This window comes from Muntiacus reevesi, chromosome 8 (assembly GCF_963930625.1).
Source record: "Muntiacus reevesi chromosome 8, mMunRee1.1, whole genome shotgun sequence".
Taxonomy (NCBI): Eukaryota; Metazoa; Chordata; class Mammalia; order Artiodactyla; family Cervidae; genus Muntiacus; species Muntiacus reevesi.
In genome coordinates, this window is record NC_089256.1 from 91135316 (window position 1) to 91197727 (window position 62412).

General features: G+C 37.0%; 1 protein-coding gene and 2 pseudogenes across 1 annotated transcript; all 3 read right to left on the minus strand.

The window, feature by feature from the left end:
- Nucleotides 1-4931: 4931 nt before the first annotated feature.
- On the minus strand, nt 4932-12561 carry LOC136172982 (arylacetamide deacetylase-like; annotated as a pseudogene).
- On the minus strand, nt 6522-7479 carry LOC136173536 (S-adenosylmethionine decarboxylase proenzyme pseudogene; annotated as a pseudogene).
- A 21568-nt stretch (nt 12562-34129) lies between the features above and the next one.
- On the minus strand, nt 34130-60455 carry LOC136173613 (arylacetamide deacetylase-like). The gene is made up of 5 exons (XM_065943306.1): nt 60161-60455; nt 48796-49018; nt 47127-47196; nt 45897-46068; nt 34130-40893 (listed from the first exon to the last, which is right to left on the minus strand). Exons 1-5 carry the CDS (start codon nt 60296-60298, stop codon nt 40297-40299), a joined length of 1200 nt encoding a protein of 399 aa, XP_065799378.1. The 5' UTR covers nt 60299-60455; the 3' UTR covers nt 34130-40296.
- Between the last annotated feature and the right edge of the window lie 1957 nt (nt 60456-62412).

Below are 62412 nucleotides of genomic sequence, written 5' to 3' on the forward strand. Positions count from 1 at the left end.
GTTGTAAAACTAAGTGAATCATCTATATGTGTACATATATCCTCTCCCTCTTGAATTTCCCTGCCACCCACCCCCATCTGACCCCTCTAGGTCACTACAAAGCCCCAAGCGAAGTTCCCTGCGCTGTACTGGAGGTTCCCACACGTGCATGACTGTCTTATCCCCCAATTTGTCTCACCCTTCCCCACCTCCCTCTGTGTCCACAGGTGCATTCTCTATGTCTGAATCTTTGTTCCTGCCCTGCAAACAAATGTTCTCAAAGACCTTTATCAAAATAACAGGCTTGGTAATAGATTGAATGGAAAGATACGGTGTTGGTCTTGTGGGGCGAGGGGGAAATTCACACATGAAAGGACTTTGTGCTGTGTTCTTTGTTGTATATTTCTACCCCACCTGACAACTTTACATTGATGCTTTCTCCTTTTCTTCAGCAGAAAGCAGAGGAGTCAATGACAGTTGATAAAATGAGGGGTTTTATTTACAAAGTCATTTACTGACTGTCATGTACTCTGATGATTATGGAGCACAACTAAGAGTCTCTAAGTGGAATAAAAATCTGTTCTTAAAAAAGAAAGAAAGAAAAAGTAATAAAAGTAATAAAAATTAAGAAAAAGTAATAAAGTATTATATGCTATTATGGAGTTCATCTCTGGAGTACAAAAATTAATCTTGCAGATTAAACAACCAGATAAACTGGATAAAGGGGAAAAAAGGCTTGCAATCATATCAATTTATGTAGCAACCATATTAGACAAAATTCAGCAATTATTTTCTTGTCCCAGTGAAACTTCAAATCTTGAAGGGGAAGGGAATATACACACTGGTAAAAAAGCAACTCCAAAGTACAGACCTAATATCAAACACTTAAATAGTAGACTCGATATCAAATAATTAAAATCTGAACACTGGAAAAAACAAAAAATGCCCTTTCTTGCCAGTCTTTTTTCCCCTAACTTTATACTGGAGGTCCTAGGCAGTGCAATAAGACAAGGAATATGCATCAAACAGTAAGCAGATTTTTAAGGATAATTATTCACAGATGGCAGGATTATCTACATAGAAAGTCATAAATATTTCATTGAGAAGTTTTAGAACTACTAGCAAACTAAAGCAAGGTTTTGAACTATAAGATAGATATATAAAAGCAATTGTGCTTCTATATTCCTGATATCAATAATAAGAAAACAAAAATTACAAATAAAGTATTGCAATTTGTAACAGCCTTAAATATGAAATAAGAAGAAAAAAAGAAAGAAAGTGAAGTCACTCAGTTGTGTCTGACTCTTTGTAACCCCACGGATGGTAGCCTGCCAGGCTCCTCTGTCCATGTGATTTGCCAGGCAAGAATACTGGACTGGGTTGCTATTTCCTTCTCCAGCGGATCTTTCCAACACAGGGAACGAACCTCGGTCTCCCGCACTGCAGGCAGACTCTTTACCATCTGACCACCAGGGAAGCAGGAAATACCAAATCAGTTCAGTTCAGTTCAGTTCAGTCGCTCAGTCGTGTCCGACTCTTTGCGACCCTATGGATTGCAGCATGTCAGGCCTCCCTTTCCATCACCAACTCCCAGAGTTTACTCAAACTCATGTCCATTGAGTCAGTGATGCCATCCAACCACCTCATCCTCTGTGGTCCTCTTCTCTCCCGCCTTCAATCTTTCACAGCATCAGGGTCTTTTCAAATGAGTCAGTTCTTTGCATCAGGTGGCCAAAGTATTGGAATTTCAGTTTCAGCATCAGTCCTTCCAATGAATATTCAGGACTGATTTCCTTTAGAATGGACTGGTTGATCTCCTTGCAGTCCAAGTGACCCTCAAGGGTTTTCTCCAACACCACAGTTCACAAGCATCAATTCTTTGGTGCTCAGCTTTCTTTATAGTCCAGCTCTCGCATCCATACATGACCACTGGAAAAGTCATAGTCTTAACTAGACAGACCTTTGTTGACAAAGTAATGTCTCTGCTTTTTAATATGCTGTCTAGGTTGGTCATAACTTTCCTTCCAAGGAGCAAGGGTCTTTCTAAATTTCATGGCTGCAGTCACCATCTGCAGTGATTTTGGAGGCCCCCCCCCCCAGTAAAGTCTCTCTCTCTTTCCACTGTCTCCCCATCTATTTCCCATGAGGTGATGGGACCAGATGCCATGATCTTAGTTTTCTGAATGTTGAGCTTTAAACCACCTTTTTCACTATCCCTTTTCACATTCATCAAGAGGCTCTTTAGTTTTTCTTTGCTTTATGCCATAAGGGTGGTGTCATCTGCATATCTGAGGTTATTGATATTTCTCCCAGCAATCTTGATTCCACCTCGTGCTTCACCCAGCCCAGCATTTCTCATGATGTACTCTGCATATAAGTTAAACAAGCACGGTGACAATGTACAGCCTTGACTCACTCCTTTCCCTATTTGGAACCAGTCTCTTATTCCATGTCCAGTTCTAACTGTCGCTTCCTCAGCTGCATACAGATTTCTCAAGAGGCAGGTCAGGTGGTCTGGTATTCCCACCTGTTTAAGAATTTTCCACAATTTGTTGTGATCCACACAGTCAAAGGATTTGGCATAGTCAATAAAACAGAAATAGATGATTTTCTGGAACTCGCTTGCTTTTTCAATGATCCAATGAATGCTGACAATTTGATCTTTGGTTCCTCTGCCTTTTCTAAAACCAGTTTTTGAACATCTAGAATTTCACGGTTTATGTACTATTGAAGCCTGGCTTGGAGAACTTTGAGCATTACTTTACTAGCATGTGAGATGAGTGTAATTGTGTGGTAGTTTGAGCATTCTTTGGCATTGCCTTTCTTTGGTATTGGAATGAAAACTGACCTTTCCCAGTTCTGTGGCCAGTAGGGAGTGTTCCAAATTTGCTGGCATATTGAGTGCAGCACTTTCACAGCATCATCTTTCAGGATTTGAAATAGATCAACCAGAATTCTATCACCTCCACTAGTTTTGTTCATAGAGATGCTTCCTAAGGCCCACATGTTTTTGCATTCCAGGATGTCTGGCCTAGGTGAGTGATAATATCATTGTGATTATCTGGGTCATGAAGATCTTTTTTGTATAGTTCTACTGTGTATTCTTGATACCTGTTCTTAATATCTTCTGCTTCTGTTAGAATGTTCAAACTACCACACAATTACACTCATCTCACATGCTAGCAAAGTAATGCTCAAAATCCTCCAAACCAGGCTTTGACAGTACATGAACCGGGAACTTCCAGATGTTCAAGCTGGATTTCGAAAAAGCAGAGGAACCAGAGATCAAATTGCAAACACTCATTGGATCATAGAGAAAGCAAGAGAGTTCCAGAAAAACATATACTTCTGCTTTATTGACTATACCAAAGTCTTTGACTGTATGGACCACAGAAAACTGCAGAAAATTCTTCAAGAGATGAGAATACCAGACCACCTGACCTGCCTCCTGAGAAATCTGTATGCAGGTCAAGAAGCAACATGGACATGAACATGGAAGAACAGACTGGTTTCAAATCAGGGAAGGAGTATGTCAAGGCTGTATATAGTCACCTTGCTTATCTAACTTATATGAGAGTACATCATGTGAAATGCCAGGCTGGATGAAGCACAAGGTGGAATCAAGATTGCCAGGAGAAATTTTCTAGTAGTCATGTATGGATGTGAAATTTGGACTATAAAGAAAACTGAGTGCCAAAGAATTGATGCTTTTGAACTGTGGTGTTGGAGAAGACCCTTGAGAGTTCCTTGGATTGCAAGGAGATCCAGTAAGTGAAACCTAAAGGAAATCAGTCCTGAATATTCATTGGAAGGACCAATGCTGAAGCTCCAATACTTTGGCCACCTGATGCGAAGAACTGACTCATTGGAAAAGACCCTGCTGCTTAGAAAGAGTGAGGGTGGGAGAAGAAGGGAGTGACAGAGGATGAGACAGTTGAATGGCATCACCAGCTCCATGGACATGAGTTTGAGTAAGCTCCGGGAGTTGGTGATGGACAGGGAAGCCTGGCACACTGCAGTCCATGGGGTCACAAAGAGTTGGACATGACTGAATGACTGAGGTGAGGTATAAATTTTAGAGAATGTACATAATAATAATACATAAGTTATGCTTCTGGGCTTCTGTTCTTGTCAAATTCATATCCATTCATTTATTTAGCAATGATTTTGCTTGTTTTATATAAACATCCTCAGCTAACTTTGCTGTTTTTGGCTCAAGAGTTTTGGTGCACGAGCTTAGTTTCTTGGCAGCATGTGGAATCATCCAGGACCAGGGGCCGAACTCGTGTTCCCTGCATTGGCAGACAGGTTCTAAACCACTTGACCACCAGTGAAGGGAAGACCAATGACAGTGTTTGGGCTTCCCTGGTTGCTCAGGGTAAGGAATCTGCCTGACAATGCAGGAGATGGAGGTTCGATTCCTGAGTCAGGATGACCCCCTGGAGAAGGAAATGGCAACCCACTCCAGCATTTTTTGCTAGGAAATCCCCTGGTCAGAGCAGTCTGGCAGGCTAGCATCCATGGGGTCACAAGAGTCAGACATGGCTTAGTGACTAAACTGCTACGGCAGCAACAGCTTCATTCCTGCCATCAATAAATAGATCTTCTCCAAGGACCTGAAATCATGCTGAGTGAATCCTTTGCAATAAACAAGCACATATTACTTCTAGCTGAAATAACATTTATCAGGCAAGAAAAATGAAAGGAATGTAAGAAATCTAGACTTTTTAAGATGATAAAAACAACAGAAAAATAATATATTCTGAGAAACAAAAGTGAGTGTATCCACTCTGAGACTAATGTATAAAAAACATTCTTTGACAATAACAACAATGATATGCATGTGGATTTAGGAAGACTGATCTATAAAACACACATTCTTAATGTGAATTCTTTGTAAGCTTTTCCTACAACACTGGGGTTTACATTTTTCTATATTGATCAGATTTTTACTACAGGTTTTCATGTAGCCAACTAATATACTGATTGACTGCACTATAACCAACTTTAGTAAAAAGAAAAGAAAGTGTTCCATGGAATGTACCCTCTATGTGGTTATGCACCACTCGAACTCCAGAATTCCAAAGTCGAGTAACATACATGAGTCTATAATCCCTTAAGACATCATATTGACAAATGATGACATAAGTCAGGGGTAAACCACACAACTTGTGGTTATCAGCTAGTGAGGGTGAAGTGTCACATCCTGAATCCCTGGATATTTTTTAGCCAGCTCTTAACTACCATGTGTTATAGTTTTATAAATGTGGCCTCTCTAAAATGTCTCAGGGAGCAAAGAACTCCAATTAACAAATTTGAACAGATGGCTTGATTCTAGAGGAATGAGTTGTTTGGAAAGCATTGCTTTCTTAAGTGATCTATCTGTAGTGAAATATTCACTCCAGAATCTGACCATGAGTGATTTAGACAGAACCGGTTACTGTGCATTTTCTCAATATGATGGTAAATCGAAATCAAAATTCTGAAGAACGGGATATATTAAAGATTGGACCTTGAGTTTGATCTTGACGTGTGGATCTTCTAAGAGCTGAAAGATATTAGGATATGTTGATTGTATAAGTCATTTTAATGGAAAAAAAAACCCACATTGCAAAAAAGGCATACTTAAATTTAAAAATCCTTAAAAATATAACATAATTTACACAGTTGGTAAAAGAATAAAAATATTACGATCAAGCAAATTTTAGTGGTAGATGTCCATAAACTAAATATAAATTTTAATTTTCAAAACAAAAATAATCAGGACTCTCTGCATAAACCTTGTTAAAGGATCTTTTATTATAATAATAATTGCATACTTATGTAACCTGCAGGTATTTGATCCTCTTTTTCATTATTAAGACTATTTTAAATATCTAAGTATGTCAAGAAACATTGTGATGGGAAGGAGATAGCTCTCATACTGAAGAGATGTTTGATCTTGAAAGAGTATAAACCATGTAAAACTATTAATTTTTAATTTTTTTCAGCACTGCTCTATCTTTTCTAGGTCTAGTCCTTGTCTTTCCAGGAACAGTAAAATTTTATCATTTTCTTCTAAGCTAATTTTCCTGCAATGTGCTTCTGAGCACAATGAGACAAAATGATTATTCTACCAGTCGTAAGATATGTATCTAGTAACTCAAGTTTTTTTCTTTTTTGTTGCACAGTAATGTTTGGATAAATTAAAATTTTCAGACTTTCAAAAGGTTGTTTTTTCAAACACCACCAACTTTGTCTTGGATATACCTGAAGTACTGGCCTATTTAATAGAAGGCAAACTGATTATCACACTGAAAAATGGTATTGCTCACTCATCAATCAGAGAACTGGCCAGGACTTCAAGTACAATTTGGTAGCGGTAGTGTGCATCCAATTTTCAAGAGAAAACTTTTAATAACTACCCAATAAGAATGATGCTTCTTCTAAGTGTTTTTGTTTACATACTTTTTTCAAAGTTAGGAAATTCTCTTCTATTCACCATTTCCTATTTGCTTCATCTTTATAGATGCTGAGTATTATCTGTAAACAGTTCACGCTTATTAAGATAACCATATGATTTTCTTCTTTAAACTGACTGCTGGGTCAAGCTCACTCATCAGAATTCCAGGGTTTGATATGGCTGATTGATTACCCAACTCTGTGGGAAATCCAAAGTATACAAAATACGAACAGTCAGAATTCATGCGTCCCATACAATATGCTGTTCCATTTGGGAAAACTGCATTAACAAAGTCTGTTTTTGCCTGTGGGGGTACCCTTGGTGAGACAACTCCATGAAATTCTTATGAGAATAAAAGAAGCTTTAAATTAAGCCAAATTCACTGTAATCCCTAGCAACTTTCAACAAGGGGATCAGTGCTTTCAGCAGGAGGATGGTAGCACATGTCTTCAAAATGAGAGGGTCCCTTAGAGACAAAGACAGCGCTCCCACTGAGCACATAGGCTTCCTGCCTGCCAGCTTCCGTTACAGGCTTGCACTGCTGCACGGTCCTCAAAAGCATGACCCAGTCTGGTCTCGGCGTGGTGGGAAGGTCCCCAGACCCTCGGCTTGTGATGGGCTGCTGCGTGGAGAGCCAAACTTCCAGCAGCTTCTCGGTTTTCCTCCAAAAAAAGTGCAGCTTCCGTAACCATGAGACTAGCGACCCACCACCCACCCCAGAAAATCGATCACGTTAAAGCTGCGTTCCCGCAGAGGACGCCGCCACTGCAGGCGCTTCCACCTGCTAGGAAAGCTCAGGTTCAGTTTTGCCGTAGCTTTACATTCGCTTTTAAGAAAAAGGATTAATAAACATTTCCTGGCTTTTTTTGTTTTTTGGTGTGTGTGGGAGCCTGAGCGCGAGGCTGGTGGGAACAGAGGCAGGCACAGCTGTCTCTTGAGGCTGGCTGTTCCCCCGAGAGAGGATACAGCGAGTGCTCGCTCACACCGTGGACCGCGCCGTGAGCGAGCTGCCCTTTCGGGCCGCCGTCTGCGGTTGATGCTCTTCCGCCTGAAACCATCCTCTTTAAAATCCAAAGCGACAGTAGGCTGGGCAGTGAATTCTCTTTATTTGTAAAAATATGTCCTCATTTTGTCCTCGATTTAGAAAGATATATTCATATTATCTTTTCACATATCGGCCTAATATATTCATGTTAGTCTTAAATGTCTTTTTTCATTTTTCATTTTCTTTTAATCTAGCTGTTCAGTATCACAATTTTTTCTGATCTGTGTTCCAATTTCTATATTGTATTGCAGTCAATATGATAACAAATATCTACGTTGTAAAACCAAGAGCAAACTATGAACTTTGGATGATGATGATGTGTAAATACACATTCGTTAACTGAAACAAATGACTCACTCTGGGTGGGGATATGGATAATGAAGACTGCTATGTATGTGTGACAGAGGGTAGTTTGAAAATTTTTGTCTTCTTCTCAATTTTGCCATGAATCTAAAACTGCTCTACAAATAATATTAAAGTCTATATTAAATGCTTAACTTTGAAGGCTAATATTTTTATATATTGAAGTTTTATTTCTTTATTTTCTGAATAATCCATAATTTACAGCTTCTTCCATGAGCATATTTCTAAGTTTTAAAATATATTTTTATTTCTATTAAACAGATTCTACTAAAACATTTTTTCTAAGGATAATGTTACCTGAATTGGGGTGATATTTTCCCCCTGTAACTAGTTCTTACTTTCCTCTTTGTCTATATACCTGCTTACCTTCAGCTTTCTATTGATTATTGAAATGAAAAGTTAATTTCTGGAATAAATTGAGACCTAGGATCAGGTTGCCTTCTCTCAGTAATGACCTATATTTGCTTCTAGTAAGATACATACACATATTATAGTATGTTATAATATACAACATTCTGAATATATATTATGAATATACTCAGATTAAATAAAATATTTTGATTTCCTAATTATAGTTATTGCTGTCATTTATTGATTTTATTTCTTAAAAAATACTTATATACTATACAGGAAATTGTACCAGTATTTACAAAAGTATTAAAGTGTAAAATTGTTCACCTCAGTGTTCCTCAAAATAAGTAAAAGAAAAAAAATACTTAAAGAGTGTATTTATAATTTAGAAGTAAGAATCAAAATTTTTTAGTAAAAGACAAAAGAAAACCCAATAAGTGAAAATGCTGGGCATCTTACCTGCTGGGTCATTCTTGCATCTAAATTCCCTCTAGTACTGTCTCCAGAGATACCAATTCTCCCAGGATCTACACATATTTCAAGAATTTGGGGCTGTAAAAAACATTTTAATGCAGTGTACCCATCTTCAAATTGAACCGGAAAATGGCAGTTTGGGGCTAGTCTGTAGCTGTAGACAAAAAAACAATCACTGATTTATTTACCATTTAAATTAGTTTTATTTTTTATTTACTTTTTATTTTCTGTTGAAGTGCCCCAGGTGGTGCTAGTAGTAAAGAACCTGTCTGCCAATGCAGGAGACATAAGACACGCAGGTTTGATCCCTGGGTCGGGAAGATCCCCCGGAGAAGGGCAAGGCAACCCACTCAAGTATTCTTGCCTGGAGAATCCCATGGACAGAGGAACCTGGCTACAGTCCTTGGAGTCACAAAGACTCAGACATGACTAAAGTGACTTAGCATGCACATATCTGATTTACGTATTAGTTTCAAGTGTATAGTAAAGTCGTTCAGTTGTACATATGTCCATTCTTTTTCAGATTATTTTGCCATATAGGTTATTACAAAAGAGTATATAGAATACTGAGTAGAGTTTCCTGTGCTATAACCATTGATTCTTAGTCATATACTAAAATAAGGCAGGTACTTCTGATTCACAATCAAAAGTAAAATTTTGTTTTTATCAACAGGATACTTGTTGAAAAATGTATTTTTCCTAATCATAAAATGTGACTGGCAATCTCTGAATATCATTTTTATAATCAAAATTTAGAGTTTGAATGATCAATTTGGTTCAGTTTTGGTGGAAAACTTTCCAGTTGCTATCTTTTTTTTTTTAGCTGCTATCTTTTGCTAGCAACAAATATTTACAGAATGACTAGTTTTGGTAATTCCCATATGTGTTTTTAAAAAATCAGTCATTATTACTACCTGTTTCTCCAGAGTTATTTTTCCAACTTTATAAAATTATTCCAATTTGACATAATCTTTATTGCATTAGTGCATTAATTTTTTATTTTCTAAGGTTTAAGTAGCTTCTCACAGAGAGTATATTCCATAGAAAATGTAGACCTTTTCCTACTCTTTCTAAAGAGTGCTCTAAAAAGGACTTTAAGATAGGTTCTGTCCTACCTTTCATAGTTAACATGGTAATAGTTGCTTTATTCAGTGGATTACTAGCTTCTAGGCACCATTCCAAGCACTGTTACAGGTATTATAACATTTAATTCCCATATAAATGATAAGTTTTGCAAATTGTTAATATTTAGAGTTCGTATCTTTTAAAATATCACATAGTCACCAATTTGCAGAATCTACATTCAATCCCAGTCCTCTGGCCCCAAAGTCCACCTCCTTAGTACCCTACTAACTATAGGGGAAAAATCCAGAGCCAGTAGTTAAGTCCCTCTGATTCTGCAGCCTTGAACAACTTTTGAAGTCTTTGGTGTTTGTTTCTTTTTGAATTATGTGTGTGTCTTTTCTCTCCAATGCTGGACTGGACAGTCTCTGACATTAGATTTCTCTATTTATAGTCAGTCTCATTAGGAGCATGGATTAATTTTTGCCATAAAAGACACTCTATAGCTGATGTATGTTGATATGTGAGGCATGTGGCCTAAAATCAAATGAACACAGCTCTTACTTGGTTGATGTGACAACTGTATCAATCTGTCTGCTGTCCATCTTGACAGAAGGTCAGAGGTATAATAATCTGAAATAAAAGAAAAAATAATGGATTACTAATAACAATTGAAAAATGGTACTGTTAAGAATAAAGTTTATCGTGGCAATATTGTAAATTTCTTCTCTTTATTGTGAAATACTAACAAAAGGAAAAAAAAATCTGATCCTAGTTTCATGTTGATCAATGCACATATTCACATCTCAATAGAATGTGAATCATTCTCTTTAGTGATCCTTTCATTTGCCCCTTTTCCATTTGAGAAATTTTTCAATTGCCTAGTCCAAATTAGCTTTGTTTGCCTGCCTTTTATGCAACTGGCACGTAGTTAGAGGCTGGGAAGGTAAATATGAAGAGATATATTCTCTGACTTTAAGGTGCTCGCATCAATGAGATATACGGGCACAGATACAGGTCAACAACAAAATTACAAAAGAAAATAAAATAGCTGCCTTAACAGAGGTGAGTGGACAGCCCTGTTGAGATATAGGGGAGAAATCTCTCATTAATCCTCCCAAGGGTTCTGGGTAGAATTTAGAAAGGATTTGAGTAAACAAGAGACTGCAAGTTTGTATAAATATTTTTCATGAGAATGTGTGTATGTGTGTGTGTGTGTGTGTGTGTGTGTGTGTGTGTGTGTGTGAGTTGGGAATTAGCACTCATATAAGTACAAATCTAGCAAAATAGTTTAAGGAACAAAGCTTTCAGCATTTGGGCCCATTTGAAAGACAAATCAGCCATGATAAAAAAGTTTTACTTTAGAAACCCAACTGTATCAACAGCAGTTAATAATACTGCCTGTTCATTGTAATCTTTAAGCAGCACTCCCTTAATTACTTTTCATACAATCAACTCCGCATACATACAACTAACTTGCAACCTCTCCACTGAAGTCTTCTTACCTCTCCTAGCAAGACGTGTTCCTCCTTCTGTGTGCTGGCAGAGCTTTGCCCTCAGATCTCTTTCACTATTCATCTACATCGCATAATTCTGTAACTTCTGCCCTCATACAACCAATAGAATTGTCCATGAGGCATTCTTTAACTTTTCAGGACGCCTTTAGCGTTAGGTGTTGCCAGCGCCATCCTCTTTCCTGCTGTCCTCTTGTTTCTAGGCTTCTCGTGTCTCTGACCGTTCTTAGCCCCACAGTATGGCTATCATCTCTTCCTGCACATTCAAAAATATTACTAGTTTCCTGCCAACACTCCCTAAGTCACCCAGCCGAGAACACGGGCAATCAGACTCCCTTCCGACCTGAGGAACTGGGGCGCTGCTCTGGGTTCCACACTTTAGAAGGACTGTTTGGACTTCTTTGGTTCCTGCTTCACCCCAGGGCATAGACCCAACAGAGCACAGTGGCATGCCTTTCCATTGCAAACCACACTCTCAGCACCTTGGACCTTGGGCCTGGTATAGAATCTTGCTGCTTTTAATCCACAGTCCTATCCATTGTGATATCCTACAAGAAGAAAAAATTTACTAAAAGTCTTTTTAACAAAAAACAAAACTATTTTTCTGAATACATTTTGATCTGGGAAAGGGATAGAAATGTTGCTGGGGGAAAAATAGGAAAGAAAGCATAACTCAGTATTTAGTTGTATGCTCTTAAGCAGGAGATGATTTCAAGAAAGCAGACGATACTTTAATTTAAAAAACTGAACATTTTTTGACCTCTATATGGTGCCATTGGGAAAGCATACTTGAAGTATAATCATTTGAGTCTTGAAGGATAACTAAGATATTTGCAGCAACATGTTAATAAGCTCAAAAGACAAAGAAGCACTTTTATTTTCTAAAGAACTTCATCTTCATTCTGGAAAATTCATAAGTTCTATCAGTGAGTGGTAGGATCAAAAACTCTCATAATTTTTGTAACAGAAATGTTTTAAAATCTAAATGTTAATAAACATTTATTTAGACTGAGATTTCAAAAACTCCATTAATTTATGTTGCTTGAATGAAATGAGTCTCAGAAGCAGAAACACGATATCTAACTTATAGATCATAGTATGAGAGTAATCATTCATACTATATGAAGTGAATCTTCCAAAATATCACCCTTATCATTACTACCCAAACAGCAACGACCACCATGGATATAAAACAATCCCCTTCTTAAAGATTTTGGCTTCTGTTAGCACACATATATATGGACAGCAATGTTGTTAAATGTTGTATCTTTCACAGTTATATTTTCATCTGATATTGGTGAAATGCTTTGAAAGCCTGAAAAGAATGCCATGACTCCATAAATTGGTTTAGCTCAAATATTTCAGTACACAGGGCCTAAAATAAAACAGACACACACAACTATTCTAAATGCAAAAGGTGTTTTTGATCCAAGGAGTGCACATTAATATTCAATATGACACCAAAAGTTTTAGTTACAATCTTTCAAAAAATCTGTCATGATACCACCAGAAGATATACAAACCCAGATGCTTTATTACTATATGATGATTTCCCATAAGTGACAGTAATTATTTATTTATACCTTCATCCAATAGGAATATTAATATGAAATATATAATTCTGTAATAAATACTGTCAATGAATAGGAGAACTAAGTAAACTCTTTATTCTCAGAGCCAAAAGAAAGACTTAAGTTATAAAAGGACATCCTAATACAAATATGGACAAAATTCATTGAAATAGTTGTAAAGATGCTGGTGAAGGAAAAGGTTTTTAATTTGCAGTTAAACTGAAACTTGAAGAGAAAGTAAAGCTTGGGATCAACTGAGCAGAATGCTTTTAGGCAGATTGAATGAACTTAGCCTAGAGAAAAACAAAAATATGGAGATAAAGAAATACAGGTCATTTGCTGTTCTATACTTCCAGATTCTATGAGGATGAGTGAGAGGAAAAAGTCCTGAAGAACAATTTAATCCATTCCCTTCTCCAGGAGCTCTTCCCGATCCAGGGATAGAACCCCAGTCTCCTGCATTTGCAGTAATTTCTCTATCCTCTGAGCCACCAGGGAAGTCATCCCCCCCCCCCCAAAATATATATATACATATTAAACACAAATCCTCAGAAACTATGAAAGACATATTAATAAATTCAGCTTGGTTAGAATGAAGAATTTATATTTTAAAAATCTTATAAAGTGATTGGAAAGAAAAGCTACAATGTGAATAATGGTATTTGCAAGACTTTTATTATGAAAATGTTAGTTTTTAGAATATATAACAAGCTCATAAAAATGAGAGGTAGACCAACAGTTCAAGAGACAGAAGACTTCAATGGTTGTCTCTTCAAAGGTCTAGACTGATTGGGACTCTAAGGAAAAAAATATTCATTTTTCAAATATATAATTCATAAAGAGTAGTATATGTAACAAGATGGGCTTCCCAGGTGATGCTAGTGGTAAAGAATCCACTGCCAAGGCAGGAAATGCAAGAGACAGGGTTCATCCCTGGGCCAGGAAGATCCTCTGGAGTAGGAAATGGCACCCCACTCTATTATTCTTGCCTGGAAAATTCTAAGGGCAGAGGACCCCACCAGGCTACAGCCCATGGGGCCACAGAGTCGGACACGACTGAGTGACTGAGCGTACACATGTATCAGGAATTATAAGAACAGAAGACCTAGTTCTCCAAGAAGACACAGCCATCTTAAAATGTTTAAGTGTACAGTAGCAAGTTTCATAATGCAAGAATCGGGAACTGAAAAAAAACTGAAAGGAGAAACAGAAATATCTGAAACTATTAGTTGCAAATTGATACTCCAACCTTATTAACTGGTAGAGCAAGTAAATAGGAAAACAATCAGCATATAGAAAATTTGAAAAATGCTATCAACCCAACAGAACTAATTGACCTATTGAGGGCATTCCACTCAATGACAACAGAATAACATTCTTTTCGACTGTATGCAGAACTTTCACAATGATGCACCACATGACAAATCTGGGAGACAATCTCAACAAACTAAAAAGGGTTAAAATCATACAAAGTATGGTCTCTGTCCATAGTGTAATTAGCATAATTAAATATAATTAAATTATATTAAATATAGTTAGTATAATTAAGTTGCAGTAATAAAATTAAATCAAAAGCCTAATGATTTGTGGGGAATATGTTTATATTTGGAAGCTAAACAGCATACTCCTAAATAACTCATTGATTGAGGAAGAGTTATTTCTGGACAAACTGAAAAAAAAAAAAACACATTTTGAAGACACTGAAAATCTTAGCATATCAAACTTTGCAGAAAGCAGACTGTAGGAAAAGTATAGCTTTAAATTCATATATTAGAAGAGAATAAAGATCTTAGGGATGTGATCTAAGCTTCCTTCACTAAGAATTTGGAACTAGACTAGCAAAGTAAACCCAAAGTGTGGAGGAACGAATAAGGGAAAACAAAGACCAGAAATCAATAAAAACAGAAAATAAAGAAAACTAAAGATGTATTCCTTGAAAAGAAACCATAAAATTGATTAGCCTAGAGTCAGACTTAAGAGAAAAAAAGAGAAGATGCAGTTTACCAATATCAGAAATTCCTGAAGGGCATCATTTTAGATGCTCAGGCTCATAGACATAGTAGGCAGCAGTCAGTATGTGTTCAAACCAATTGGCCTGGCCACCCAGTGAGCGTGCAGTGTAAGGCATAGTGGGACCATGACTTGGAAAACTATAAGACGCTGAGGAAAGAAACTGAAGATGACACAAACATATGGAAAAATACACTGTCCTTACGAACTAGAACTGATATTGTTAAAGTGACCATATTACCCAAGTCAATCCACAGAGTCAATGCAATCCTTATCATACTACCAAAGACATGTTTCAGAGAACTAGAACAAAGACTTCTAAAATTTGTATGGAAACACAAAAACACCCGAATAGCCAAAACAATACTGAGGAAAAAGAACAATGCTGGTGGTTATCATGCTCCCTGGTTTCAAACTATACTACAAATCTGCAGTAATCAAAATAGTATGGTGCTGGCACAAAAATAGACCCATACATCAGTGGAATAGAATAGGGCTTCCCATAAATAAACCAACACTTATATGGGCAATTAAACTATGACAAACAAGGCAAGGATATAAAATGGGGTAAAGACAAACTCTTAAAGGAATGGTGTTGGGAAACCTGGAGAGCTACATGCTAAGACTCAAACTGGACTACTTTCTCACACCAAGCAAGGACAAAAAAAGATAAACTCAAAATATATTAAAGACTTAAAGACCTAAAACCATAAAACTCCTACAAAAAAAGCATAGCAGTATACTCTTCATCACTGGTCTCAGCAATATTTTTTTTTTTTTTTTTTGATACGTGTCTTCAGGCAAAGGAAACAAAAGGAATACTAAACAAAAGGGACTACATCAAGTTCAAAAGCTTTTGCCCAATGAAGAAAACTATCAATAAAATGAAAAACGCTGTTTACTGAATGGGAGAAGATATTTGTAAATTAAATAACTACTAAGTGACTAATATCCAAAATATACAAAGACTATTAAAAATTGTGATATTATGTTTCTCAAATGTACCTATTTTCACTTTTAATTATATATATTAAAAATGAATAAAAGTATAGATTTTGTTGACTTGAGAAGTGAATTTATAGAAAAGCAAGCCAAAAAAATCTTGTGATCAGTCAAAAAGATTACACAATAAATTGTTATTATTCATAGTAATACATAAATTACATCAAACTGTATTTATTATACACACATTGTGATTGACACATGTTGACAGATTAAGGTTAGACTATTTTGTTTCCATAATGAAACATATATGTAAACCATTATTATGAACACTATTGCACCTACAAACACTGCAACAAAGCTGGTAGTTACAAAAGGAGAGGCATTTGATACTTCTTTAGCTTTGTGCAAGCAGTTTCAGGTCAACAGGATGGGACTTGGCCATTGCACATACATGGATCCATTCTCCCTCAAACTTCCCTCTCATTCAGGCTGCCACATAACCTTGTTGTGCTTCATGATACTTCTGAGGCCAATTTTCTTAAACAACCATGGACTTTAAGTAACACTGACATCAGTCTAACTGAATATTCTCTCCAGTTAGATCATCAAGGGGACTTGCATAGAGACCAATAGATCCATTAGTACTACATAGCCATCTAGTTTTCAATTCTTAATGACCACAACCATTGTGGAGTATGCTGTTTCACTCTTTAGTTCTTAAAAATGTTTTCCTCCTCTGAAAATAATTCAGTGAATTCCTTGTCTGGCGTGTGTTGTCTGTCTGGCAATTAACTCAGCATTACACAAATTTTCTCACCCTATTTATTTCACTTACATGCAGAGTACATCATGAGAAATGCTGGACTGGAGGAAGCACAAGCTGGAATCAGGATTGCCGGAAGAAATATCAATAACCTCAGATATGTAGATGACACCACCCTTATGGCAGAAAATGAAGAAGGACTAAAGAGCCTCTTGATGAAAGTGAAAGAGGAGAGTGAAAAAGTTGCCTTAAAGCTCAACATTCAGAAAACTAAGATCATGGCATCTGGTCCCATCACTTCATGGCAAATCGATGGGGAAACAGTGGCTGACTTTATTTTTCTGGGCTCCAAAATCACTGCAGATGGTGATTGCAGCTATGAAATTAAAAGGCGCTTACTCCTTTGAAGGAAAGTTATGATCAAACTAGACAGCATATTAAAAAGCAGAGACATTACCTTGCCAACAAAGATCCATCTAGTCAAAGCTATGGTTTTTCCAGTGGTCATGTATGGATGTGAGAGTTGGACTATAAAGAAAGCTGAGTGTAGAAGAATTGATGCTTTTGAACTGTGTTGTTGGAGAAGACTCTTGAGAGTCCCTTGGACTGCAAGGAGATCCAATCAGTCCATCCTAAAGATCAGTCCTGGGTGTTCATTGGAAGGACTGATGTTGAAGCTGAAACTCCAATACTTTGGCCACCTGAAAAACGAGCTGACTCATTAGAAAAAACCCTGATGCTGGGAAAGATTGAGGGCAGGAGGACAAGGGGATGACAGAGGATGAGATGGCTGGATGGCATCACTGACTCAATGGACATGGGTTTGGGTGAACTCTGGGAATAGGTGATGGACAGGGAGGCCTGGCGTGCTGCAGTTCATGGGGTCAAAAATAGTTGGACACGACTGAGCGACTGAATTGAACTGAAGTGAGCTGAAATAAGTTTTCATATAGTCTTTGTTTTATTATTTGTCAGAAGAGAAAAGTCACTGGACAGGATTAAATAGCAGGAAATTGTTTAAAGATCACCTGCCACATTTCTCTATCTCTATGTCTTTTTGCTTTAACAGTTTCTTTCTTAGAATACATACTTCAATTTTAAAAGCATTATGATGAAAATTAATAAGTCACAGTATTAGATACAATAGAAATTACAGACAATAGTTCTCTTATCAAAAAGAAAATCTTTCTCAGATAAAAGTAGATATGTAGAAAATAAACTTCATCATTAAAATTCGTTCTTTTTAGAAAAATTTCTTGAGGAAACTGCATACTGTTTTACATAATGGCAGTACCAGTTTATGTTCCTTCCAACAGTATATTAGGCTTCTCCTTTCCCCGCATTCTTTCTAGCTTCTCTCTCGTCTTTTTAAAAAATCACCATGCTAACTGGTGTGAGGTGATATTTCACTATGGTTTTGATTTGTATTTCCCTGATCATTAGTGCTATTGAGTACCATCCATGTAATTATTTGTACTTCTCTGATGATTAGTGATATCAGGTACTTTTCATATAATTTTCATGTGATTTTTAATGGAAGAACTTTTCATATATTGTGATATGAGGAAGTCACCCTGTATTATACATGATTTGGCTGAACTTTATGCCAAGTAGAACAGTCTGTCTTATGACCTGTCAAACATTCATCTGCTTTAACCAATTTTTAAAACAAGAATGCAATTACCAAACTCTTTAGAATGTCCACCTTTGAAGATAGCAATGCATGACCCCTTCTTCTGTCACTAATGCTAGGACTCCTTTGACGACAAGGTTTTCTTCCTAAACACCAGTGTCTTGCTGACTCACTATATACCTGCTATACTGTCTCTTTTGAAAGCTTGAAGGAATCTGTTTTTGTTGCTTGTTCTGACAATATAAACCTCGGGTTCAGGCATCCAGAATGGAACCAGATGGCTCCATTTGTTTTTGCTTGTTCTTGCTTCTCATTGTGAATGGGATTTTGGACATGTTTCTGCATAACTGAAAACCTGAATTTTCCAAACTATGTAAACTTCAAGGACAGCACCAGCCATTCTCAAAACATCATCTGCTAGTGTCACCAAACACGGACTTGGGTATGCTCACTCAACACACAGCAAAGTCAGTCTACTGACACTGGATTTTGGTAAATGAAAGTATAGCATTTATTGCAAATGTCAAGCAAGGAGAATGGGCAGTCAGGACTCAAAAGACCTGAACACCCCAATGGCTTTTTGGGGAAAGTTTTTTAAAGGCAACGTTACAAGAGTGGGTTGCAGGGTGTCCGAGAAGTTTTTGGATCTTTTTCTGATTGGTTGTTGGCTAAGGGTGCTATTTTGGGGGTCAACATCATCAACCCTGTGGGGCCAGTGAGTCTGAGGCCTATGTGCTTATGATTCATACTTTTCATCTGTGGGCATCTGGTGTCTTTAAAAAAACCTTAGGAATGTCTTTCAGACATTGATATCTACTGACAGCAGACTAACAGTCCTTCAAAAGATAAATGGATAAGGAGGATGTGGTATATATATATATATATATATAATGGAATATTTTATATATATATATAATATATAATATATTTATATATTTAAATATAACATGTTTATGTCATATATATAATAATATATTTTTATATAAATACATATGTTAAATTTATTTATTTAAATATATATTAAACAATTAAATATATAAAATTAAACATATTAAATATATTATATAGATTTAGTAAATGTATATTTATAAATATAATACATAAATATATTAATAACATTAATTAATAATTAATCAACAACAATTAATAATATTATATTATTATTGATATATTAATGTTATTATATATTATATAAAATTGTAGAATACATAAATATATTTAATATATTTTAATATGATTATTATTAATTATATTTATATGTATATTTATAGTAATTTATATTTATAGAGAGCATATTAAAAAGCAGAGACATTACTTTACTAACAAAGGTCTGTCTAGTCAAGGCTATGGTTTTCCCAGTGGTCATGTATGGATGTGAGAATTGGACTATAAGGAAAGCTGAATGCCAAAGAATTGATGCCTTTGAACTGTGTTGTTGGAGAAGACCCTTGAGAGTCCCTTGGACTGCAAGAAGATCCAGCCAGTCCATCCTAAAGGAAATCAGTCCTGAATATTCATTGGAAGGACTGATGCTGAAGCTGAAACTCCAAATCTTTGGCCAGCTGATGGGAAGAGCTGACTCATTTGAAAAGACCCTGATGCTGGGAAAGATTGAGGGCAGGAGGAGAAGGGGACGACAGAGGATGAGATGGTTGGATGGCATCACCGACTTGATGGACATGGGTTTGGGTGGACTCCAGGAGCTGGTGATGGACAGGGAGGCCTGGCATGCTGTGGTTCACAGGGTCGCAAAGAGTCAGACACGACTGAGCGACTGAACTGAACTAAACTGAACTGATTCTGAACAATGTGAGATGGTACCTGTTTGTCATTTTGATTTGCCTTTGTCTGATAATGAGTGATGTTGAGCGTCTTTTCATGTGTTTGTTAGCCATCCATATGTCTTCTTTGGAGAAATGACTGTTTAGTTCTTTGGCCCATTTTTTAATTGGGTCGTGTATTTTTCTGGTATTGAGCTGCATAAGCTGCTTGCATATTTTGGAGATTAATTCTTTGTCAGTTTCTTCTTTTGCTATTATTTTCTCCCATTCTGAAGGCTGTCTTTTCACCTTGTTTATAGATCCCTGGGTCAGGAAGATCCCCTGGAGAAGAAAATGGCAACCCACTCCATTCTTGCCTGGAAAATCCCATGGACTGAGGAGCCTGGTCGGCTACAGTCCATGGGGTCGCAAAGAGTCAGACAAGACTGAGCAACTCACTTTCACTTTACTATCATAGTTTCCTTCATTATGCAAAAGCTTTTAAATTTAATTAGGTCCCATTTGTTTATTTTTGCTTTTATTTCCATTACTCTGGGAGGTGGGTCATAGAGGATCATGCTGTGATTTATGTCAGAGAGTGTTTTGCCTATGTTTTCCTCTAGGATTTTATAGTATCTGCTCTTACATTTAGATATTTAATCCATTTTGAGTTTATTTTTGTGTATGGTGTTAGAAAGTGTTCTACTTTCATTTTTTTACAGGTGGTTGACCAGTTTTCCAAGCACCACTTGTTAAAGAGATTGTCTTTTCGCCATTGTATATTTTTGCCTCCTTTGTCAAAGATAAGTTGTCCATAGGTGTGTGGATTTATCTCTGGTCTTTCTATTTTGTTCCATTGATCTATATTTCTGTCTTTGTGCCAGTACCATACTGTCTTGATGACTGTAGCTTTGTAGTGGTCTGAAGTCAGGCAGTTCCATTCTTCTTTCTCAAGATTGCTTTGGCTGGTTGAGGTTTTTTGTATTTCTGTACAAATTGTGAAATTATTTGTTCTAGTTCTGTGAAAAATACCATTGGCAACTTGATAGGGATTGCATTTAATCTATAGATTGCTTTGGGTAGTATACTCATTTTCACTATATTGACTCTTCCGATCCATAAAAATGGTATATTTATCCATCTATTTATGTGATCTTTGATTTCTTTTGTCAGTGTTTGATAGTTTTCTATATACAGGTCTTTTGTTTTTTTAGGTAGATTTATTCCTAAGTATTTATTCTTTTCATCATAATGGTGAATGGAATTGTTTCCTTAATTTCTCTTTCCTTTTTCTCATTGTTAATGTATAGAAACACAGGGATATCTGTGTATTGAGTTTATATCCTGAAACTTTACTATATTCACTGATTAGCTCTAGTAATTTTCTGGTGATGTCTTTAGGGTTTTCTATGCAGAGGATCATGTCATCTGCAAAGAGTGAGAGTATTCTTCTTTTCCAATCTGGATTCCTTTTTTTTTTCTTCTCTGATTGCTATGGGTAAAACTTCCAAAACGATGTTGAGTAGTAGTGGTGAGATTGGGCACCCTTGTCTTGTTCCTGGCTTTAGGGGAAATGCTTTCAGTTTTTCAACATTGAGGATAACGCTTGCTGTGTTTTTATCTATATGGCTTTTATTACATTGAGATATGTTCCCTCTATGCCTGTTTTCTGGGTAATTTTTTTTTTTTTACCATAAATAGATGCTGAATTTTGCCAAAAACTTTCTCTGCATCTATTGAGTTAATCATCTGGCTTTTATCTTTTAATTTGTTAATGTGGTGTATCACATTGATTGATTGGCAAATATTAGAGAATCCTTGCATCCCTGGGATAAAACCCACTTGGTCATGAAATATGATCCTTTAAAATATGTTGTTGGATTCTGTTTGCTAGAATTTTGTTGAGGATTTTTGTATCTATGTTCATCAGTGATATTGGTCTGTAGTTTTCTTTTTTATTTTTTGTGGCATCTTTGTCTGGTTTTGGTATTAGGGATTTTTGAATGCTGAGTTTTGAACCAACTTTTTCACTCTCCTCTTTCACTTTCATCAAGAGGCTCTTCAGTTTGTATTTGTTTTCTGCCATAAGATGATGTATTCTGCATATCTGAGGTTATTGATATTTGTCCCAGCAATCTTGATTCCAGCTTGTACTTCATCCAGACTGGCATTTTGCATGATGTACTCTGCATATAAGTTAAATAAGCAGGGTGACAATACACACCCTTTACATACTCCTTTCCCAATTTGGACCAGTCTGTTGTTCCATGTGTGGTTCTAACTGTTGCTTCTTGACCTGCATACAGATTTCTCAGGAGACAAGTAAGCTGGTGGTATACCCATCTCTTGAAGAATTTTCCACAGTTGTGGTCCACACAGTCAAAGGTTTTGGCATAATCAATAAAGCAGAAGTAGATGTTTTTCTGGAACTCTCTTGCTTTTCTATGATCCAGTGGATAGCGGCGATTTGATCTCTGGTTCCTCTTCCTTTTCTAAATCCAACTTGAACATCTGGAAGATCTCGGTTCACATACTGTTGAAGCCACACTTGGAAAATTTTGAGCATTACTTTGCCAGTGTGTGAGATGACTGAAATGGAGGGGTAGTTTTTACATTCTTTGACATTGCCTTTCTTAGGAATTGGAATGAAAACATATTTTTCAGTCCTGTGGCCACTGCGAAGTTTTCCAAATTTGCTGGCAATTTGGTTGCAACACTTTCACAGCATCATCTTTTAGGATTTGAAATAACTCAGCTGGAATTCCCCCATCTCCACTAGATTTGTTCATAGTTATGCTTCCTAAGGCCCACTTGACTTCGCATTCCAGGGTGTCTGGCTTAGGTGAATAATCACACCATCCTGGTTATCTGGGTCATGAAGATCTTTTTTGTATAGTTTTCTGTGTATTCTTGCCACCTCTTCTTGATATCTTCTGCTTCTGTTAGGTCCATATTATTTCTGTCCTTTATTGTGCCCATCTTTGCATGAAATGTTCCCTTGATATCCCTACTATTCTTGAAGAGATATCTAGTATTTCCCAGTTTAATGTTTTCCTCTATTTCTTTGCATTTGTCACCTAGAAAGGCTTTCTTATCTCTCCTTGCTATTCTTTGTAACCCTGCTTCCAGATGGGTATATCTTTCCTTTGCTCCTTTGCCTTTAACTTCCTTTCTTTTCTCAACTATTTGTAAGGTCTCCTCAGACAATCGTTTTGCCTTTTTGCACTTCTTTTTATTGGGGATGACTTTGATTACTGCCTTCTGCACCATGTCATGAACCTCCGGCCATAGTTCTGGAACTTTGTCTATTTGTCTATCAAATCTAATCCCTTGAATCTATTTGTTACTTCCACTGTATAATCCTAAGGGATCTGCTTTAGGTCATACCTGAATGGTCTAGTGGTACTCCCTACTTTCTTCAATTTAAGTTGAATTTTGCAATAAAGAGTTCATGATCTGAATTGTAGAAAACTAACCAAACTGATCACATAGACCATATCCTTGTCTAACTCAATGAAGCTATGAACCCTGTGTGTAGGGCCAACCATGATGTGTGGGTCATAGTGGAGAGTTTTGACAAAATGTTGTCTACTGGAGAAGATAATGGCAAACCACTTCAGTATTCTTGCTTTGAGAAGAATGAACAGAATGAAAAGGTAAAAAGATACAACACTGAAAGATGAACCCCCCAGGTCAGTAGGTGCCCAATACACTACTGGACAAGAGTGGAGAAGTAACTCCAGAAAGAATGAAGAGATGGAGCTGAAATGAAAACAATGCCCAGTTGTGGATGTGTCTGATGACAGAAGTAAAGTCCAGTGCTGTAAAGAGCAATATTGCATAGGAACCTGAAATGTTAGGTCCACAAATCAAGGTAAATTGCAAATGGTCAAACAGGAGATGGCAAGAGTGAACATAGACATTTTAGCAATCAGTGAACTAAAATGGGCTGGAATGGGTGAATTTAATTCAGATGACCACTATATATACTACTGTGGGCAAGAATCCCTTAGAAGAAATGGAGTACCCCTCGTATTCAACAAAAGAGTCTGAAATTGCACTTGGGTGCAATCTCAATAATTACAGAATGATCTCTGTTCGTTTCCAAGGCAAACCATTCAGTATCACAGTAATCCAAGTCTATGCCCCAACCACTAATCCTGAAGAAGCTGAAGTTGAACAGTTCTTTTAAGACCTACAAGACCTTCTAGAACTAACACCCAAAAAAGATGTCTTTTTCATCATAGTGAACTGAAATGCAAAAGTAGGAAGTCAAAATATACCTGGAGTAACAGGCAAATTTGGCTTTGGAGTACAAAATTAAGCAGCACAAAGGCTAACAGAGTTTTCTCAAGAGAACACACTGGTCATAGACAACACCCTCTTTCAACAACACAAGAGAGGACTCTACACAACCTAAGTGTCAACAAATAAATGGATCAAGAAATGTGAAAAAAAATACACATATTTAGCCTTTACAAAAGGAGATCCTATCATTTGCAAAACATGGATGAATCCGGAATGCATCATGCTGAGTAAAATAAACCAGAGAGAAAAAGACAGATAATGCATAGTACCACTTATATGTAGAATTTGTTTCTTTATTTCTTTTAAGCCAAACTGACAACAGTAAAGTGGTTGCCAGGGATTGACATGGGTGGAGGAAATAGGGTGAAGTTGGTAAAATGGTAGAGACTTTCACAATAGGATGAATATAAAATGAATAAGATCTGAAGATATAATGTGCTAACAAGATGACTATCGTTGACACTTATACAATTGAAATTAGCTGAGAGAACTTAAATGTTATCATCCAAAAAAAAAAAAAAAAAGGTAAATAAATGTGTGGGTGATGCATATTTTAATTAAGGGAGGGAATTCTTTCACAATTTATATGCTAGAGATCAAGAAGTTGAAGTTCTGAGTAGGGATCAAAATAGAGAAAGCTAGTTACATCATAACCTATGTAATAAAGGTATTTATTTTTTAAATATAATAAGCATATCATGTTTATAATCATAAAGATAAGATCATTGAAACCTACATGGTTGCTACTTGTATGGTCAAAGGTAAGGTTATTCTTGATGCAATAATTTCATTTATAATAAAGGCCTGTCAGTTATATAATAGGGCTGTTATTTGAATTAAATTACTGATAAATATAGAGATCTAAGCATAAATTTTGGCATCTTGGAGGTCTTCATTAAATCGCAATGTTATCATTACTATTATTATCAATATACATGTTATTATTAAAATTACAGTAAGAAAGGAATACAATCAAAATTCATGCCCAGGGAATTTCCTGTCTGTCCAGTGGTTAGAAGGACGCTGTGCTTTCACTGCAGGGCATCTGGGTTCGACTCCTGGTAAGGAAATAGAATCCTACAAGCCATGAGGTATGGCCCTCCCCCCCCCAAAAAAAAATTCATGCCCAGATATATATCACTTCACTCATGCCCTATTTAAAACAATCTACTCTTTGGTGCTGCCTAAATTGCTGGATTGAAACATGAAGAACAGCAATTTAATGCATGAACCCTAAGAAACCACTGCTCTAGCAAAGTAGGTGGCAATATAGAAAAGGCCAAGAATAACCAGAGCAGAAAGTATAGTAGAATAAAGGCATAATCAATTATGAGAGTCAAAATCTTCTCGACTGTTGGAGGATTATTAATCCACTAAAAAGTAGAGAAAGAATTCTAATTAGAATTCTATGAATTAAAGGAGTATAGCTTTTACACGAATATGTTGATTTTTCCCCCTACTCTCCACCTGAATCACTCTCTCTCTTCTAGATAACGCACACTCTGTAAGAAGCAAGCAAGTCGGGCTTTAAAGAGCGAGCTGATGGGGAAAATCTTCCTCCTTATCTGGGCGAAAACACTGAGGATAGACAAGCCCTGTGCACAGGGTGAGTATGCTATGAAGCAATGTTAAGCGCCAGGAAAAAGGACATGTTTCCCTTACATGGATCTATCTGTACACTAGAGAACAGAAAAAGGAGATTAAAATAATAGCACAGCAGAGCATCATACAAAACACTGTAAAAATACAGAAGAGATTGCCAGTGAACTAAATTCTTGACTTTTTTTCTGACATTCATTTTAACTTATATTCAGCAAGGCAGTAGATGCGTATGACTTCCAAATTTTTAGCCATGAGGAAGTTTCCAAAATGTTTGTGGAAAAGCTTTTGGAATTTAAACTAACTAAATCTAGGCTCTTATTTTTCTGTGACCTAATTAAGTGCTAAAATTTAAATAGGTTTCCAATAGCAAATTAAGGAATTTTTTCACATGCTTAGAGAATGGTTGCGATTTGAAGAAACTGGATGTGATTCTCACCAAATTCATCTCAGGTTTATTTTTGTTTTTATTTTTTTTATTTCCCCCCCCTCTTTTCCCCCCTTTATTTTTATTAGTTGGAGGCTAATTACTTTACAATATTGTAGTGGTTTTTGCCATACATTGACATGAATCAGCCGTAGATTTACATGTGTTCCCCCTCCTGAGCCCCCCTCCCACCTCCCTCCCCCCCATCCCATCCCTCTGGGTCATCCCAGTGCACCAGCCCCGAGCACTTGTCTCATGCATCCAACCTGGACTGGCGATCTGTTTCACACTTGATAATATTCATGTTTCGATGCTGTTCTCTCAGATCATCCCACCCTCGCCTTCTCCCATAGAGTCCATAAGTCTGTTCTATACATCTGTGCCTTTTCATTAATACCAATCTTTCTTTACAAGGATTCAGTATTCTGCTCTGAAACATTGTGGATATTGTAAAAGATCTCATGGAGAGAGAACACCATGAAGAAAGTGGTTGCATTTACTCCCCTTGATCTTCTCACTCCATCTAGTAACAATACCTTGACCTCAAGCAATCTGTTTATCAAATAGGCTCTCATTAGTTGTTGATGGACCAAAGGGATTTAGCTAAAGCAATATTTACTGCTTCAGAAAGACCCAAGCAAACATGACATAAATTATGACACATACACATAAGTCACTTGAAATAAGGCAATATTGCAAAGTAGTGTCTCAACCTGGCAGGGCCATGGGTTGTATGATGGGAAGCAGGAGAGAATTATGAGTTAGGAAGTGGACAAATCAACTACTTCCTCCATGGACTGGCCCACATGGCTGTAGATCAAGGAGCATAAAAATCTTGGGAAACATCTTTCCCACAGTCAGGATTTTCATTTATGTCAGGCTGCAACCTCTGAGTGTCAAGACCTGGAACAATTGCATGAAGAAGAAATAGTGAATGCTATCACTGTTCTTTGCACGTCTCTCAGTTTTGCAGCTTAGGAAATGTGATGAGTGCAGTGGGTTTACAATATGAGGTAGTATCTATGCTTCTCTGAAAAGAGCATCAAAACAGGCTGAACTCTGATCTGAGCATCCGTACCTTTACAAATTCAACTCTATCAAAGTACTTGGCATGCTTTAATTATTTTTCAAATTTATTTTTAATTGCAGGATAATTGCTTTACAATGTTGGTTTCTGCTGTATAACAACATGAATCAGCCATAAGTATACATATATCCCCTGCCTCTTGAACCTTCCTCCCACACCCCCATCCCACCCCTCTAGGCCATCACAGAACACTGGCGCTCAGAGCACAGAGTTCAGAGCTCCCTGTGCTATATAGCAGCTTCCCACAAGCTATCTATTTCACACATTTTGATGTATACATGTCAGTGCTACTGTCTCAACTCATGCCATCATCTCCTTCCCCCACTGTGTCCACAAGTCTGTTCTCCACACATCTCCAGTCCTTCTCTGAAAATAGGTTCCTTTCCTTGTGCAGTGCTCAATTGTGTCTGACTCTTTGCAACCCAATGACTGGAGCCCCTCATGCTCCTCTGTCCATGGGATTTTCCAGGCAAGAATACTGGAGCAGGTTGCCATTTCCTACCCCAGGGATCAAACCTACATCTCTTACACCTCCTGAAATGGCAGGAAGATTCTTTACCACTGTGCTACCAAATAGGTTCATCAGTGCCATTTTTCTAGATTCCATATATATGCATTAATACACAATATTTGGTTTTCTTTCTGACTTACTTCACTCTGTATAATGGGCTCTAGGTTCATCCACCTCACTACAACTGACTCAAATTCATATCTTTTTATGGCTGAGTAGTATTCCTTTCTATATATGTACTATAACTTCTTTATCCATTTATCTGTCAATAGGCATTTAGGTTGCTTACATGTCCTAGCTATTGTAAATAGTGCTGCAAAGAACACTGGGGTGCATGTTTCTTTTTGAATTATGGTTTCTTCAGGATGTATGCCCAATAGTGGAATTGTTGGATCACATGGTAGTTTTATCCGTAGCTTTTTAAGGAATCTCCATACTGTTCTCCATAGTGGCTATATCAATTTATATCCCCACCAGCTGTACAATATGGTTCCCTTTTTGCCACATCTTCTTCAGCATTTATTGTTTATGAATTTTTTGGTGATGGCCACTCTGACTGGTGTGAGTTAACACCTCATTTGATTTGCATTCTCTAACAATGAGCGATGTTGAAAATCTTCTCATGTGTTTATTGGCCATTTGTATGTCTTCTTTGGAGAAATGTTTGTTTAGATCTTCTGCCCATCTGCATGTATATTTTGGAGATTAATTCTTTGTCAGTTGCTTCATTTGCAATTAATTTCTCCCATTCTGACAGTTATCTTTTCATCTTGTTTATAGTTTCCTTTGCTGTGCAAAAGCTTTTAAGTTAAATTAGGTCCCATTTGTTTATTTTTGTTTTTATTTCCATTACTCTAGGAGGTGGGTCAAAGAGGATCTTGCTTCAATTTATGTCAACATGTCCTGCCTATGTTTTCCTCTAAGAGTTTTATAGTTTCTGGTCTTACATTTAGATCTTTAATTCATTTTGAGTTTACTTTCATGTAAAGTGTTAGGAAGTGTTCTAATTTTATTCTTTTACACACAGATGTCCAGTTTCCCCAGGACCATTTATTGAAGAGGCTATTTTTTCTCCATTCTATATTTCTTGCCTTCCTCATCAAAGATAAGGTGCCCACAGGTGCATGTATTGATCTCTGGGATTTCTAGCATGTTCCATTGAATTATATATGTTTTTGTGCCAGAAAAATACTGTCTTGATGACTGTAGCTTTGTAGTGATAGACTTTATAGCTTAGCCCCCAAGATGATAGTTTACACCTTATCTTGGAATCCTGGACAAGTCCCCAAGATGATGGATGAAAGCGTATGGTGTTCTGCTGGATTTGTGGTCTCTGAAGGAGAAGCTTTAACTTCAGGACCAAAGACAGTCTAAATCATCCAGAGCTTTGTGTTGTAGAAATTTTATTAAAGTAATAGTGACAGAAAAATCTTCTGACATAGACATCAGAAGGGGGTAGAAAGATTACTCATCTTGCTAGTTTTAAGCAGGGAATTATATACTTTTCTGCTAGCTGTTGAGAATAGAAAAAAGAAACACCTCAAGACAGAGAGAGTTGAACCAGGCTTCTCTCCCACAGCATACATATCTGCACAAGGGGAGTCATCTCTGGACAAAACATTTCTGGGTGAGATATATTGTATAAGTCTCAAAAATAAAAAAGGAAAACTCCAAACAAGACAAATAGTTTCATTAACATAGCTTTAAAAAAAAAAGTTTTCATGAGTAAGATGTATTTTTGTGTGTGGGGGGGGGGGGGCGTAGTTAGTAGCTCAAGGTTGGAAAAGAGTCACTTTCAGGTGGAAACCATTGTCATTATAGCAACACAAGATTAAAGGACTCTCCTAAATCCTGACTAAAGTAGGATTGAAGGAATGTAGGAAAAAACAAAAAAAGGTCTGCCACTTGCAGCTTTCTCCCTCCTTTGGCTTGGGGACTTCTGGCCTCCCTAGGAGACCTGCCTAGCAGTTAACTCTTCCAGTAGCATAGTCTGAAGTCAGGCGGGTTGATTGCTCCAGCTCTGTTTTTCTTTCTCAAGATTGTTTTTTTCTATTTGGAGTCTTTAGTGTTTCCAAACAAATTGTAAAAATTTTTTGTTCTAGTTCTGTGAAAAATATCATTGGTAATTTGATAGGGATTGTGTCTAATCTGCAGATTGCTTTGGGGAGTATATTCACTTTGACAATATTGATTCTTCCAATCCAAGAACATGATATATCTCTTCTTCTGTTTGTGTCATGTTTGATGTCTTTCATCAATGTCTTACAATTTTCTGTATACAGGCCTTTTGTCTCCTTAGGTAGGTTTATTCCTAGATATTTTATTCCTTTTTGTTGCAATAATGAATGGGATTGTTGTCTTAATTTCTCCTTCTGACATGATAGTATACCTAGAGAATCCTAAATTACTAGCACTAATCAATGAATTTAGTAAAGTCACAGGATATAAAATTAATACACAGAAATCACTTGTATTTCTATAAACTAGTAATGAAAAATCTTTTCTTTCTTTTCTAAGAAAGAAAAATTAATTATCCTCTTTCTTCTCTCAATAGAGGCTTACACTGAGATCTTGTTTTGTGGCCACATGCCCAATCTCAAACCCAGAGGCTGGTGCAGAGTAGCCATACAGTACATACTTGTTCAATAAATAAAACTTTCTTTAACTGCAAGGGAATTACATTGCCTCTTTTGCAAAGAATTTAAAAATCTTCTCATTAGAGAATCTACTCATTACTAAATTATTCATTATTAAATAAGTTGTAATTACACATATAGTGAAATATTCAATTATAAATAGGATAGTAAAATGTATATGGAATATATCTAAATATGTAAGCAGACATTTAAAATATACTCCCAAATGTTTCTTCCGAGTCAAAGATAACTTACTTGAAATACCCACACTGTGCACTTAAATGTACATACATTATTTATAACTCAATTTAAAGAGAAAATGTGTAAAAATAAACTTTCTAATAAACTGTATCCATAATAAAAATGAGTTGAGAAGAATCTATATCCTTCTTATTAGAACTATATGAACCACAAATCCCATTTATGTAATTAAACTTTTTCTAGTATAAACATTAATAAAAAGTAAAAACAGTTTAAATTAATTTTATTAATATGCAATTATCAATATAAAAATACTAAGGTATTTTTCTACCAAGACTTCATAAAATTATGATTGCAACTATAGAATCATACCTGCAAATTTCTTAAGAATACTTAACAGTTTTAAAATATCAAATTTTGTAGAATGCACTCAAATTTTGTCAAAATATAAAATGACCATCTCAAAAGAAACTGACATATCAGCAATGGGAGATTAATTTCTTTACTATATGTAACATTGCTACAAATTGATAATAAAAACAGCAGTGACAATAGATATAAAGAGAAAGATTACGAACATCTATGGGAAAATAAATAAAATATGCCATAACCATATCTCACACATTATGGCAAAAAGTGCAAATTAGTCCCCAGTATTTATTCTGTTTAGTCTTCATGCATTTAATTCTCTCTCAAATCTTCCATATCTTTCTCTCTCTTTTTGATGTGCTCTACTTCTTTATACCTATCTATTGTTCTAACATTCACTTCAGTTGAGTTTGATATGTTTTTAAAGCCATCTTTTAGGTTTTAATTTTCAATTGTTAATCTTCTAAGTAGTCAAGAACAATGGTGACCGTGTAAATTTCAAACTTCAAGAAATATCCTATTATAACAAATAATACTAACAATCTCAAACTCCAAATTACCTGTAAATAGAAAAGTAAGCTCTAAATTACATCAGAATTATTTCTAAAGCTCCTGTCAAAACTTTACAGAGAATGGGAGAGTATGTATGAAAAAAACTATACAAAAGAGAATAAAATGAAGCGCCTGAGACTGAGGTAAAATTACCCACTTCCTCAAAAGAGAAAGAATATCCCAAAGTTGAAACTTTTGTAGGAGTCATAGTAGATGTTTATTGATGTTCAGTCGCTAAATTGGGTCTGATTCTTTGCTACCCCATAGACTGAAGCACATCAGGTTTCCCTATCCTTTACTACTTCCCAGCAATTGCCCAATTTCATGTCCATTGAGGTAGTGACGCTATATAACTGTCTTATCATCTGCTGCCCTCTTCTCCTTTCGCCTCTGTCTTTCCCAGCATGAGGGTCTTTCCCAATGAGGTGTCTCTTTGCATCACATGGCCAAAGTATTGGAGCTTCAGCTGTAGCATCAGTCCTGCTAATGAATATTCAGGGTTGATTTCCTTTAGGATTGACTGGTTTGATCTCCTTGCAGTCCAAGGGACTCTCAAGAGTCTTCTCCAGCCCCATGATTCAAAAGAATCAATTATTCAGCTCTCAGCCTTCTTTATGGTCCAACTCTTACCATCGGTAATGAGACTGGAGAAACCATAGCTTCGACTATATGGACATTTGTCGGCAAACTGATGTCTCTTCTTTCTAATACACTGTTCAGGTTTGTCATAGCTAGCAAGCATCTTTTAATTTCATGGCTGCAGAGACAATCCTCAGTGATTTTGGAGCCCAAGAAAATAAACTCTGTCACTGCTTCCACTTTTTTTAGTAGATCATAGAACTTACTAAAATGAAGAGACTTAATAAAATATGCACACTGCTCATTTTGGTTGAGAACTGGGGAGGAAGAGGAAGTGAAAGAGAGAGGGTTCCGGGGTCCAGCCTCGGCAGGATCCAGGGGGCACCCTCAGGATGAACGGCATCGGCGAGAGAGAGAGAAGACACGTGAGACCCGCCTTGATAGGGCCAAGTCTGCGAGGGAGAGAGAGAGTGACCAGACGGGGGTGTTTGCAGGGTCTGGCAGAGTCTGGCAATGCTTTATTTTTTACCATAGCCTTTATACCCTAAGTTAGTACATTTCTAAGGGGAAGATAGTTTAACATTACGTCAGCTTGTCCTTCACAAAACCAGGGTGTTTTCTGCATACTTCTTTGTTTATGAGGGTCTTGTACATTATCTTCTGGCCTTGGGGCCTATAAACATTTTATGCAGGTCAGGTGAATGTAAACCTATTTTCTGTTTCTGTGGTGACCTTAACTGAAAGGTAGCAGTCTCATAGGGCAACAGTACAGAGTAGAAGTATAACCTTGTTAACACAAAAATTAATCCTTCTGCAGAAGTTGTCAGTTGCGTTTATCTAAGAAGTTTACCCCACACAGACTCTGCGGCTTCAGTGAGGCAGCTTCTGCCTAGCGCTCCTGGCTGACAATTAACAACCATCTCATTGTTACCACACTAGAGTGGTATTTCTCTAGGCTCTTATTTCTCTAGATCTTTAGCTATATTAACAATGGTTTCTATAACACAACCTTAGCACATTAAAAGCTAAGACGCAGCAAGCAAAACACAGCAAGCAAACATCAACGCAATAACCACCTTTAGAATAATTTTTCTTATGTTTTCTAATAGGACTTCCTCACTCCCCGAAGGGCTCTGTGTCTACTAGGGCCTTTATATGATCAGGTTCTTTATGCTATTTTATGATTAGGGTATTAATATAAGCAATCATGCATATTAGTACCAAGAGCATAGATGCATTTGCCAAACAAACTAAAATACCAGCAAAGGAGTTTAAATTAAAACACTTCTTTCACCCTGGATAATCTCATAAAATACCACCACCCGGGAAATTTACTGATTAAAGTTCTAAATTGATTCTTATTTGCGAAGAGATAGGGGAAGGGCTTCTGCCTGTGTCACAGAAATTAGGGAGTAGTCTATTGAGGCAGGCATCAGAAAGACAGATATCATCTTTAAGGTGAGCGCTGGGGGCAGATTTTCGGAATCCCTGAAAACCTGATCCGCCTTGCCTGTCAGGTTTTTCTCCCTCATGACCTTGTCATTGGTGGGATCTCGTGAGCTGGCTCCTGGCAAGAGGGTTTATAGGTCAGGGAGTAAAGTGAAAAAAAAAAAAAAAGAATAATGTTGGTAAATATTTTCTAACTTTTCTTCTTGTTTATATAAAGTATAAAATTTCTCATTAATTTTATAAACTTTTCTAAATTTTAATTTTCTAAACATCTTTCTGCATATCTACTTTAGTAACCTTTTATTTGGTTATCTTAAATTACCCAAGTCATATGAAACAATAATAACTTAAGTCCTTTCCAGTTGTTTTATTTTTAAATTTTACTTTCTTATCTAATTGAGATGGATAGGATCTACCCAGAAAATGAAATATACAAAAGGTAATTATATTCATAAGTTATATTTAATTTTGATATTATCATGAAGTTAATTTTGGATTATAATAATTTATTTAGCCATATAAATCTTCTATTACTATTACATGAATATTGTTTAAAGGTTAAAAAGTGAATGTGAATTTTTCTTTCTCTTTGAGAGAGACAAGCATATGATTTTTCTCATTACTATTAACAAAGATACTGAACAATTCTTTTATTCCTAATATTAATATAAGCAATTCTTAGTCATGATATATTGTTCTTCTACTCTGCTAATATATTCTCTTTGCTTATATGTTTTTAAATTTTTTCATTGCCATGCATAAGTAAAATCAATCTGTAGGTTCTCCTTTTCCACTATTCTAGTTTAGATGTAACTATCTCATAAAATGAATATGGAAATGTTTCCTTTTTGTGTCCTAGAATTGCACTTTTAAAGGTTTGATACATTTTCTCCTTTAGATCATCCCAGGAACACTGCTTTTTTCTGATCAGTCAGAATTCTCTTTAAATTTCTGGTATGGTATTATATATTGAAAATATATTTTAGATTCAGTTTATTTTGCTGTTGAAGTTTCCCCAGTGGCTTAGCGGTAAAGAATTCACCTACAATGCAGGAGGCACAGAAGACATTGTTTTAATTCCTGGTTCGAGAATATTCCTCTGGAGGAGGGCACAGCAACCCGCTCCAGTATTATTGTCTGGAGAATCCCCATAGACAGAGGAGACTGGTGGGCTGCAGTCCATGCAGTCGCAAAGAGTAAGATATGACTGAGCGACTAAGCACAGAACATTCATTAATTTTTATCTGGTGTATTTTTCTTCTCAATTAGGATACACAGAAGCCCAGCAATCCCACTGCTGGGCATATACCCCACGGAAGCCAGAACTGAAAGAGTCACATGTACCCCAATGTTCATTGCGGCACTGTTTACAATAGCTGGGACATGGAAGCAACCTAGATGTCCATCGGCTGATGAATGGATAAGAAAGTTGTGGTTACATACACACAATGCAGTATTACTCAGCTATAAAAAGGAACACATTCGAGTCATTTCTGATGAGGTAGATAAACCAGGAGCCTATTATATAGAGTGAAGTAAGTGAGAAAGAGGAAGATAAACACTGTATATTAATGCCTATATATGGAATTTACAAAGATGGTACCAACAATCCTACAGGCAGGGCAGCAAAGGAGACAAGACGTGAAGAGCAGACTTTTGGACTCAGTGGGAGAAGGCCAGGGTGGGATGATTTGAGAGAATAGCACTGAAACAGGCACATTACCATCTGTAGACCAGATGACCAATGCCAGTTCGATGCATGAAGCAGGGCGCCCAAAGCCAGTGCCTGGGACAACCCAGAAGGGTAGGGTGGGGAAGGAGATGGGAGTGGAGGGAGACGGGTGGGACACATGTATACCTGTGGCTGATTCATGCTGATGTATGGGAAAAGCCATCACAATATTGTAAAGTAGTTATCCTCCAACTGAAAACAAAAAACACTCAACCCTTGAACTAGCTAAGTAAGCAAACAAACCAAAAAGAGGCGGGGTGGGGGGGAATTTTTGCAGCCATGGCAAGGATAAATTTGAGGTGTCCACTCCCAGGTCAATCGCAGATTGAGTCTGTGGTAGAACTGAAGTGTTGCTATCCAGTGGCATCCTTTGGGACTTGCAGTAAGCATGTTTTTGTTTCCTTTTCCCTATATTTTGGTGTTTCAACATCTGAGGTCTTTCTGACAATGGAAGGACTACCCCTCTCAGGGTCACCTAATGGATAGAGATAAGCCACCAACTTGCCTGTGAGCACGTTTTTCATAGGCAAACCAACCCATTCAGAACCCATTCCCTTGAAGTCGCTTTATCTTAATCACCCCAGGGCTTAATCATCTAATCACCTAATCACCCCAGGGCCAAGTACCAGCTAGAGACAGCCTCTATAGCCAACAGTGTCCTGAAATTACTCAGGTTAGCTGATCCTAAGCTTGCTTACCCTGCCTTGCCTATATTCTTTCCCTTGGAAACTGCAGTAAAGCTCTGGTCCGCATTTCCCCCTGCTCTCTCTGCATCCTGATGGACTCTGGGGCTTGCACGTGCGGTACCCCCATGGTGCAGAATGCCTCTCGCGGCGCCTGTCAGAAGCTCTTCTAATGATCCCTTTGCCATATAAGGAGAATAATAAAATCTATGTTTTAAAGTCAGATTATAGATTCAAAACCTACCTTGTAAAAGAAAATTGCTTTCCGTTACCTGGACTATGGGACAAATAGCTCCTGCCACAGAAGGTGGCCTGATAACCTAAGACATGTGCTACTTACTGTGTCACTTACAATGTCAGGGAAATCTCAAGTAGGAATCTCAGGATTTGTGCTTTATGAACACTTTTGTCCCCGAACTTTCCTCTACTTTTCCCCTCAACCCATTCATAATTTAGAAAGAGTCATTGCATATTTCATTTAGCAGTTTGAGGTGTATGTATTTAAAAGTTTTCTTCAGACATCTTGGCTACTGCCCTAGTGAAGACAAAACTTGGGGGAGCATGAGAAGAGGAGTAACATCTTTCATTTTAAAAAAGATCAATCTGTTTGACATCTTGAAAATTGATTCTAAGGATTCAAAATGAAAAAGGAGAGACAAATTATAATTTCACTGGACTATTTCCAGCAAAAATTGATAGTCATTTAGATCAGGGTGTTAGCAATAGAAGTAAGAATAAAAAAAGGTTGGATACAGGATATATTTTGGCTAAGAGGATTTAATAATGATATCTGCGAAAGAAAAAAAAAAAGAGACAAATAATAGTGAGTTTTTGTTTATTTGTTTTGGTTTTACTTTACTTTTGTTTGTTTTTGCCCTGAATAACTAGAAATAAGGAGTTGGTATCTGCAGACATGAGAAAGATGAAGATCAACAGTTATTTGACAGAAGATCAGAAATTTAAGTTTGAGGTATTTATTTAAATCCAGCTGGGATTGTAAAGTATGTATATAGATGTATATGTATACCTAATCTGGAGTTAAGAAGGTTCAGACCAGAGATGTGAATTGGGGTTTTAATTTACAGATTATTGAAAGTCATGAGACTACCTGATATCACCAGAGAAGAGAGTACGGGTTTAAAAACAAACAAACAAACAAAACCCAAATGCAGAAGCACTCCAGTAAGAGATCAAGAAAAAAGACAGATGAGAAAATGTAATAGAGAGCAAGAAATAGAGTCTGGAGGTATATACAAGAAAGTGATCATAATGATTGACTGAAGAGCTAAATCTGCATAAGGAAGGAAAAAAACGTGCAGAATGAGGAAATTTAAAATGCTGATATAATTCAAGTACATGGTAATTAGGAGTATTAGTAAGAGTGACCTAGAATGAGAGCAGGTTACAGTCAGATAGTAGTCTTTTTGATACTGAGATTATAGGGTGCAGTTTCGGTTAGTAACAAAGTCTAAGGCATGATCATAAGAGCAAATGGTTTATGCAGAGTAAAGGCCAACATTATCAGGGGGAAGGAAAGTCAAACAATTTACAGTCCACACTGTTAGTTTTATCATCTATATAGATTTTGAAATCCCCAATTGTAATAGTGGAGATAGCGACAATAACTTTAAAGGTGAAATCTTTGAGACATTAGAATCAGTGATGCAGAGGTTGGGAGGTGACTACATAATGGGAAGGTAACTGATGATAGAGTCTACTATCATGATGCTGGAGGCTGTAGGGAGAAAGAATAGTCTGGTAGCATCAATGAACAAGGAAGATACTTATGGTTTGATCAATGTGGTAGAGAAAATAGAAGTCTGGTCCTCAATTAAGTACTACATCTCAAATAACAGTTAATGGAAGGCACAGATAAAATCTTAGGGATATCTGTTCATGATGATCCAACAGTTCCAAAGAGCTCAGTGGAAGGATAATAGGAATTGAGAAGGGGTTGTGGAAAGGGGAGAATCAGGGACAAGGAATATATTACAGAGATTAGGGGGTGACAAATGAAAGTGATTGAGAGTGAGGACTGATGTAGAGAGGGGTAAAGATCAATTAATGACAGCCAGTTATCACTTCTCCAGTTAACTTCCCAACCCAGGAATTGAAACAGGGTCTCCTGCATTGCAGGCAGGTTCTTTACCAACTGAGCTATCAGCAAAGCCTAAGAAGTCATCAGGACACCTATAATTATTCATCCTATTGTACTTGGTAAAAACCAAATGTGGGGATTTGGATGGATTTTTGTAATAGGAAACTTAAGCTGAGAATAGAGAATTCTTTTGTTGTTGTTGTTGCTTTGTTAGTTATTGATCCCTTCCTCTGCTATAACTTTAGGCTGGAAATCTAAGGAGACACATACAACTGGCATCAATTTGTTGCATCATTATTATTTATATAGGTTTAAAAAAGTACTTTGTGTCATATGTTATGTCCATATTTAAACATATCTTTCTATTCCAAATTAAGACTATGTCCCCACCTGGTAATTGACATACATTGTTTTGATTTATGGGTAGGTGGTTTGAAGGAGGTAAAAGAGTGGGACATACAGATACAAGTAAAAAAGTCCTCTTCAACTGAGTACACAAATATTACACAAGTATCCCAATGGTGCTCCATTTGGAACCATAAGTATGATTCGTTTATACTTCTGTCTCATGTAATACATAACCACAAATATTCCTATGTATTTTCCACAAGTAATTTAAACCATTTATGCCTATAGAATTTGTGACCTAACTACTAGTTGTTTACTCAATTCTCTCTCATGGTTTTATGTGAAAGAAAAAAAAAATCTTGTTTAGGACATTGTGCCCAAGTTAAAAAAAATATTACTCCTTAAGCAACCTTTCAGCTGTGTGTGTCCCCATGAAATACAGTTCTGTAAAATGAAACATAAAATGAGATGTGTACCAGGTAGGATTTGCAGAAATGCTATTGTTTTTCTTGATAAAAACAGAAATGAAACTTTCTGATTCTCCCATTCCCCTAACCTGCCCCTCTTCTGCCTGATAATAGCTGAGGAGGAATGGAAAGAAGCCTTGATTTCTGATGGTTGGGAGGAGATGCCATACTAGCCCTGAGCTGCCTCCCTCAGTATTTCTCCAAAATTATCAAACATTACATAATATATGGTCATTACTGTTTATTCACCAGTCTATGCTATAGACTGAATGTGTCCCCCAAGTTTCCTATGTGGAAACCCTACTTTCTCTGTGATGGTATTAGGAAGTGAAGTGAAGACTGTGAGAAGCAATCAGGATTAGGTGAGTTCATGAGCATGGAGCCCTCGTGACTGAAATGAGTGCCCTTATAAGAGTCATAGAAAAGCCTGCCCCCTCTGTGTTCTTTGTCACGGAAGTCACAGTTGGCAATGCAGAAGACGGCTCTCACCAGAATCTGACCATGTTGACACTCTGAACCTCCAAAACTTCAAGCAATAAATTTCTATCATTTTATAAGCCACGAACTCTATAGTTATTGTTGCAGCAGCCCAAATTGACTAAGACAGTCCAATAACATAGCTGTTTTATTTGTCAGCCTACTAACCCCATATAGACAAGAGGACTTTCAGAGATCAAAATTTTCAAGTGGGTTTTGTGATTTCCTCTATGTCCTGGGCTTCACTCATTGCTGCTACATGTAGAGTTACTGCCTCCCACTTAAATGCCCCTCATTTGTCACAAGAAGAGAGTTGTTTTTTTTCCTAAAATGCCTATGAGATCATTGGCAATGATTCTGGTATCTGAGCACAGGAAGAAGTTTGCATTAAGAAGTGAACTTTGCAGTGATAAACAAATGATGTTGCATTGAGGCAAACACTTTGAAAAAAGAATTGGCAAGAAAATATGAGTGCCTATAAGGCAGCATTTCAAGACTCCAAATTCATGCCAACTGAAGCTCTAGCATTCACAAACCGGATGTATTCCTTTAAACTTTCTTCTCAATAGTAATACTATTAGACAAAAAACTAGGGCTATAAATTAGTTACAAGAAATGAGTAAGACCAGCAAGAAAAAATATAGGATATAAATATTGAAGTACACAGATGAGTAAACAACATTTAGAATAAGGGATAGAGAAGAATCTGCTGAGTTAAAAAGACAAACAAAATCAATGGTTATAAGAACTTTAGAAAGGTCAGAGATAATCAAATATCAATGCAAACACAACCTTTTATCATTAATTTGTTTTCTACTCTGAGGTTTATATATTTTTATGAACCACTGTTCAGATATTTTACTATAAATTTTCACTTAACCAACTCAAATACTGATTTTCTATTCTATATCCAATTTTAAACCCACGATAAACAAGTGCTCCATGGAATCCATCCTCAATGTGGTTATGGGTCACCCTAACTCCAGCATTCTGGAGTCTGGTGACATACATGATTCCATCATCTCTTAATACATCATATTGACAGGTGATGACATAGGTCAGGGGCAAATTACGCAATCTGTTGTCATCAGCCAACAAGGGAGCCGCCCTCACATCTAGAAACCCTGGATACTTTTTAGCCAGCTTAGAATTACCATAAGTTGGACTGTTATAAAAATGCCCTTTCTTAAACTTCTCAGGGAGCAAAGAACTCCAATTAACAAATCTGAACAGATGACTTGATTCCACCGGTACATGTTGATTGAAGAACATGGCTTTTTCAAGTGATCTGTCCGTGGTAAAGTATCCACTCCACAATTTGACCACGAATGATTTGGTCAGACCAAGAAAATTTGAGTTTTCCCGATATGATGGTAAATCCAGATCAAGAGACTGAAGGGCAGGATAAATTAAAGACTGGGTCTTGAGCTTGATCTTGACATCTGGGTCATCTATGAGCTGAAAATAATTTACAGTTGATCAAATAGTAATTTCATTTAAAAATATATTTTTAATTTAAAAACAATAACTGGTATGAGTTAAATTCAGAATCTCAAAAAGATAATCAGAAACAAGAAATATATCTCAAAGAACATTCCAGTTTCAATTATATCTAAGACTAGGTGTATTACTTAAATACTATGAACATAAGCAGTGATAGAACCCAGGTCTCCTGCATTGCAGGTGGTACCGTCTGAGCCAACAGGAAAGCCCCCTACTTTTCTTATGGATGGGGGAAAAGACCATCTAATCTGTGATTAAAAAGCAAAGTATCTACTCTTACAGCCAAGAATGGCAATCAGAGGAAATTGATATATTTTAAATAAAGATTTTATATACATGTTATTATATTAATAGAGAGTCCCTTGAACTGTAAGAAGATCCAATCAGTCCATCCTACAGGAAATCAGTCCTGAATATTCATTGGAAGGACTGATGCTGAAGCTGAAACTCCAATACTTTGGCCACCTGATGCGAAGAAGTGACTCATTGGAAAAGACCCTGATGCTAAGAGGAGAGGAAGGTGGGAGGAGAAGAGGATGACAGAGGATGAGATGGTTGGATGGCATCACCAACTCGATGTACATGAATCTGAGTAAGCTCTGGGAGTTGGTGATGGACAGGGAAGCCTGGCGTGCTGCAGTCCATGGAGTCACAATAAGTCAGACACGACTGAGCGACTGAACTGAACTGATATCAACAGGCAGTAACATTTAAGGAGATCATGTCATTAGGAATTCTAATTCAATGCTGACATTAAGCAAATAAATCCTGGGTAAAAGTCTAATTGATTTTAATGTTTAAGTGTTTCAAATATTCAGGTTAGTGCATTAAGAAAACTGTATCTATAAATTAATATGCATATATTTGGGGTGTACTAAAATTTTTCCATCAATAGGATGCATAACCCCAAGTATTTGGGAACCAGTAATACTAAGCATGGGGCTTCCCTGATGGCTTAGATGGTAAAGAACCTGCCTGCAGCGCAGGAGACCCAGGTTTGATCCCTGGGGCGGGAAGATCCCCTTTAGGAGGGCATGGCAATCCATTCCAGCATTCTTGCCTGGAGAATCCCATTGACAGAGGAGCCTGGCAGGCTGTAGTCTATAAGGCTGCACAGAATCAGACACAACTGAAGCGATTCAGCAAAGACACACACAATAGTAAGCATTACATTTTAGGAGACATTCCTATGTACATTTATTTGGTTGCCACATTGAAATGGCCCAGGATGTCTCAGAGATTAGCTTCTCTAAGAGTGGTCCCTAGATGACTAGTACTCAAATCACAAGGGATTTGTTAGAAATGAAAATTCTTACAACCTAGCCCAGACTCACTAAATTAAGTTGGGAGGAACCAGCAATGTGTGTTTTGTCATCTTTCGGGTGATTCTGATGCAAGGAAAAATTTGCGCTCCACTGGTGTAGGTCATAAACAGTAATTATTGAAGCCATATGCACTCTGGTGATGCTCAGAGTAAAGTATAATGGCTAGATGAAGTTCCTGAAAGTTTCTGAAAACTTGATATGGAGTTGAAGAGAGGACAGGACCCTGACATTCTTTCCTTTGATATAAATATGACATTTTACACACACACACACACACACATACACACACACACACACACACACGCAGGCCTGCAAAAGCAAATGGCAACAATTTTTATTTCATTTCATTTAGATCACAAGAATTAGAACTAGTTAGTAGAATAAAATATTTAAACGTTCATTACTAGATTATTTTATGCAAAAATAATTTCTGAATTTAAATAACCAGTTCAGTGTTTTATTTCAGGTAAAATTACCACATTCCATTTATCTTGGTACCTAGAATGAAGAATGCTGTTCAGATCAGTACGGGAGTGGTAATTATTAAATGGCTTCCCAGGTGGTGCAGTGGTAAAGAATCTGTCTGCCAATGCAGTAGACACAAGAGAATGTGGGTTCCATCCCTGGGCAGAAATAGCCTTTGGAGTAGGAAATGGCAACCTGCTCCAGTATTCTTGCCTGGAAAATCTCATGGAGAGAGCCCAGTGGGCTACAGTCCATGGGATCGCAGAGTTAGAGTGACTGAGCGACTGAACACACAATTATGAAATAGATAGCTCACAGGTGACTGACTTAGTGAGTTAAGAAGACATACAAAAATACAAAAATACATTATATTTAACCAATTAATTAAAATTTTACAGATAGCCAAAATTTTTGACCTGTAGATTTAAAAAAACAACAAACCTATATTTTATTTTAAATTTTCAATGGAGTATAGTTGATTTACAATATTGTTTTAGTTTCTCTATACAGCAAAGTGGATCAGTTTATATATATATATCTCCACTCTTTTTTAGACTCTTTTCCCATATATGCCATTGCAGAGTATTAAGTAGAGTTCCCTGTGTATATAGTAGGTCCTCATTCATTATCTATCTCATATGTAGTATTCTATACCAATTCAAATCTCCCAATTTATTCCTCCCCTTTCTTCCCCCTGGTAACCATAAATTTGTTTTCTACATCTGTGAGTCCATTTCTGTTTTAAAAAATTATACTTAATAGTTTTATAGTTCAATATAACACATATATGTAACAGCATAAGGCAGAAATGTGAAATGTAATAAATATGTTTAAGGGTCAATGAATTCACCATACCCTTCACACCCTTCTTCCTCTCCAATAACCATCAACCTTCATTTTATTACATTCAATTTTGTGTACTTCTTTAAAATTACACTGATTATACATATCAATGCAGTTAAACTGGTTAGGGCTTCCCAGCAGAGGGATAAAGAATTCGCCTGCAATGCAAGAGATGCAAGAGACACAGATTTGATCCCTGGGTCAGAACGATCCTCTGAAATAGGAAATGGCAGCCCCCTCCAGTGTTCTTGCCTGTAGAATTCCATGCACTGAGTAGCCTGGTGGGCTACAGTCCTTGAAGTCGCAGAGTCAGATGTGACTGAGTACACACACATCTATTCCTAGGTAAGCAGTAATTGTTAGTGTGACTTTTAAAAAATTATTTTTGTACATGAGATATGATTTTACTTCCTTAATTTCTCAATGTATTGAAACTCATTTTTATAAAATATATTTTCCTTTGCATTATTAACAGCTTGGTCATGGTATGTATATAATATGTATTCTTCTAATATTTTATTCATGATAATAATATCTTAGTTTTCTGAGTGTAACTGACCCATTGTTTTCCTTCCTGAAATTGTTCTTGTCAGATTGATCATAAAGATAAAATTCTTTGAAAATAACTGGAGTGTATACTCTTTTCCTATTCTTAGGCATATATGTTGTCTATCTGGAATAAAATGGTTATAAAATGGCTCAGATTTTTATTTCCTGTTGTGTCTGTTTTGCAAGTTATATTTTCTTGGAATTTGTCCATTTAATTTAAATATTATAATAGTTTAATTCCAAAGTTCTTCAAAAAAAATTCTTTCAAGGATACAATATACATGCTTAACTCTTCAAAGAATAATTCTTTTCCACATCGAAGGGTCTGCAGTGTTGTCCTGCTCTCAATTTTGACGTTCACTAGTTGTAATTAACTTTTATTTTTCCTCATTATCTTCGAAGAGATTTAAAAATTGTGTTAGTCCTTTTAAACAGGACTTTTTTGCTTTTTGTTCACATCTTCCATAAGCTCATTTTGATTATCCTAATTTCTGTTCTTGACATTATTACTACCTTCCTTCTATTTTCTAATTTGATTTTTTGGGTCCAATGTTCATCCTTCTTTCTTTGCTGATATATGCTTTTGAGGAAATACATTGTCACCCTGCTTATTTAACTTATATGCAGAGTACATCATGAGAAATGCTGGGCTGGAGGAAGCACAGGCTGGAATCAAGATTGCTGGGAGAAATATCAATAACCTCAGATATGAAGACGACATCACCCTTATGGCAGAAAGTGAAGAAGAACTGAAGAGCCTCTTGATGAAGGTGAAAGAAGAGAGTGAGAAAGTTGGCTTAAAGCTCAACATTCAGAAAACTAAGATCATGGCATCCAGTCCCATCACTTAAATAGATGGGGAAAGAGTGGATACAGTGACTGACTTTATTTTTCTGGGCTCCAAGATCACTGCTGGGAAGATCCAGAGGAATCGGGTGGAGAGGGAGGTGGGATGGGAGACTGGGATGGGGAATTCGTGTAACTCTATGGCTGATTCATATCAATGTATGACAAAACCCACTGAAAAATAAAAATTAAAAAAGAAAAAAAAAAAAAAAACCTATGAAGTGAAGTGAAAAAAAAAAAAAAAAAAAAAGATCACTGCAGATGGGGATTGCAGCCATGAAATTAAAAGACACTTATTCCTTGGAAGAAAAGTTATGAACAACCTAGACAGTATATTAAAAAGCAGAGACATTACTTTACCAATAAAGGTTTGTCTAGTCAAAGTTATGGCTTTTCCAGTAGTCATGTATGGATGTGAGAGTTGGACTATAAAGAAAGCTGAGAACAGAAGAATTGATGCTTTTGAACTATGGTGTTGGAGAAGACTTTTGAGAGTCCCTTGAACTGCAGGGAGATCAAACTAGTTCATCCTAAAGGAAATCAGCCCTGAATGTTCATTGGAAGGACTGATGCTGAAGCTGAAACTCCAATACTTTGGCCACCTGATGCGAAGAATTGACTCATTGGAAAAGACCCTGGTGCTGGGAAAGATTGAAGGTAGGAGGAGAAGGGGACGACAGAGGATGAGATGGTTGAATGGCATCACCGACTTGGTGGACATGAGTTTGACTAAGCTCCGGGAGCTGGTGATGGACAGGGAAGCCAGGCATACTGCAGTCCATGGGGTCGCAAAGTGTTGGACACGACTAAGTGACTGAACTAAACTGATTAATATTATAATAATATAACTGCACTGATATTTCAATGTTTGAAATAAATGTATTTAAATGTAGGATATTTTAAAAAATCAAATAAATCTGAGCAATATACCTGTTGAGTCACGGCTGCAGCTAAATTCCCTCCAGCACTCTCTCCAGAGATACCAATTCGTTCAGGATCTACACTGTACTTGTCAAGGACATCTTGGCTTAAGAACCACTTTAGTGCATTATAGACATCTTCAAATTGGCTTGGAAAGTGATGTTCAGGTGCTAGTCGGTAGCTATGGGCAGAATAACAATGTTCTTTAAGTCAGTTATTGTTAATCAAAAAATGTCGTGGATGTGCATGCTCTAACCTAAAAATCAAAAGTAATATTTTTCTTTAGCAACCTCATATTTTAGGTCATTATGAATTCAAAGACAAAGTTAATCTTTATGATTGTACTTGACATGAAGGTTTTTACAAATGCCATTTTTACATAAGTAAGATCTTGAATGACAAACTTGGACTAGATTAAAAAGAAAGAAAAAGAAAAAAAACCTGGTGATAACTTCCTGAAACTAAACTTCTCCCAAAATGTTATTTTCTTTGTAGTCATTTCACTTTATTAGCAACCAATAAATAATGAACAAATCATAGGAATTATTCTATCCCAACTTAATCTAATGATCAAGTTGGCATGCAAGGGTCACTATTTTTTTCATAGTTTCTTCATTTTTCTATTCATTCCCATCAGGTTTCTTTTCTACTGTTGATCATTAACCTAGAATGCTTTTTGAAACTAGATTTTGTCTGAATTCCCACATGTTACTTGGTGACTAACTGCTTTTAATGCAGGATTAGTCCATGAAATATATACTGATTTCTTTAAATATATCTTATTGGTTAATCCTCAAAAAAAAAAAAACAGCCTATAATATACAAAATATTATGACTCTCAGTTTACACATGAGAAAAGAGATCTAACATGATATTTAACTGGCAGCCATCCAGTTGACTCTAGCACTAGGTTTTGAACCTCATTTTCTGATTCTGAAACTCTGCTAATTAAGAGTAGGCTAAAAGTCCATTGGAGGTCCTTTGTCCATGAGATACAATAGTTAGATTTCATTATAAAAATTTCTTGACTTGCTCTTTTTGATCCCTACTTGGCCTAACTATAAAAGTCTTTTCTATCTGACTCTTTTCTGGTCATGCTCAAACTCACTTTTTCTATTCCCATCTTCTCAACTTCATTTGAACACTCCTGACATAACCAAGGAATGACCGAGACTGCTGTGAGCATCTGACTGGATAAGGCATCTGGCCAAAAACCACACGATCCCACAGTGTTCTTACTTGGTTGAAATGACAACAGCATCTAGTATAACGGCTGTCCGTCTTGATAGAAAGTCAATATCAAAGAACGCTGAAACAAATGAAAATAAAATCAGAGACTGACAGATGAAGGGTGTTCCCTTCAGCAGAAAGCTGACTACTCTACCTTGTTCCTCAATGAAATGCTCTGGGAAAAATATTTCTAAAATTTCAACATAGCTACAGAACATAAATCCCTCTATTCAGTGGTCCTTTCACATATGCCTCATTTTCACACTAAATATATTAAACAAACTTCATTCTCTTCAAGATTAATCTCTGTTACCTTCATTTAGCAGCTGTTATGTGTTGAAAAAATTGACACAGAAATATTAACTCCCTGATATTTGGGAAGTCACTGTCTACTGAAAACATGTATAGGGAGGGATAGCCGTATAGGCAGACAGGAATACTGCGAAATAGTGGTTGCTTTAATGGAAGAGCGTAATAAGTGCTCTCTGGAAATAGTATTAGATGCCATCAAAACTGCCAGAGGAAGATAAAGAGTAAAAGGAAGTAGGGAGAACTGAGACCTGATTTATACATTCCTATTTTCTAAAAGACAGACAAAAATATGTGCTTTCTGGGGGTTGTTTGTTTGGAATTTTTTTGTTGTTTTTGTATACAGGATTGGGATGGGTCACATGTGTTTGCTACTAGGGCTTAGGTAAATCCTCCCTTTTGCATGTAAGAAAATTTTAAGAACATAGAATTGAATTTGTCAGAAATAGGAAGAGAAAGAAATCATAAAATGCTAAAGGGCAATATCAAGATACAAAGTTGTTGCAAATGTTCCATCAAGTGAAAGGAGGAGTACGAATTGTCTTGTGACAATTTTCAAACTTGGGTGCTGACTATTCTTAAAATTTCAAATATACATTAAGTTTTAAACTTTTATTTAACACTTGCTACAAAAAGTTGTTGTCAATACTTCTCTTTACTGAGTCCAATTCTCTTCTACTTCCTCTAAGTCAGACAAATCTCATCTCATTCCCCCCCCTCCACATTTCCTCAACATCTTCATGTTCGACTTATAAGCACATTCACAGCCCTTCCATAGATAAATATGAAATAAATGTGATAAAAATATATTTATACATACATAAAAGTTTTTATAAGTAAAATTATATATAATAAATTTATTTATTATATATAAAAATGCATCAAATAAATTGAAATGTACATGTGTCCTATATAAAATAAAAATAAAATACCTTTTTTCAACTCTGTGCTTCTTTTCGATCTAACACCTTCCTTCTCATTTCCTTCATAACAAAGATTACTGAAAAACTGGCAACATCATCTCCATTTCCTCATTTCTCATCTACTAATCAACTCACTTCATTTTGGTTTTCACCACAAGGTTCCATCATTTCTGCAATTAACAAGTTTAATGCTGTATTTCTAAGTTCATAAAATTCTTTTCCCTTTTACCCGTTATCTGCTATAGCTTTTGATATTGATTATTCCTTTTCAGAAAGAGATTTAATATAATTCCTTTAGACTATTAATAGCATAGGTCCAAAGAATTAAACTTCAGACAACTGAAGTGTTCTGTTACCTGTGATAATGTTTAACATATGTCAAAGTCAACACCTTAATAAAATGTATGCTAGGTGATAAACTAAAATTTTCAACGATAGGCTCATACCAGCACTTCCCATACACCAACCACCACCATGGACATAAAATAAGCCTCTTCTTAGTGTCTCTGACTTCCGTTTTGGTAAATATATACGGACAGGAACATTGCTGAAAGTTGTCTCCATCACAGTGACATTTTCATCAGATGTGGGTGGGACTTCTTGAATACTCATGAAGAACCCTGTAACGTCCATGGAATTACTGATTCCCAACAGTTCAGCAAAGTGACCCTAAAATAAGAGTGAAGGGGAAAAACACATCAAGGTTACAGATATCAACTGCCAATGCTGTTAATGACCCTAGAAGGATGCACATGTGTTCCTAAAGGTCCTGCGTCACACTGTCACAGGTGAGTCTGAATAGGTTCAGAATCTTTACCACAATAGTTGGCCTCAGATTTAAAAAAAAAAAAAGATAAAGAATTACTGAAGTATTACAATTTGACAGATTTTATACTTTCTACTTTGAGTAAAAAGATAAACAAGGTAAGTTCTCTAAATAAGTTCAAAAGTCAAGTGAGAGAAATGGATACATAGTCATAGAACAACATAACCAATGTCTCATAGACATATAGAGAGAACTCTGGCAGAGGTCAATAAACTAGATGCCTGATCATAAGACCTGGGGAGGAATTTTCAGATATTGGCGAACTCTGATAAGAATATTGAAAGAGGAAGAAAAATGTGGCCAGACAAAAAGGAAATCTCACAGGAGGCTAAAGGAACAGACAAGGGACACTCCTATTACAGAGAAATGCAGGTGATTTACTAAACCATGAAGTAGTAAAGCTAGTAAAGCTATTCCAACAAAGTATGATTGACAAAGGATATAGTTTAGAGGGAGTTTTCAGAAAAAAAGAATGTTTAAGACATGTGCTGGAATTACCTACCAGGACCAGACTGGGCAAAGTGGAGGAGGTTCCTTTCTTAGGAACAGCTGGCTGCCTTGTCCTCTTATGTAGTTGGCCCTGAATGTGACTTTGGTTCAAGAACCTAGATGTCTGCTTTGGGGAACCTGTTCATCTCAAAGTGCAGTTCCTGACTAATCGGGATGACACCATGTTGCCCCATCTTCCCCACCTGAGCTTGGGACTAGAGAATGGATGGCTGGGCAGCTCTTGTATTCTCATGAAGACCACACAGTGTCCACTTCACACTTGGGAAGGAAGCTCATGCAACTACTTGCTGTTTGAAGCTATGGATCATGCACCCTGGCACTGGGGGCTTCTGTTCTTGAGAGTTCTTTGAATGAAATCATGGCTTCTGACCTTCTGCTATCCTTCTGCAGAGAGGTCAGCCTGGCCCAGAGCCTGAGCACGTGGATGGTCTAGGCAAGAGGGCTCTTGAGGCTGCTGGGACCACCTCATTGGACCAGCTGCCTATCCTAAGGAACCATCCGTTGTAAGTTTGGATAACCATGGTATCCAGCTGTGAGGACTGGAGAAGAGTTGAAGTTGGTTCATCATGGCCTCTGGACCCTCCTCAGAGAGAAGTGCTGGTGAAGCATTTCACAACTCCAGAGTGTCTGACAGAGAAGGCAATGGCACCCCACTCCAGTACTCTTGCCTGGAAAATCCATGGACAGAGGAGCCCAGTGGGCTGCAGTCCATGGGGTCGCGAAGAGCCAAACCTGGCTGAGCGACTTCACTTCTCACCTTCACACACTGGAGAAGGAAATGGCAGCCCACTCCAGTGTTCTTGCCTGGAGGATCCCAGGGACGGGGGAGCCTGGTGGGCTGCCGTCTATGGGGTCACACAGAGTCGGACACGACTGAAGCGACTTAGCAGCAGCAGCAGCAGCGTGTCTGAATGAGACCCCAGATTCTCCAGAAAAATGTTTCCACTTGCCTTTGGAAAATATTTTGTTCTTGCCCTAGTTTAGTAGCAACTGCCAGCATCTCAAACCAGCCACTGAAACTCATCTGTGGTGTCTGTCCTCCTCCTCCTACAACTGCCCTAGACCTCAGACCCGCGTAGTCAGAGCAGCCTGCCTCTCATCCCTGCTGTCTGCTGTCACATTCTCCAGGTCTTCTCTAGTAAGTATTTAAAGGGAAACCTCCCTGCTGCCTCCTGGAGATGGGCCCATAAAGGGACAAGGGGAAGATTACCATCACAGATCTGTAGTGAAGGAGCCTTGCTGTCCCAGCCCACAAACTGCATAAAATGGAGTGTTGGTTGCTGTGTACAATAAATGCCAAAAATTCGGTTGTGGTTTCATTAGGAAAAAAAAAAAAAAAGACGTGCTGAAGTTAGATAACTGACCTGCTTAAAGATAATAATGCCCTTGTTACCAATGTTAAGTGACATGTTAATGCATGAAATATAGTAGCAAAGTAGTTATTGAATGTAACACCTGTAACAGTCCCCAGTAAGGGAGAGGTTTGTGAGGTGAGTAGTTAGGACTCTGTGCTTTCACTGCAGTTTGCACAGGTGTGATGCTGGGAAAGACTGAAGGCTGGAAGAGAAGGGGACAACAGAGGATGAGGTTGGATGGCATCACCGACTCAGTGGACATTTGTTTGGGTAAACTCCAGGAGTTGGTGATGGACAGGGAGGCCTGGCATGCTGCGGTCCATGAAGTCACAAAGAGTTGGATACAACTAAGCGACTGAACTGAGCTGAACTGATACTGGGTTGGGGAACTATAAGGTTAGTGCAAAAGTAATTGTAGTTTTACACTATTGAACTTTGCCACTTGATACTGGAATATATTAAATAAATGTTGTTACATTATACACAATTTTAATGCACATTTCTCTCTTTATGCTTTTTTTTTTGCTAATGATTTATTATGTGTTGTTTATTTTATATTTATTTTAGACTATAGATATGATGCTAGACAAAAGCAAATTCAAGCAATTTTTTTTTAATTTGAGTTCAAAATCGGTTATAAGCAGTGGAGACAACTCACATGAACAATGTATTTGGCTCAGTAAATGCTAACAAGCATACAGTGGAGTGGTGGTTCAAGAAATTTTGCAAAGGAGATGAGAGTCTTGAAAATGAGGAGCAGAGTGACTGGTTATTAGAAGGTGACAACAACAATCGAGAGCAATAATCAAAGCTGACTGTCTTAGAAATACACAGGCAATCGCTGAAGAACTCAACGCCAATCATTCTATGTTCATTTGGCATTGGGAGCAAATTGCAAAGCTGGAATCTTGATAATTGGGTGTCTCATGAACTGACCAAAATTTTTAAAAATCGTGGTTTTGAAGTATCATCTTCTTTTATTCTACACAACAACAATCAACCATTTCTTGACTGGATTGTGATGTGCAATGAAAAGTGGATTTTATGTGACAACCAGCAATGACCACCTCAGTAGTTGGACTGAGAAGTTCCAAAACACTCCCCCAAGCCCAGCTCGCACCAAAAGATGGTCATGGTCACTGGTGACCTGCTGCCCATCTGGTCCTCTACAGCTTTCTAAATCCTGGTGAAACCATTACATCTGAGAAGTATGCTCAGCAAATTGATGAGATGCACCAAAAACTGCAACTCTGGCAGCCAGTACTGGTCAGCAGAAAGAGCACATTTCCCTTCCACAACAATGCCTGACTGCACGTCACACAAGCAACGCTTCAAAACTTGAACAAATCAGGCTATAGAGTTTTGCTTCAACTGGTATTTTCACCTGACCTCTCACCAACTTACTACCACTTCTTCAAGCATCTTGACACCCTTTTGCAGAGAAAACACTTCCACAACCAGCAGGATGCAGAAAAATGCTTTCCAATTGTTCGTTGAATCATGAAACAGATTCTGATGCTATAGGGATAAAGAAACTTATTCCTTGTTGGCAAAATGTGTTGACTGTAATGGTTCTTTTTTTTTTTTTTTGTAATGGTTTTTATTTTGATTAATGAAGATGTGTTTGAGCCTAGTTATAATGATTCAAAATTCACACTACAAATTACAATTACTTTTGTACCAAAAGTATTCCATAAGCTGTGTGGCAGTGTCAAAAATAAAGGGGGAAAAAAAAAGCACAGTGCTAGAGATATAATTAATGCAAGATGCTTGTGATATAATTTTCAATCTTTACAGACTATTGCTAAAAATAGACATTCACATAAATAAACTCTAATAAAAGACAGATCAAAAAAGGAACTTGAATGGCTGCTCAGGTAGAAAGAGAAGACAGACCAGTTCTGAAAAATAAGAAAGTTTCTGATGGATGCACTGTTTGATTTCAGCCTGTTGAATGTGAAAAATTATAGTTGCTTAAGATTTTTAGATTTATTAAGACAGGCAAAACAATTTGATCAAAGGCCTAGAGAAAAGAAATTTCAAAGGTGTTCATGAAAACCATTTTATCTGGAAGCTAACTTGCTTCCAGAAAAAATGGTTTATACCCATATCTAACTTGCTTGGTCTGTATGGTTGAAATTACAGTGGGAAACTCTGTTGACACTGAAGTATCGGGAGCTACTTTCAGAACACAGTGTCTATGTTTCTTTTGTAAACATATCATCAAACAGCTTAATGTGCTCTAACTAGCCAACAACAAAATAAATGATATCCATATATGATATATACATATATATCATTAAGTCAAATGATCAAAGAAATGCTAGATCTCCTCAATTTCCAGTGAGGTTATGTCCTGGTAAATTCATTGTAAACTGAAAATGTTGTAAGTCAAAAATGCATTTTAATATATGTAACCTACCAAACAGGCTTCCCAGGTGGTTCAGTGGTAAAGAATCTGCCTGCAAATGCAGGAGACAGGGGTTCAATCCCTGGATCAGGAGTATCCCCTGGAGGAGGAAATGGCAATCCACTCCAGTATTCTTGCCTGGGAAATCCCACAGAAAGAAGAACCTGGCGGGTTACAGTCCATGAGGTCACAAAAAAGAGCCAGACAAGACTGAGCAACTACACACACACAACCTACCAAACATCTGCTTAGCCTACAGGGGGGCATAATCATCTAATGCAAAACTTATTCTGCAAGAAAATACCGAAATGCTGTAATTTACTGAATACTGTACTGAAAGTGAAGAACACACTCGTTGTAGGAGTAGAGAGTGGTGTAAGTATGTAGGTTGTTTACACACGTGTCAAGGGGTTAACTGGGAGCTGCGGCTCCCTACTGCTGTCCAGCCTCATGACAAGGAGTCGCCCACATATCTCGTGCCTGGGAAAAGATCAAAATCAAAACGCGAAGTACAGTTTCTATGGAATATGTATAACTTTTGCCCCATCATAAAGTCAAAAAAACCATAAGTCAAACCATCATTAATCAGGAACTGTCTGTACTTAAAACAGTAATTTAATTTTAAACAGTGGGCATTGTGAAACATAACCTGAGAGTTAAGCTGACCACACTCTATTATAATTTTCTAATTAATGTATTGAAAGGTCATTTCCAGTTATTATTTTATATCATCTAGTTTGATGTCTCTGATTAATCTGATCCAAAATAAATAGTATTATGATTTGTACATACGTTGTACTCAGGAGTTTTAACTAGATACTCCTGAAGTTAAGAGGTTAGTTATAGTCAAAAGAAATGGTAAAAGTTGGCATGTAATTAATAAATAGATTGATGATATAGAGGTAGGTAGACAGATAAAAAGATACTGACAGCTTTTAATATATATTCACTTATATATAATGTGCTGCTTCTGCTTAGTCAGTTAGTCATGTCTGACTCTTTGCGACCTTGATGGACTATAGCCCACCAGGCTCCTCTGTTCGTGGAGATTTTCCAGGCAAGAATACTGGAGTGGGTTGCCATACCCTCCTCCAGGGTATCTTCCCAACCCAGGGATCGAAGCTGGGTCTCCTGCATTGCAGGCAGATTCTTTACCACTGAGCTACCAGGGAAGTCACATAATGTGCTACCCATATTTATACTGAGTTAGGCATTTATACCCATATCTAATCCATGTGCAAAAATGTATCCAATTGCATCTCAATATTCATATCTCTATTTATGTCAATGAAAACTCAACTAACCATCAGCTAAGAAGAAAAAGGCTTTTTATTCAAGCCAAATTGAGGATGATAACCCAGGAGACAGAATCTCAGACAGGTCTGAGAACTGTTCTGCTGACTAGAAGTCAAAGACACAGTCATATACATTTTTGAGTAAAGGATCATGCATCAAAATGATATACTGATATTTTACATAAAGCTTACCAAGGATACATAGTCCAAGTAAGCATATATGGAGGGTGCAGTAAGTTATCACGACCCCTTACAGAATTAGGAGAAAATGTTATCCTTTTAAGAAGTTATGCTGGTGGCTCAGTGGTAAAGAATCCTCCTGCTAATGCAGGAGACAGGGGCTTCAGGGAAGATCCCACATGCTGTAGAGCAACTAAACCCATGGGCCACAACTACTGAGCCTGTTCTCTAGAGTCCAGGAGCCAAAACTACTGAAGCCCAAGCACCCCACAGCCTGGTTGCACAATAAGAGGCCATGGCAGTGGGAAGCCCACAAACCACAACTAGAGAGTAGCTCCCACTCAACGCAACTAGAGAGAAGCCCACGCAGCAATGAAGACCCAGTACAGCCAAAAATAAATAAAATTATATCAAAAAAGAAGTTGCATTGCTAATATCAGAAGAAAGGAGATAGAGATAAATAACTATACTTACAGTTGTTTTTAATCTTTGCCAGGTATTATGCTTTCCATTTGTGTACCAATTCAATTCTTACGAAAACCTGGTCAACAGTAACATATTCCCAGATTTTTCAATTGGGTATGTTGAGGTGGGAGAGGTTAAGAGACATATTTATGACCAGTCATACAATAAGTGGGACTCAAGCCCCGGTCTGATCCCTGGAGCCAGGTGTCACGCCTGACCGATAATATACTGTCCCGTAGTGGCCATCATTATGAAATGCCCATTGAAGAGGCAGCGTGGCAGTCGATACAGTGTTCAAGGATCCCTTAGTATTCACAGAACTGTCATGGGTGTGAGACTGGGCAGAGAGACTGGGCGGGAACCCAACTCTGAGGGCGCCGTGGGCCCTGCCCAGGGTCCAGAAGAATGGTGGTGGTTCCCACGGCCTCCTGCATGCCCCAGCCCACTCACGCTACACTCGGTTCAAGTAGCACACGAATATCCCTCCTTACTGGTGTCCAGCCACTGTCCTAAAGAGACGCCAGAAGACAGACTCACAAAAAGCACCGCCTTAATGCTACAACTGCAGCCAGAGGAGCAGAACTTCATGCAGGTGAAAGTGAACTGCAAATGCCGAGTCAGTGCCTGACAAGCTTAGAAGATCAACTGTTCTATAGCTATAAGGATATTCCAGGTCTTCTCCACATTCTGGCCACCCCTTCTATACACAAACAGCTCCACACACACTGACCTTGCCCCCAACACCGTGCTGTCCCTACCTGCTCCTCCATGCTATACACAATGGGGAGAGACTCTTACTTCCAGTGGACCATTTTCCATCCCCTTTACTTTTCAGTGTCAAAAGTGGAAACAATTTTTAATTATTTTAAGTGTTAACATAGAAAGGTGATAGTCAGGTCACAAGCATTTATTTACTTAATTTTAACAAATTTAAAATTCCTGTGACCTATGACATAAAGTGCCCACATTTTTCCCCCCAAAATAATTTATGTTAATTTAGCTGGCCCTCTGGCTTTCAATCAAAGTTAAGTACATAAAATACAAGGCCTCTTTCAAAACATAAATCACTAGACTCAAGTATTTTATCTGCAAAGAATGAGATTATTAATTTCAAGTAAATATTTTTAAATGATAGGAGAATGGTATATGTTATACAAGTTAAAGACAAGTATTTATATGAAAATAGGAAATCAATCTTGAATATTCATTAGAATGACTGATGCTGAAAGCTGAAGCTCCAATACTTTGGCCACTTGATTTGAAGAGCTGACTCACTGGAAAAGACCCTGATGCTGGGAAAGACTGAAGGCAAAGTGAGAAGGGGGCAGCAAAGGATGAGACGGTTACATAGCATCACCGACTTTAATGGACATGAATTTGAGCAAACTCTGGGAGGCAGTGGAGGACAGAGGAGCCTGGCGTGCTACAGCCCATGAGGTTGCAAAGAGTCGGACGTGACTTAAGAGACTGAATGACAAAGTAGTTGTCATTTGTTGTACAAGAAAGTACAAAGTGTAAAAACATTATACGTGACTTTGTATTTTCACAACTTTTTAGAGTTTACTAGGAATTGTAACATTAATAAATACATAGCAAAAGACTAAGTCACCTCTGTGCTACAAATATTGCCCAGTGTCCCTGGAGTCTGAATTGAATAACAAGGGTTTTAGTTTCTATGACTCTATTTGGTGAAGTGTGAAGCAACTAAAGCAGTAGCTTAAGGACATACCTTCTCAGATTATCTTTTTTCTTTATACTGACTCTATACTCTGGGAGAAATTTTTTTTTTCACGTTGATTTTTATTTTTTCTTTTTCTTTTTTTTTTCATTTATTTATATTAGTTGGAGGCTAATTACATCAGAGCAATTATTTATGTAAATTTGAAATATCAAATGATAGAGAGGGGAAATTCTCACTAATGCAGGAATTTATATCCCTCAGTGTAAGGACAAAATGTTTTATGCATCTTAATCAATCATACAAGGATCTACCACCTAAACATATATATAAAACTGAATTTCTGTTGAGAAAACAGTGCCTATGCCATTGTCTGCACCTAAAGTTCTGCATATTAAGTGTGGTTACTCAGCACTTTGGAAACTCAGAGGAGTATTGGGTTTCAAAACGTTCATCCTTTGGAGTCCGACCAGTGATATCTTTGAGAAGGCATAGCAGCTAAAATAAGTAGAAAGTGCTGGAAGAGTCAGTGACAAATGGAGAAAAAAAAAGAATAGAAGGTAATAAAACTAACAAATTTTTTAAATAGCCTTAAACCTAGCAAGTTTCAAAGTGTCCCAAAGCAAATAAGCAAAATATACAATCTGGAGAAGGAAATGGCAACCCACTCCAGTACCCTTGCCTGGAAAATTCCATGCACGGAGGAGCCTGGTAGGCTACAGTCCATGGGATCGTGAAGAGTCGGACACGACTGAGCGACTTCACTTCACTTACAATCTGGTGTAAGGGTGGAAAATGCTTTCACAAATGTCTATAATCCCAAACTGGGTACAGGTCTGAAAATGTTATTTGATTGCCATGTTATTTCTTATCAAGACCAAATGCAACCTCAGAGTCATTTTAGAGTCTCATGTTACCTTTCAGAGTAATGCTGAGCAATCTATCAGAGTTGGCATTTTAGTAAAATATATTTGCAATTCCTATTTCAGGAGATAATGCTGCATCACCAACTACTTGATAGTTGATTGTATTCAATGATTTTCACTTATCTTCATCATTGGATTATTAAAAATTAGAATTACCATTCTTTAACTTATGCTTAAGCTGATTGGTAAAGAACAAAGTAGTGTCAGGTGGCATTAAATTCAAGCAAAAGTTTTGTTTTTTTCTTTTTGGGATGAGGAAAATCATCGGAAAAAACCTGGTTACTTCTTTAACAGGAAGTGAAGTGAGTGATGGGCTTTTTAGAGATTTTCATAAGATACTATATTATATGACAATATGATGTACTTAGCAAATTAAATATTTTCCTTAAAGAAAAGAAAAGAGTGGAAGTTTTATGGTAAATCTACATTTTTTTCCCATCTGTATGAAACCACACAATTCAAGGGGAAAAAAAGATAAATAATTTAAAAGATAATAGCTACTTCTGGGCAATTTTTTAGTATAGCAATTTGTCCCAGTAATCAAGCCTCATTATGTTTCAGTCTTTGATCATGGTGAGTCTCTTTCATTATTGGAGTAAGTATCCATTGTCTTTTATTAGAAATTTATAAATTCACACATACATAGTGATAGGTGCTCTTAAGCAAAAATACTTTAAGAAAAAAAGTCTTGACCCTTCCACCATTCTCCAGTACATTCTTCTAAGTTTGTCAAAGAAAAGCCATCTCATTCAAATAGAAATAATCAAAAGGTATATGCATAACATTCATGAAAAAACAAAAACTCATGCAAGGTACTATGTGCTATAAGAAAAATAATAATAGCCTCTGACATATGAAGAAAACAAGTTTAAAAATAATTGGTACAAGGTAGATGAAATAAATTACACAATGCTTCAGAATAAATTATATAAGAATAAAGATCACAAAGCAGAAGTACAAATCTTTAAGGAAGGTATAGGAAGATATTGGAGATAATCTCTAATTGAAAAGAAGAAGTGATTGAAAAAAGTTACTGGTAGAAATCAGAAAAGGAATAAGAAAAAAATACAAAATAATTTCAGAAATAAACACTGAGTTATAAGAAACTCAAGCAAAGTGTTATATATGATAGAAACGAGAAAAACAAAAGAAAATTGCAAAAGATTAAGTGCTATAGAGAAAATGACATTTTTCCAAAGACAAACAAGGACTAAATGTGTACATAAATGTATATATACACACACACACATAATTAATCCAAATAATAAAAGAAATCAAAACAATCAATCAAAATCAACCAAGAATAACTTTTAAAAAATGACTTGAAGCTATATTCCACCAAAACTTACCCAAACCCAATAACATGTACTATAAAATTACTAAAAATGGTCAAATCACTAACAAGAAAATAAAAAATAAGACAAGCATTGCACTTATTCAGAACTACATTAAGCTCCAGAAGTATTGAAACAACTGAAAAAATATATGCAAGAAATGTTGAGCCAAGGGTTTAATACCCAGACTGTCTATGAATTGTTTTTGTTTTGTTTTTGCTGCAGGGAGGCAATTCACTACAAAGTTAAAAGAGCGAACTATATGGCTTTATTTCCAAGTAATTAGCCTCATTATAAAAGAACCACAAGTCTTTGAGGACGACCTATGAACAGGAGGTAGCCAGCCAGCCATGCAGGATCCTATCACTCAGCAACTAAACCCTTCAACTGGAAGCCATGTTCCTTGTTTCCCCCGGGAAACCAGCTGACTTGTTCACAGGTATTTCAGTAAGAAAGGATTTGCACATTTGAATACAAGGTTACCGTATTGAATTCTGTAACTAATCACAGTGTTGCTCAATCCTACCATTTCTAAGTTCAAAACGCTTCATTCTGGCAGCACTCACGCCATGAAACTCACAATAAGACTTTTTGTCTTTCTTAGCCAGTCTATTTTGTCTTCTAGTATTTAAAATTGAAACTCCTTGACTTCTCCCTCCATATTCATTCTGCATTAAGCAATAGATAAAATATTTGAAAGGTTTTAAAACCAGCAAGCAAACTTTGAGTAAACTTTGCAAAATAGCAGAAATTATTTAAAAAATAATAAAAATCATTATTTTCTCCTGACTAAACTTCTAAACATTCAGAGTCAATAAAAGTTTATACTTACCAAATGTGTAATAGTTTTCAAGCACATTGTTACCCACATTAATTTCCACGGCTCCTCAATATTATCCGGGAGAGGTGTGTAAACGTAATATGCCCCAAGGGCCCCCACAATCAGAAGCAAAATCATCTTTCTTCCCATGATGTTTTCCAACTGCACGTTCTACTTGGCAGCAAAGCAAATACACTTCTGAAATATTTTAAAGCTGAAATTTCACAACAGTTTTTGGATTTATCAAGAAGTGTTCTCTAACTTCTTAGACACAAATTCCATTGGTCTAATTGTCATTCTGCAAGCTTCTGGGAAATAATTAACTCAGAAAAAGTACAAAGAACTCTGTGAAACCCGTACTCATATTATCTGCAGGTTCCGTCAAGTACAACAGCCTTATAATGTTGCTAGGCAGTCAGTAAACAAACATTTTTTGCTCAATTACTCATTGCAGAGTACTTTAACAATTAGAGAAAAGGCCACAGGAAGTACAAGAAACCCAGTGTATGCTTCAAATAACAAATCTCAGCATGGGGGAGAAAAAATATGTTTAAACTATTAAGAACTTTTACAAAGTATGATAGACATGGTCACTTGTATCCTATAATTACTTTTACTGTCTTGCTACAAATAAAATTATTAGTGAAAATGCTAAGCAGGTTAAAGTTATACAATTTTTTCCAATGCAACATAAAAAACTTATATTCAAACAACTTCAGTATAGGGCACAATTCAGATTTTTTTAAAAAGGAAAGGAAACGAAAAATATTTCAGCACTTTAAATCTTCATACAAGTTTTGCAGTTTTGTGTTTACCTTTATCCATTCAGCATGGAATCCCCTGAATTTGAGATCTTTTAGCAAAATTAGGGGCTTTGCTGGTGGTTCAGACAGTAAAGAATCAGCCTGCAATGTGAGATACCTGGGTTCAATCCCTGGGTTGGGAAGATCCCATGGAGAAGGGAACAGTTACCCACTCCAGTATTCTGGCTTGGAAAATTCCATGGATAGAAGAGCCTGGCAGGCTACAGTCCGTGGGGTTGCAAAGAGTCGGACATGACTGAGCAAGCAAAATTAGAACACAGAGAAGTTTCTTCTTATAAAGGTCTGTGTTCTGGCTTTGTTTTTGTTTGTTTGTTTGTTTGTTTTTCCCTTGATTATAAAATCATGGAGATAGTGAACAGTTTTTGAGCATTTAATCTGTACCCCAGGCAATGTATTAAAACACATCTTAATGTCGTTGTGACATTGTTCAGTCACTCAGTTGTGTCCATCTCTTTGTGACCCCATGGACTGCAGCAGGCCAGGCTTCTCTGTCCTTCACCATCTCCCAGAACTTGCTCAAACTGATGTCCATTGAGTTGGTGAAATAAGGAGTTCATGATCTAAGCAACAGTCAGCTCCTGGTCTTGTTTTTGCTGACTGTATAGAGCTTCTCCAGCTTTGGCTGCAAAGAATGTAATCAATCTGGTCTCTGTACTGACCATCTGGTGATGTCCACCTGTAGAGTCTTCTCTTGTGTTGTTCTTCATATCTGAAGTCTTCATATCTGAATGAGATCCTTGCTGAGTATAGTAATCTGGGTTGTAAGTTTTTCTCTTTCATTACTTTAAGTATGTCCTGCCATTCCCTTCTGGCCTGAAGAGTTTCTGTTGAAAGATCAGCTGTTATCCTTATGGAAATCCCCTTGTGTGTTACTTGGTGCTTTTAATATTTGCTCTTTGTGTTTGATCTTCATTAGCCTGATTAATACATATCTTGGCGTGTTTAGCCTTGGGTTTATCCTATTTGGGACCCTCTGGGTTTCTTGGACTTGGGTGGCCATTTCCTTCCCCATTTTAAGGAAGTTTTCAACTATTATCTCCTCAAGAATTTTCTCATGGCCTTTCTTTTTGTCCTCTTCTTCTGGAACTCCTATGATTCGAATGTAGGGGCATTTAACGTTGTCCCAGAGGTCTCTGAGGTTGTCCTCATTTCTTTTAATTATTTTTTTTTCCTCTCTGCTTTGTTTATTTCCACCATTCTATCTTCCACCTCACTTATCCTATCTTCTGCCTCAATTATTCTGTTGGTTCCCTCCAGTGTGCTTTTGACCTCAGTTATTGCATTATTCATTATTGATTGACTCTTTTTTATTTCTTCTAGGTCCTTGTTAAACATTTCTTGCATCTTCTCAATCCTTGTCTCTAGTCTATTTATCTGTAACTCCATTTTGTTTTCAAGATTTTGGATCATCTTTACTAACATTATTCTGAATTCTTTTTC

What these genes read in the sequence shown, in the direction of transcription:
- LOC136173613 (XM_065943306.1), bottom strand. Translation starts at nt 60,298, where the DNA reads ATGGGAAGAAAGATGATTTTGCTTCTGATTGTGGGGGCCCTTGGGGCA. An exon ending in GCTGTTGTCATTTCAACCAA is followed by an intron (nt 46,069 to 47,126) that starts GTAAGAACACTG and finishes TTCTGCCCATAG; the next exon opens with CTACCGACTAGCACCTGAAC. An exon ending in CTGCAGCCGTGACTCAACAG is followed by an intron (nt 40,894 to 45,896) that starts GTATATTGCTCA and finishes AATTATTTTCAG; the next exon opens with CTCATAGATGACCCAGATGT.